The sequence below is a fragment of the Phalacrocorax carbo genome, chromosome 6, assembly GCF_963921805.1.
Source record: "Phalacrocorax carbo chromosome 6, bPhaCar2.1, whole genome shotgun sequence".
Lineage (NCBI taxonomy): Eukaryota > Metazoa > Chordata > Aves > Suliformes > Phalacrocoracidae > Phalacrocorax > Phalacrocorax carbo.
In genome coordinates, this window is record NC_087518.1 from 59790100 (window position 1) to 59851047 (window position 60948).

A 60948-nucleotide genomic window follows, 5' to 3' on the forward strand; every position below is an offset into this window, starting at 1 on the left:
CAATACGGATTGGCAAAACCAGTTGTAATGAGGGCGTCGCTAAGAATTAAAGCCAGTCTTTTCTGATTGTGGGTCTTTTATGTAACTCACACATAAAGCCAAACATTAAATAATGATCTAAAAAGTATTGCGCTTAGAGGTTTTTTTTTAACGGGTTGTATGACTGTCCGGTTGGTGGGACAGCTATGCTGTCTGCAACGTAAAGACCTAGGCTGGTAGCAGCACACGTCATTGAAGGAGCAGCGCTCATCAGCACTGGTTGGCCGTATTACAGTCAGGTGAAACCTAGGTTGTCGCAACCCACGAAATCACTTTACTAACATACCTGCAGAGCAATCATAGCTTTAGCGTTGGAATATTTCACCTGCGTCTCGCAGAGTGCCAGGCTAGCTCTTAGACACATGTTTGCGACAACAGAAGGATCTAAACATTTTTTGTAGGTCAAGAAGCAGAGACCTTCCTACCCTTCGTCTTATAAACTCAACAGATTTCTTTGCATTCAGAAAAAAAAAAATAAAAAACGATTCGCTTCACTTCTTTTCCATGCCAGAATACAGCACTCTCTTCCCAGAGCCGCAGCCCTGGCTGTACATGACCCACAGCATGATCTTCATGGCACTACCAATCAGCTGAGGTGAAAAACAAGAAAACCCTATAGTATGAAAGGTGTTTGCAATCACCACTGGCTTATAATGTTTGTAATAAAAAGTAAAACTGATCTCCAGCCCTGAAGAAAGTAAATGTACCTGTATTTAATCACAGTGGTCGAAAAAGGTGAATTTGCTGTGGAAAATAAATTTCCAGGTGGATATAGTACAAGCGAAAGAGGGGATGTGGGCAGGCAAATAATAACGTAGTTGTCAGAAATGGACCTCTGGACCCATACGAATGTTAACCGAGGTACAGCATGAGCTACGTCACGTGTTTTGGTGTTTGAGATGGTAGAGAGCAGCAGCGCTCCCAGCCCACCCAAGATTAGCTGCCCTTCTAGCAAGGATGCTAGAAATAAAATGCAGGAGAGCTGCCTGTGGGATTCAGACCAGCAAGACAAGTTCTGACCCGAACTTGAAAAAGAGACATTTATTTAGGGCACTGTGCTTGTAAGAGCTCCTTGATAGCTTCAAAACGTAGTTCAATAAAACAAAGTAAATCAACACAGACTGCTGGGAAGAAATGTTGATTAAGGATATTGTTTACAGGAGCACAAAAAGATGAATAGCTACTAATAAACGTTGGGACTTTGCTCAAAGGCATCTGGGGAATTTATGAAGTTGATAAGAAGTGGCTTAAGATAGAATAATGTGGTTTAATATAACAGAGACTGGTAAACTGAATGATCAACCTTTCCCATAATATCCGATGGAGCTGCTGTACCAAGCAACACCATCCAATGACGCTACTGTTAATGATACGGGGAAACTAAAGAGACAGGGCTATTTAGTGTGGTGACAGGGACAAATGAAGAGTTGCTACCGTCTAAGTGCACCTAATAGCAAGAAGTGTCGTATTCTTTGACAGAGTCACTAAGTTTCAGTTTTAGCATAGTCCGATCGAAACAACACGATATCATTTCAAAAAAAGAATGTGTCGAAATTCTCTACCCAAAGCTCTTGAGAGAAACTAAGCTGATACAGGATTAACAGGCACATTCTCTGATATATTAATAACTTATTAGTTATTGGTAATAACTAGTAATGAACAATAACTTACTAGTTGTTAATGCGAATTATTAAAAGCTACTAAATGAAAGGCAAGAAAAAATGGTCTGTTTTTTGCAGTAGGGGGACGTCACTGGTAGCGTACCACAGGGACCTGTGCTGTTCAGCATATTCTTAAATGATCTGGAAAAAAGAGTGATTATCGAGGCGACCAAGTTTGCTGATGATGCTGAATTATTCATGGTAATAAAAACAAAAGCTGACCGTGAAGAATTGTGGAAAGCTCTCATGATACTGTGTGACTGAATGATAAAATGGCAAGTTAAATTCTGTGCTGAAAAATGGAAGTAATATGCAAGGGAGAAAACAAGCCAAACTCTACATGCAAAATCCTGGAATCTAAATGAATGACTTCCACCCAGCAAAGAGTGCTCGAGCTGTGGGGGGCTCTGTGAAAACATCAGCTCGTGGCTTAGCAGCATTCAAACATGCAAATGAGATTGGTATTAGCAGGGAAAAAAAAAAGAACAGAAAACCAGAAATAAACCAGAAAGCATTTATTATGCACCTATATAAAGCCATTGGATTTGTAACTTGAATAATGAGGACCATTATGGTCTTCCAGGATCTGATTAGGAAAGATGTAGAAAAAAGCAAAATGGATTATTGAAAATATGGAATGACTTCTAATAGAGGAGACATTAAATTTACTAGGGCTCTTGAAATACAACTGAGGATGGAATGATGAATGTGTATGCATTCATGAACGGCATGGTCAGGTGAACAGGGAAAATTATCCACTTTTTTTTTGAAGAACTGATGGACAATGAAGGAGATTATCAGGCAATGGGCTTGAAACAAACAAAAGGAAGTATTTTTCACACAATGATTTCTTAAATTGCATAACTTATTGCCCTAGAACGCTGCGGATGTCAAAAAGTGCTCAGGCAAATTCTTGGACAAGATATTCACTGAGAGTGTGGATGCTATTTTTTTTCCCAGCAGCTCCAGGGACTCAATTTGGGACAACGTACTGCAGAAAATATCTTTGTGTGCTTCCTAATTCCTACAGTCTTTCACTAAAGCATACACTGCTCATGCTGCTGCTGAACTACATAGACTACTATTTATTAGCTGTTCTTGACATAAAAAGAAAGCAATCAATGAAAGAGAAACATCTAAATATATCGATGACAAAGGAAATTGTTTTGGAAAACAAAATACTATTGCAATAAGATTACTAGGACTTAAAAAGTAGGGAACCTTTGTACAGCTAACAAGAATATCTACACTTAAATTTTGGTTAGAAAGAAATGGATAGAGGATATAAGTCCTCATGTTTCATAATATAATGACTGAATGTGAGGGGTTTTGTAGAGGTGTTTCAATGGTTGCCACCTTCTGAAACAGCTGATGCAGGACTTCAGCAGAAAGTCGACAGCTCCTAAGGACAAGGGGGTGGTTTGGGCCACAGCTTTTTTCTGACCTTCTAAAATATGAGAGGGACAAAGCAAGGATACTCTAGCAATGGAGAAAACAGACGACCGAGTCATTGCTTATAAAAATATGGTAGACGTTTTACAAGGCAGCCAAAAGCACATTAAAAATAATCTAATAGGATAAAAAGGCAAAGCTACATGAAGAGGAAAGCTCAATGCCATGCTGAACAAACACATGAGCAAGAGGGTCTATGGCATTTTATTAGTAACACGCTGATTGTTGCTATCTTTTTTTCCCTTCCAAAATTAAACGCTCTAGGTAAAATCCTGATTGATTAATTACCACTTTTATTGATGGTTTCAGGGGGACCAGAGTTTTGCTCTATAAAGTCACATCCATTATTTCACTGAGATTTGCAAACTCAGTTCCAGTGTCTTTTCTGCTATAAACACTCAGCACGCGCTCCTCAGTCTCCCTTATATGGAAGAGCATCCAACTCAGAGGAGGAACCGAATGAGTATTAGCTCGCTTCATCAGATGGATTCTGGTAGGTGTCAGGAGAGCACGAGAAAACAGGAATATCACAATAGGAATATATATCAGGAATATCAAGAGATGAGAAACACGGGTTCGAAGATGGCAGTACTGTAAAGAGAAAGGAGGTAAGCAAGACAGGCAGTAAGACAGATAAGTCAGTTTGAAAGACAGATTTCCTCCTAACTGCTAAGAAGTAGAAGGATCAGTACTTCTACCAATACAAAACCGGACAAGATGTATTTTGATTTATAAGGGGGGAAAAAGGACAAAAAAAATCCCCAATACAACGTGACAACGAACAGGAGTGAGGGCAGTGACAAATGAGAGAAACTAAATGTAACCCCAGCCTCCAGTGGAGCAAAGCCTCCTAAATGCCCCAGAATCTACAGGAAAGATGTATACATGGAGTAAATCTATAAAAATGCTCTGGATTTATAAAGACAGTTATAAGCATTTCTAAATCTGAGAAGTCCTCGATGTTACATTCAAGCACAGTACTTTAATACATGCAATCAGTAGAGTTCTACAACCAGGTCCTTTTATTTTCAAAACATAATAATGTTGAAAGCAAAAAAGTGAAGAATGGCATTTGGCATGAAGAACTTTATTTACCATCTAAGCAAATGAAAAGTTTAAGAGGGATTTTATAAGAAGGAGAATAATAAATCATTTAGTCTAGTTGTCAGTGATGGGTGCCAAAGACAGATGCTGAAAGAGAAGGTAGCTGCACATATCCAAATGATATAGGCATTTAGGAGAAGCAATATTAGTTATTTTCCACCTAGTAAATGGATTGCTGCAGAGAACCAGAGTGACTTTTCCAGAACAGAACTACAAAAAGTCACAGAGTAAAATGAGAATTTGCATGTAATCCTGACTGCTAGTTACTGGGCTGCTCATGAGGTCAGTGAAAGGGGAGGGAGGCAGGGGTGGTGAAGTGTAGTGAATATTTTCTGGTTATAGAGACATGCGTCATTTTTTGGCTCTGAAATTCTTGATCAGGCTTCATTGCAATAGTTTCATTGACAGACTCCTTGGAATCTTACGCTAACCTGAAAGAAGTAAAATGCAATCAAGTAATGGGCTACCTCCTCAAAATATATTTTTGAAACCAGTATTGGCAGATCAATATATAGAAAATACAGAAGATGCTTTGAATACTTTTTAACATCCTTCTGGGTTTGGGATCTTTTAGGAATGTTTGGATCACGTTTTCAAATCTTCCCTCATAGGTACAAAACCTTCAGCGTGACTTTGAAGGCAATCCAGGATTGTCCCACGACCAGCTCTTTCTAGAAATTCTGTGTCAAACATTTTAAGATTTGTGATGAAATATTGAGACCTAGCAAAAAATAACAGGGGGAAGCGTATTTCCTGATGGCCATGTAGAGAAAATAGTTTGTCCCCTGATACGGTAGTTTACAGAGAACAGTGCCTACACCAGTTTCTGTGAAGCAACAACCTAACTCACTGCAATAGTTAATCTGTGCGTACAACTTAGAAATTTTCTGAAATAGCGTCAGCGCTCAGCGGTATGTCAACAGGTCGTTTCCTTGCGGATGGCCGTGTGGCCCAAGCGATGAGGAGGGCTCCCTGTCAGGGCCGGGCGCTCGGACGGGACGGGGTGCGCGGGGGCGGACTGAGGAGCCCCCGCCGTCCCCGGGCGCCCTCCCCGGGGCAGGACCCTGGGCCGAGCTCCTCTGAGGCGACCCCTCTCCTCCCCGCACACACAAGCGCTCCCGAAGCGCTGCGCTGGGGCAGAAGGAGCGGGGTGTCCCCCCTCGCCACACGGCGGGTCCCGGGCGAGGAAGCCACGGTCGCGCCCCGCTTCCCGCCTCCCGCCCCAGGCACTGATGGCAACAACTTCAGCGGCGCGACGGCGCATGCCCGGTGCGCTGGCGCATGCTCAGTACCGGCGAGGGACGGGGAGCGGAACCCGGCGCTCGGCAACGTTCGGCGGTTTTCGTGCAGGCCGGGCCGCCATTTTCTCACAGTCTCCCCCGTACGCCTTGCCCGCGCGGCTGTCTGTCCCGCTCGTCCGCGGCCTGTCCTGCTCGGCGATGGACGGGTGAGTAATGACCGGGGCGGTGGGGGCGAAGGCAGTGTCGGCGTCATGGCGCCGGTCGGTGGCGGGACCTGTCCCGGTGGCGGGGCTCGCTTCCCGCCGCGGCTGCTGCCGGCGGGCGGGAGGGCAGGCGTCTCTGGGGCTGAGGGGAGCGGCCGCTGCCCCGGCGGCGGTAGGGACGGGCGGGCAGCCGCAGCCTGAGGCGCTGTGCGGGGTCGGCGGGGGGAAGAGGGCTCTCAATCTCTCCGTAACGCGGGCCCCTCGGTAGGGTCCTCCGCTTAGGTGCCGAGGGCTTTGGGCCGCCCCCGACTTAGTGCGGTGCCCGAGACGCTGGGTCTGGCTCTGAAGAGGGAGCGCCATGTACCCCCCATTCTCCAGAGCCTCTTGTTCCCCCGCCTTCGACTTCTCTCTCCCCCAGCCGTGGGGTGAGGAGGGGCGCTCCGTAGGGCTGGGGTTTGTTTTGGAGCTGGCTGGAGGGGAGGAGCAATACCAACGGGAGCCAGATGTCGAGCTCTTTTGTTTTCAGAAACTGCCTAATAAGCCCTCTGGCTTCCCCCCTCCCTCCCCAGGTAGGGAGATGCCTTTGTGTGTGCTGGAGGCCGGCTGTGAAAGCCAAAGAAGGGAAGGTTTTGAAGGAGGCAGCCATACGGGACGGCGAGGGCCCTCGGTCCTGGCCAGGAGCTGGGGTGGGCGCTCACTCTGCACAAGGTCTTCTTTCTGTTGGACCTGGAAAATGAAGCTGGTGGTTGTAGCCATCGTCAGTGTAAATACAACATCTTCCAGCTTCCAAAATTCTTGTTGTTTTCTCTGCTTCGAACAGAGAAACAGTCTCTTTTCTATGCTCTAATCATATAACCTTGCAACTGTGAGAGTTTTAAAGGCTTTTTATGGTTAGTTGTGATTATAATGTTGGGAATTACAAATCCTGTCTGAGAAGTCTTGCCATTAATGAGCATTACGTTATGGAATGCTTTCACATATTCATGTTTTGCTTTCATTTTTTTTTTTTTGGGTTGGGATTGTGTTACACACTGAGTTATGATCTCACCACCTCTAGGAAAAAGATATACCTTGACATACCTGTTGCAGAGTTTCACATAGGTACACCTGGTTAAATTTCATATAGGTGTACCTGCCAATGCATTTGGTTTTTTTCAACCTAGTGTCAGAAAACCGTGTTCACTGCTTTCTGGTGTCTGAAGATCTGTAGGGCAGACTATGATGCTGAACTAGCTGTCTAGTTAATAGGGGTGTGTGAGAAAAGTTCTGTACTTACTTTTACATTCTTTTATTTTCACCCTATGATCTCATGTAGTCCAGAAACCCAAGTTTCCTAAAAAAATTTCCTGGCAGTGCTGCTTTGGATTAATGTTTACTTGAAACTTTAGATTCTTTTGGAGAAGCCTATAAGCTGGGGGAGCTCAGTGGCTTTTGCAGATTTCTTTTGTACTTCCCCTCAGTCCTGCTGTGTTCTTTGAATATATTCTATTGATTGTTGGCTATTTTGATTCCTCATTATTTTGGCATTGCAATACATTGAAAAGTCTGTTTTATAAGGATAAATTGGTTGACTTGTTCTTTTTTTTCCCTTTTTTTACAGCATTGTCACTGATGTTGCAGTTGGTGTGAAGGTAGGATGTACACTTAGCAAATAAGGGGGTAAATTGTTGATATAAAATGAACTACTTTGAGCATCAGTAACTGCAAGTTGTAAGATTTTAACTAGTCATTGTCATCTGATGTTTAGTCAGCAGTATATGCTTTATTAACCAAGAATCCCTAGAGGTGAATTGAAGGCTCTACACAAAACACTTTTCTAGGCACTGACCTGTAAACAGTGGTTCTAGATTAATGTAGTGCTGTCAGCTTCTTATTTTAAAGCTTAATTTTGCAGATTTTTTTGAAAACAACACTTTCTCATTGTTGCATGATGACTGTAAAAGACATGCTTTCTTCTCTCTCCCCTCCCACCCCCCCACCCCCCCCCATTCAAAACAGTTACCCCTAGAAGTTAAAAGAAGTGGCTGTCTATAATAGGACTCAAAAATATGGGAGGTAGAATTTGTTACATAGACAGAGAAGTGGGTGTTCAGTTGGCTTTACTTTTTATTTCTCAAGTTCAGTTATGAATTTATTGCATTTGTTACAACGAGGGAAGAGCTTTCAAAGCATTGTTCATTTACTACTTATTTCACTTTTGTATTCAAACCAATTGCAGGAATTAGATCAGTCCTTTGTAGAAGCAGACTGAGAGATAATGCAAGTGCAAAGATATATGGGACAAGGCAACTTTAGGATATGTTAATGAATACATGCAAGCAATTCGCTTTCGTGGTAGAAACGTAGAACTTTTCTAGTGCGTACAGTTAAGTCTCCACGTTTGTCCAGGGACTTTGTAGCTCTGCTGTGTAGCTGCCTTTTCACCTGAAGCTGATCTATGTTAACTGCTTGTTAACCCAGGTGTTGTCTGATAAGGCTCTTTGGCTGAGATTCAGTACTGGTTCTGCTGGATTTGGACTAGTTCTTATATAAATCAGCTAGCCTGTAGCTACAGCAGCTATTCTGTCAGATGTACCTGTATTATGTTTTGGAGCAAGCTTTCTTCTAGGAGGAGCTGTAAGAAGTCAGTTCTATAGATTCTGGATCCATCTGGCTCCATGTGTTTGCAGCATTGGAGACAAGCTTAAAATCATTCTCTGAATCAAGAGGAAAGTGTATTTATTAAAGTACTTCTGTGGGAGCTAATCCCAATCAGAAATACAATTGTTCCTCTGTTCCCTGGGGAGGACAAAGTGTTAACTGATGAAACCTTTAGGAGTGCATTTAATACTTTGGAGGAGCACCTAAGGAAGTTCAAGTCTTTCAGAAGTAAACTACCCCACGTGAATAGCTTTGGGGCAGAACAATTTATAAATTGCCCTCAATCATGTCTAATGAAGGAGCAATTTCAGGTAGGCCATGTGTTGCTTGAATCTGAAATTCTGACATTCTCACTTCAGGAGAAGTAAATGGATTCAGTATCCCCTTTATTCTTAATTATGAGTGACTCAGAATCTTATGAGAATTTGAGTGTTCATGAAATATGTTGTAAGTGTGTATTGCAATTTTGGAACCATATTCTCAGACACTAGCCAGGCAATGAAGTACAGACACTTAGATGACATAACTGCTTCTTTCTGTTGATTGTAGAAGTTATATTTTTAATATAACATATAAGAAAGAAGGCAAGACAGGTATATCGGACGTAGTGATTAGAATAAATACAAGGGAAGGCACAGAAGTGTCCAGAAGGTGTGCGCTTTGCCTTGTAAAAATGACTTATTCTCCAGATTTTAAAAGGAAACAACCCATTTGTGCACGGAAGTAGTGGGAAGAAATAAAAAGGATCATGGTTTCCTGAAGAAAACTGTTAAATATGGCAGGAGTAAACTGGATTGTATTCTGGAGCTTCTGTAATTAAGATACTAGTAAGAATGGACAATGGAATTTCTCACTAATTGGTATCTGTGGTTCGGGTAGCAGTCTAATGCTATAGCTTCAGTCATGTTTTGTGGAAGGCCACATGAAATATTTGCCCTTCCTGTTCTCTGGTGGCTGTTCATTTTGCTCTTAATGAACTGATGTTTTAAAGCTGAGGAATGCTTTACCTGTAAGTGGTATATAAATAACTGGGAACATTCATCTGGCCTTTCCTTGGCTGTACTCTTTTCTTTGGGGTGCTTTGGGGTTGCGTAGGGGGCAAGTTTTGAGTCCCAAGAAGTTGCGTCAGCAGTTCTAATGCTCTTCTGACACTGCTTTTATTGTGACTGGATAGCCATTGGAAGTGGGCAGGGATTTACCTGTGTGAAATCAGCATCTCCTGGATACTTGTTAGACCTGATGCTTTCTTGAGATTTTGCACCTACTGTGTATACGCTGATCAGTTATACTGCATGTTTGTGGTATATTCCACTATACTTGGAGAAAGGGATTGTGACATACAACCAGGATTGTGAAATATGACCCCTCTGGAAAATTTACTTTTATCATCATCAGTCATGGCGATATAAATTTGAAAATTATATTAATTATTGTCTGGCTGGTTTCTCTCCCTCAAACAGAAAAGTGAGCATGTTATATTTTTAAACCCATTTGTAAAAGAGTAATACCAGAAGTTAACTACTGTAGTCTGGGAATTGTCTTTGAATTAAAGAGGGCTTTTGAGCTTTGGGGACTGCATGTGGGCAAGGCAAGTATAAAGTAAAAGGAATACTTGCTTATAATGTTTTATTAACAGTTTTATAGTCTCAGAATTACCTGCTAATGAGGCTGCTAAATTTGAAGCTATTGCCATTTATTTGCACTGTACGCTTTGATTTGATTTAAAACATTTTTGCTCATTACACTGTTGAAAGCTCAGTCTTGATCTTATTTACATGTTGAGTCACCAGAAGTTAACACCAAAAGCCAAGGAAAACATAAAACTCAAAATGGAGGTGGAAAAAAACCTGACAAATACTAGTCGGAAACTTGGGTTGCATAGAGTAAATGTGGGGATTTGTGCAACTCAAAATATGCAGTGGGAGCACGCTTCCCCGCTAAAATCTGTCAGAATAGCAGCGTGCTTTAATTTCTGAAAGCGTTAGAACATGTCAAAACCCAGTTGTCTTGTAAACACATATGAAATAATTCATGTTTCCTTTGGTCTGTAATGTCTTGTTTTGCTTACGCAGAATTCATAAAGGCAAGGAAATGTTGCTCTGCGCACAGTTCACCCCTTAGGTTACAATTTACAAAATAATACAAAAAGGGTGAGCTTTAGCTCTGTCTCTGATGTTACTTTGTGAACTGTTGTATATAAACAGTTTGGGTAAAGTATTTTTGAATAGAACAGATCTAAGGATTCCAGTTATAGTAGTATATTACATAGTTCATCCATTTTTTTAAGTTTCAGACAACTTTAAGAAATTTGAAACTTGAACAAGTTCTGTACATTTTAAATTTATAGATTTCTTCATGCATAGTTTTAAAAATTGCCATATTACATAAAATGTTTGCTTTTTTGTTTTAAAAAGGTACATTTCAGTTGCCCTGTTTTTTTTACGAGGTCCTTAGTCACTAAAAATGAAATGGCCTGCCTAGTTAGCTTCTAGTCTCAAACTTGTGATTGCTCACTGGCTTAATGTAGGTTTGAGTTTCAGAATCTAATAACTGTAGTTTGAATTGCTGTCCTGTGTTCTCTTTACAGTTAACGATACTTAAATCTGGATAAGTAAACTGGTTTGGCACTTGGAGCAATAGAGCCTTTTTCAACCGTTGAAGTGAATGTACGAAGTGTATAATGTATCTTTTCTCAGGGGTAGTTATAAGAATGTTCGGAGGGGTACAAAATGTGATGTAAAGAATATACATCACACAGGCGCAGGGAATAAGTTAGGTGAACTTTTGGAGCATACTGAAGACGATAGTTCTCTTTTACTGTATTTCAGCATGTGCCGCTTCAGTCTAATGTATCATCTTTCTCCTGGATGGCATGCGTAAGCTCTGCAGTAAATGGGGCCTGAGCAGTCGAGTGACTCATTCTGTGTACGTGCATTGCACAGTTCAGAATGGCTGAGGTGTAGTTCTACCTGACGGGAGAAAAGAAGAATGGATGTGTTATTTGGCGCATAGCATTTGGGAATTTGTGGTGGTGTTGACGCTGCTTTGGGCTACGCTGGCCAAAACCTGAGCTTCAGCTGCCGAGTGTGGACAACCCGTTATACCTAGGACGGAAAACTCATCTATTCCTGTAAACATTGTTTTGTAAGGTTTAAAGACGTGGGAATGGCCTTTTTCCCCAAGTTAGGCCACCAGCCTTTGCGGTGTGCTTAAGGAAAGGGGGAATTCTATCTGTGTATTTAGTTGGTTATGTTAGGGTTGGGTAGAAGATGCAAAGAAGTACCAACCTAGTACTTTCTAATAGTTTGCCAAACAGTAATGTGTCACAAAGTCCCCCTTTTTCCTGGTTGCTGAAATGTAACGTGGGGGAAGGGCAGTAGCTAAAACCAGAAGAAAGATGAGCTGGTGAAAAGGAACAGAGCACAAAGTAGCAGTGTCTGTAAACGCTCTTGAAGCATTGTCTGCTCTTTTTTAACCTCAAGTTCTCTTCTCTTACAGAATTATAGAACTGACCCTCTTTTGCCACTAGTAGCTGAGAGTTTCTGTTGCGGATATGTTGTGGCTTTTTATTTGAACTGCACACTAATGAAAATATGTGTAGAAAAAAGTCAGCTAGAAATTCTAGCAAGTTGTCAGAAGATAAGTTTAGACTAAACTTAAGAAACAAGACAGTGTATTTAAATAGCTTTTTCCTCTCAGTTTCTTCTCTTTCTAAAATCTATTTTGCCTTCACTGTGGCCATTCTAGATACCTAAATAAAAGGAAGGGAGTGGTGGGATAAACAACTGACTTGTTTATACAGACAAATGCCATGTGATAGTCTGTTTTATTGTATTTAAAATACTAGAATGATAGTTTTGAGCTATCTTTCAATGTCTAATAAAAGTACGACTAGATTGCTAGCAGATTAGAGGAAGAGTCTGCCTAGGCAGTGATATGAGAAAAAAGGGTGGTTTGGGCAAACTGTTTTGATTTTGTTAGCTGGGCTAACACAAGGTTTATAAATCAACTCTTGTGTTCAGTAGTACTTTGTTGTAGCAACAGTAGTCAGCAAAAAATGTGCAGAACGTTCTAGCAGTGAAGTAACAATGATGTGTGACCATGTTCAGAAGTTTAGAACTGGCGTCTGGATTTGTATTTTCAGCAGTGGTATGGGGAACTTGTCTTTCATTGTAAGAAGTTATTCTTGCACCAAGGACATCTGCTCTCTTTTTAACAGTAACTTCTGTAAATTGACCCTGTTTGAAATGACTTTCATATTTATTCCCAGAACAGTCTACTCCAATTCTTTTTTTCTTTGTAACTTTGGTTTTTTTTTTTCCTTAATGCTCATTCTGCCACCGTAATATATGTGGAAAAGTAAGGAGAGCTGAAAGTGGAGAGCACAGTAACATGTTGAAAATCAATTTGAGCTCTGTAGCAAGTATGCATCAACATAAGGAAGGCTTAGTATACCTATTTAATATGTTTTGATGTTTCTCACTAATTGGAAATCACCTATTTTTCATTTGTAGCAGCACACCTGTATTTGCATCTTAATTGAGTGGGTTGTAGGAAGAGAAATGTGATCACCTGCACCATCTGAAAAATATGAGCCAATACCAGCATGAAAATACTTTTCTTATATCTTAGAGCTTTGGGATGTGTTTTCACGAGCAAATTGAGCTGCATTCCAGTTTTCTCTGTCACTGTAATATTTGTGGAACAAATGTTTGGGTAGCAGCTTCGCAAACAGCTCTTGGGAACTTAACCAGGATAAAGCTAAGCTGACCCAACAGTGAGTTATATCTTTTTAGGCAGATTTGTACCAAAGCATGTGGTTTCGTAAATGCTTGTAGCAAAACAGAGTCAGGGAGGACAGAATAGTAACAAGTTGCTGGGGCCAAGGAGAAGGTAGGACTGTTACTTTTGGTGGTAGTTGGTTCGAATGAGGTTGTGGCTTCACAAACTGTTAATCAGACTGTGATGTTTGATTTAGGGGTTTGGGTGGTTTTTTTTATGGCTGCAAGTACATACAGCTGTTCTTAGCTTTTCATCAAATCGGTTTTTCTGTGGACATGTAACGTGAATGTTGAGTTACAGACAAAATAGCACTAGCACATTTAATTTATTATTGTGAAATCGCAGACAATCACGTGGAAAATACCTTCCTTACGGATCTTAATTTGAGATGTAGAAACTGCTACTGAAGGACCAAATCATACATCTGGGTGCCATCATTCTCTAACCAGAAAGCTAAGAATGCATCTAGCTGGTAGCTCTAGCAAGTTGTTCTCACCTGTTCTAATTTACTACCAGTTATGTACAGCTGCTTCAGAGCAAAACTTTCTTTCCTGGTAAAAGTGGAATAGAAAGCCTGAAATGCCAGAATAAATTATCTTTTTTGTGTACTTCCTCCTGGATGTTGGAAGCATCGGCTGGTATTGGACTAGACTCTTGCCTGCAGCCTGTTGTTACACTGAAGGTTTCCAGATGAGGCTGGGTGGCATAGTTTAGTGGGAGATTTGGTTCTTTACTCATCAGCTTTCTGGTTTAATAGTCCATCTTGATCTTCCGATGCTTGGAGAAATTTGGCTCTTTTCCACATTTTATTTTGAGAATCTGGAGGCTTTTCAGAGGAATGGAGACTTGTCTCCTTCCAGTCTTAAAGACTTATCAGATTCCATTGATTCATGCTCTCTCAATTTCGAAAAACTTTCCATAAATTAGGTACATGGCATATATCAGGCATATAGTTGCAAGAAAAAAAGAATAAAAGTGTAATTTTCTCCTAGATCCTTTCTTACTGAAAAAAATGAGTGTAAATATGGTGAAGTTAGTTTTGGGGCTATGTAAACAATATAGGGTTGGCTGAGGACAGCATGAAAATGAATTGAAGTGGGGAAAGAAGAATGCAGAGAATAAGTATGGAAAGGTGGTCATATTGTATCCGGTTTATGCTGAAATAAAAGCAAGTGACTTAAGTGAGTTATTACGCACCCATGGAGTTCATGGCCTTATTTGATAAGATTTCATGCTAACATAGTTAAGTAGTATAGTCTTTAAAAAATAAATCAAGTCGACCTTGATTGTAAGGTTCTGATGAAGCGCTAACAAGCCGGTAGTTTAACCTGTATGCTTTGTGAAATACCTGGGAACTTGCATGGAATTTCTTTTGGATTTGGACTTGGCTTGTCTGGCCTTTGAGCCTATGTGTATGAGAGGTGTAACAGTCTATTCGTTAGGTCATTCGGATTCTGTGTTTTGACGGTAGTGTGTATAGTCAGAGCATAGGGCAGGTCCATTATTTCTTCTTCACTAAAGAGCATGTGAGGGGGTGTTTATGCAGTGTTTCATTAAAATGCTTCCTGTTAAAAATGAAGTGTTCATTAAGTTCTGATCCATCGCATGTAAACCAAAGTTTATAAATGCTGTGTTTGGGGGTTTAAAGTGTGTTGTCCTGTTGTTTCCAACATCCAGTCCCCAAAAGTTGCTTCAATATTCAACGTCTGAATTAGCGGGTTTGCAAGTGTGTATCTGTTAGAGGGGAATGTTTACTCTCTGGGTTGGAATTCTCATGCGCTTTTATTCCTCTCCCATACCATCAGGTTTCTGGCTCTTTCTTTTAAATTGTTCCCAGATGTTGTTAGAAATGAAGTGTTTTACATTGCTGTTAGATTTCTTTAAATCATGAGATGTGTCTCCTGGCTTGTCATACCCCTTGGGAAATTCATGCCTGTAGGCTGAGAGTGACTGTGGTAAATGCGCAGTGCAGTTCTTTTCCCTTTCATCTGGGGGAGGAAGGAGGGGAGCGGTAGGGGCAAAAGGATTCTGTTCTTGAGAGGGCCTTGTAATATCAGCACATTTGAATGCCACAAATGAGATGATTTATCAAAACCTGTATTTTGCAACATCTTTGAGTGGCTCCTTTATCTTTTCTAGTGGGAATTTAAGAAATTATTTTAGATGATGCTGTTGACTTTTTAATAAAGTGCAGTGTTGTCACTTGTTTACTGTTTCTAGTAGTATTGGTTTAGTGTTCTTGTGGTGTTGTAGTGCATCTACACATGCTTCTCATAAGCCTGCTGTCACACAGTTGGTTATGTTAGGTTCAGCCATAACTTCTGATCAGAGTCTCCATGGCCCTGAATTATTGGGGAAGGAGCCGATAACTTCTCTCTTTCATAAACAGTTCTCAAAAAGTACTTTGATGCTTGAAAGACCAAACCTTTCTGGAAACTCTCAAGTCAAAGTTGTTACTCTTTGGGTGCTTTTTACCTTGGATGTAATAAAATCTGGGGAATGTTTGAAATATTTAAAGCCCTATCTGGAGTGTGAGGAAAATAGCTGGCAAAGACTTCTAAACAGTATGTTTTTGATGAGCCTGGAAGGATAGTATGACTGTAATGACTTCCTGAAATTACATAGCTACTTAATATAACCTGTGATAGCATGAAGCTTTAGAGAAGTCTCTTACGGGGGGAGGAAAATCTGAAATCCTGCTACATAAATCCAGCTTGTGTAGTGAGGGATTGTGAGTTAGCTATGGCTGTCAAAGCAAGGGGCTAGGAGATTAATTTGCTAGACTTGGGGCTTTTTCTTTTTTTTTATAACTGATTTTGTAAATCGTAGAAGAGACAGAGCACCTACAATAACTGCCTTCGCTTATAGAAATATGGAAGTGGTATCTTCGGTTTACAGGATATAAGAGAATGTCGGTACATATAATTAAGTTTCTCTGAAATATGTATTCAGAGTCTGAGTTGGTGCATTTTTAGTCTTTGAAAGTGATCCTACGTGCCAATTTTACGTAGTTCCATTGGCTGAAGCCATACATTATCATGCTCTTTCTCACACCATGGAGGGGAATGCTCTCATGGGGGCAAGGGTGTGATAACATCGGCTTCCTTGAAAGGACGGTATTGACTCTGCAAAACATTTAAGGTTCGCTCACTGCAAGAAGTTAGTTTGGCAATTCCCTTGTTTATTTTGTCTAACAGTATTTCGGCAGATGCTGGTTTCATAAAGAAATGTTCTAGATATCTCTCATTTGAATAGTTAGTGGTTTAGTTTTAATGGAAGATTAATACAGATTAACGTTCTTGACATTGGTAGGAATAGAAATATGGCATTGAAAACTTGTGCTGTTGAGGACTAGCTGTCAGAAGATGACCTATTAATAGTGTAATAGCAGTTTGTACTTCTTATTTTGTCCTTTATAATCTCCTTCCCTCATGCTAAAATGGATATTCAATTAGTCTCTACCATGTTGCTGTTATAGGAGCTTTCCTTTGCAGTCTGTGACAAAACAAAATCATTGTGAGGGTATTTTTTTTGTTCATTTGTTATTTTAACTTAGATTTAGACATTCCTGTGGTGTCTGTGTTTGTGATCTTCAGTCTTGTCATACAATCTCGAACTTGCTTTGATTCTTCGGAACACAGCAGTTTGCACAGATGGGGAAAAGAGTTAAGTGAACATTGTTCTTGGATCTTCCATTTTTCATTGAATCTGATTTGCTATGTTCTTCAAAGATCTGAGTTCAGTTTCCTTATCTCTGAAACGGTCGATAGAATTTACCTAAATTAGTTTAAAGGTTTCTTTGCTTTGCATGATTAGACTAGCAGAGGTGGCTTGCTTGAGAATAAGACTAGCGAATGTTCAGGATGCTTGGTAAATGGGTTATAATTCTGAAATTTGTGTGTGAGATAGCAGAGTGATGAAGGGCATTGCCCTTGGAGCAAGATGCCAGTCCTTTTTGGCTTAGCATCCTCTAAAAGAAGATACACATAAAACCAGAGGCAAGCACCCCAAACCGCAGACTGAATAAAGTCTTACCTCTGCTGAGTAAACGTAAGTAAAATAAGTATTTATGTCTATGCTGTAATTCAGGAGGTGCTTGTGCCACATCGTAGTGCCAGTCTAAGAGTATGCATTGGCTTACTTGAAATCACAGACTCACAGAAGGTGGGGGTTGGAAGGGCCCTCTGGAGCTCACCCCGTCCCACCCCCTGCGTGAGCAGGCACCCCCAGAGCAGGGGCACAGGGCCGCGTCCAGGCGGGGGGTGAATGTCTTCAGGGAAGGGACCCCACAGCCTCTCTGGGCAGCCTGTGCCCCTGCTCTGGCACCCGCACAGGGAAGGGGTTTGTCCTCGTGTTTAGGTGAAGCTTCCTGTGTTCTACCTCATAATATAAATGGTTATATTAATTTGCTTTACTAGACAGCTGTTATATGAAGATAACACTTTTGAAGTAAACGACAATTACCAGGCAGTTACTGCTTTTGATTTTGTAATTTAACCGCTCTGTGTCCAGGTACATGGTGTGTCTTTTGCTGCATAGCTGGTTTTAAAGTTAAATACTGAATGAAGTGCAGAGGTGTCTAGGCTGCTTAAGAACCTATAAAGAAAAATAATTATGTATATCTAATGAGATGGTTACTGACATGGTGAGATGTATCGTTGTCTTTTACGAAAAGCTTGGCAAGTATGTATGGGAGTGAGTTAGCAGAGCTTTGTTATACCTTTGTAATTTCATGGTGAACTGGGAGACCATTCTACATACAAACCTGTATATCTGTGAATCAGACTTGTGAAAGCTGACTCTAGGAGAATAAAACAAATGTAGAATTTATGATACATGCCAATATAAGGATTTCTTCTGAAGTAAAACTGTTAAAACTTTACCAACTGTAATGACAAAATCTTGTGATTGACTCTGAATGTATTCATGAAATGCAAAATGATACGTTTCAAAATGAAAACTCTTATAACTGTTCATGAAACACAAATACTGTAACTGCATATCTACTCCATTGAGTAATTTGTGCTCCGTTTGGATTTTTCTGCTGTGGATTAAGAAATTAACAGCTTTTTGAAAGCCTGATTTACTAGGAACCAGAAGTTTATGTAATCACTTCTGTATTCTGCTAGTCAGCAGTTGCTGGTGTAACTAACATTTTGAAGCTGAAGACAACTCAAATTTGAGATATTTCAGAATTGTAAAGTTCCTGCAGGTTTTGGGAAGAGCATTTGTTTGGTACTGGGGATGCTTCAGCTGTTTACGTAACTGCTGTACTGTGGCATATTATGGGGAAAAAAAATTGCTGGTGAATTATCTTCTGTGCCTCTGACTGTCAACTGGTTCAGTCTCTGCTGCTACTTCTGCCTATTCAGTTGAGCCGTGCAGGTTGGCGACGGGCTTCCCAGCAGGGCTAGGTGCATAACTGTGAGCAGAAGTAACCGCAGCTATTGCCGAGAGAGCTAATACTGTTAGTAATCTTGAACTTTGCAATATTCTACCTATGTAAATGTTAGAAAAATAGAAAATTAAAGAGAAAGAAGGAATATTTACGTTTCAACTTCTACTGAGTGCCTTATATTTACAGTAGAAGGAAATATCGTTTGAATAACAGAGTTTCCATAACTTCTCTAACTTGTTTCTCACTTTTGTCCAGCTAAATTTTTCCTTACTTGTATCTGATTAGAGATCTGTTCTTATATAGAGAAGGACAAGACGTGGTCCTACCTAACCTTGGTATTAGGCATTACACAATTTTAAAGGAAATCTGTTGATATGGTAGGCGCAGCTTCGTTGATTGTTACGTGCCCTTAAGGGCTTAGAGTATTTAGTAAACTGTATAAAGATTCTTCAGAGCTGATGTTGAAAACTGAGTAAACGTTCATGGCTCTATGTGTGCATACACATACATACTGTTTTTAAGAGCTTCCAGATTTCAGGTGTGGATTAAACAAACTTTAACGTACCGTTCTGTGCATGGACACAGAGTGTGCTGTGCTAAAATGGTACAGGTTTGATGTTATGCATCTTGCAAACGTGCTGTCTAGAAAGGTGATGTTCTCAGGTTAATTTAGTATGCAGTATTGAGGTGTCCTGTAAAACATATTCGTTAACTCTTCTTGAGATTCTATTGTAGTGTCCACAACATGTTTAAAACCATTTATTTTTATAAAGATGGGTAGTAACTGTTTTCTTTCCTCATTTCCATTTTAGCAGTGACCTGGATTAGTGTTAAGGGTGCCAGGGAAGGACTTTTGAAGTGGGGGAAGAACCAATAAGAAACTAAAGATAATCTTTAAAGGATGTCAGGTTTATTTCCTTATACAATTTTTTTTTTTAAATAGAAGATCACCTAAGTATTTGGGGGCTTTTTGAGAGATGACGTCTTGATCGATGGAGGGGGTTGGGGGGTTAAAGGAAAAAAAAAGGCATGAAAAGAAACAAAGCCTCTTTAGCTATGTCAGATGCCCATCTTGCAAATAATTCGGAAGGAGAAGATTATCTTGTATGTTTTCAATGGGGCTGATTTTTGCAGCCCCATTTTGAGTAATTGTCAAAAAGACCTTCTAATTGATACTTGTCATGCTTTAAGAATTACAATGAAGATGTACTTCTCTGCCCTAAATTGTGTTTTGCAGGATAAATGGATATCCCCAAAATGAAATTCATCATTTCCTATGAAGACAAGTTGGCTTTTTTGTTGTTGTTGTTTTTGGTTTTAAATAGGGGTGTTAGAATTGAGCTAAACTCCGTATTTCCTTTTGTATAGATTTCCCTGGTAGTTTCAGCTAGATGTAATAATTTAGTATATACGTATATTAAAATATTAAGTCAATAAGTCAGTTTAAATGTTACTGAAATAGACTAGTATATTTACTATTTTAATTTGAAATGCTGGACAAAATTATTGTTCAGCAGTTCTCATTGTGTCTGGAGGTGGCTACATTTCAGCGGTGGGTGAAACAACTGTGCCTAAGCTGCTCTCATTTCAAAGATTGCCATGTAAATATACTGCTTTACTTAGATTGCAAGTTGTTGCGCTTATCTGAAAAGAGGAAGTCTGCCAAATCTGAATAGGTTTGGTTATGCTTGCTTAAGATCATCTAAAGGTTTTCCCTGTCAAACTGACATTTTTAATATCATCTTTAAAAATCACAAAATAGAGGAAAAAAAATCTCTTACTGTCTCTTTCTTTTTAGAGAGGATCTGACGAACTTCTTTCAGGCAGTGTACTCAATAGCCCGAACTCTAACATGAGCAGCATGGTAGTTACTGGTAAGTGATGCCCTTTCAAAGGAGAAATCTATCATTTATACTTGGACTAATTTCCTGTTTACAAGGGGAGAACACTGGAACAAGAATCCGTTGTGCTATAGAGGGATAAACTGTTGGCATGTATTAGACTGTAGTGACCTTGTACCTACTCACAAACTTTCGGTATCTGAGAAGAATAATCCCATAAAACAGGAGGCAGCTCTCAGATGTCTGTATACTAAATTGTTGGTGGGTGATGGGAAGAAAAATTACACTTGTCTTGTACAGCTGCCTTCAAAGTAAGGAATCACAACTGCCAAGCAAAGGTAAACGTCTTAACTACTCCTGTATGCCATCAGCTTTTTCATACACGGACATCTGCAAGTCTGGGCATTGCAGGGAAGAACACTGTGCCAGTTTCATAAACTAGTATGGCTAGTATGGATTCAGGAAAACCGAGTTTTGCTCTGTTCTGGTTTAGACTGCTAAAGCCAGGAGGCTTCGCTTTGCTACTTCAGTCTCAGATTGCAGTGGTAGAATCTCAGAACGTCAGTGCAAAGTGAGTGTGGTTGTTCTCTAATCAACATCACCTTTGGTGATGCTTGTTAGAAAGGCTTTTTATGGATTGGCACATACTAAAATGCCTCCTCTTGAAGTTAATGCTTCTGTATGTTGAACATGCATTGAGTTCCCTTGGAGGGCTCACTTCAGAAGTCTCTTTCTCTTTTTAAATTCTTCTTCCCCATGAATTTTTTCCCCCCTTCTTTCCTCAGAGCTGTGGAGGAATTGGTTCATGGCATCAGTGTTGCTGGGCTTTCCAAATAGTTGCCTGGTTCACTGCTTTCATGTGCCTGATCAGTTTTTCTGTATTTATGTGCTGAGCAGTGTAGTCACTGATATTAGTAGCAGACCCTTTCCTTTTAACTTAAGAGGAAATGATTGGGATTCAGGGCACAATTTCATGTTATGTTTAGGGTGCTGTGATGGCAGCTGTTGCCAGAATGGGTAGTTCTGTGCTTTCTCATCCTAGATCCTTAGCACAAGTAGAATCCTCCCCCCCACCAACACCCCATGTTTGTGCTCCACTGTCTAAGTTGGAGTGCTCATACACTTGCAAAATGAGCTAATCCAGCATTAAAATGTACCGCCAAAAAGTGTAGTTTTCCCTTGGAGCAACCTAGTGATCAGTCACGTGGCTGCACAGTTCCTAGATTCAACGCAACGTGGGATGGAGGACTGTGGTGGCAGAAGAGAGGAGAACCACTTCACTGGCAGTTCCGTAACCGAAGGCAATGCAGTGCAGTGCATTCGTAGCTGTTCTGGAACCCCAGACAATTTGTTTCTCTCCTCTGCTTTTCATACTTTCTTCTGGTTCCGAATGAGGTCCATCTTCTTGTTTTCATTTTCTTTGTGTCATCTACAGTCCTGGATATTAGTGCTTCAGTGGTTTGCCTTATTTAAATGAGAAACTAGAATGAAAAGGAGTTTGGGTTGTGTGTGTGAGGGCTTGGATTTGGGCAGTGGGAGGGGGAGGGAGAGCACTGTCACCATGACGGACCTGAATGTTACCAAATTTTCCATATATTTTTAGAGAAACTTCTAGTTCAGGGAAGTTATGTGCAAGTTAATCTATCAAAGGAAAAAAATATTAAAAGCTAAAGGGGAGAAAATTGAAATAAGAATAATTATAACTTTGAGTTTTCAGAAGGAAAAATACAGAAGCTTGTCTAGAAAGCCTCAAACTTTAAATAGAAATTCTTTTCTCCTCGAAAAGTTCTTAAAATATGAAAGAGTGCTTTGATTCTATTATGTGGACCTAAGAGTTATTTGTTAAATACAAACACAGATTCTCCTCCCCACCTTGTTTTTGTTTCCCCCCTTTTTAAGCTGATACAGGGTTTGGGTTTGGTGGTGAATTTTTTTTAGTTACCAAAGAGTAAGCATTTGCGAGAGACTTTTCAAACGAATTGATTCTTTGTATTTTTTAGAAGTAAGACCGCTTGATATGTCTCTAGGCATCCAGAACAATAAATGACTTCTCAGAATGGTCTCATTAACAAGCGACAGTGATCTGGGTAGTGGCCTGATTCCTGTAGTATCAGTTGACTGTTACAAAAGTTTTCATATTAATTGTGTAAAATATAAAGGAGGTTGGCAGGAAAAATACTCCCAAACAAAAAAACCTAATCTGAATGCAATAATACAGTTCAAGCCATTCTTTGTAGAGGTCAGTGGAAAGGGGGCTAGATTGCTTTGGGTTTTTTTTGTTTGTTTGTTTTTAGGCCGTTTCTTGGTTGTGTTCAGATTTCTATTCTGCCTGCCTGCCTTTGTTAAATAGCATTAAAAAAGCCTTGTAGAATAGGCTAAATCCACAGTTCAGTGTTATTTCTGAATATATCCCCCCCGTAGCTGTCTTGTTTGTTGTGAACCTGGAAGTACTTGTTCCAGGCTTGCACAGTTTACAAGTTCAGATTGTAAACTCAGAAGTAAATAGATCTGAAATGGAAACCCATATGATATTTGTTCTGCACCCATCTCCTGAAGCCAAATAAGTTCAAGTATTCTTTATGTCTGAATTAATGTCCTCCTTTTGCTTCAGTTCTGTTATTACTTTTCTCTTTAGAAGAATTTAAAACTTCTGTAGACAGGGTTGTTTTTTTTTTTTTGCTGTAGCCAAGGAATGGTGGTGAAGAATCTTCCTCAGATTTTCTAGGGCTTAATCAATGATTACAGATTCTTTTAAGTTCTTTGTAAAGGAGACGCGTTGTAGAAATCGGCCTACTCCAACTCCTAAAACTAACACTTGTTCTTGCCCTTTCATTCTTAGAGTTTGGAAGTGTCATGATTTTGAGACCTGGTCATTGTTTTCTGGAGTACATAGAAATCTATTCTGGTTTTGACCCTGATATTTTCAACATCTGACCCATGGTATTTTTCCAAACAGATACATAGATGAACAGAAGAAAGGACAGATCATCTTTGTAACCCCCTGAGCATTATTGGTAAAAGTTATACACAATCAAAAAACCAGTGTTTGCTAGCAGTGCCCTAGCTGGCCTAAACTTAGAGCAAAAACTTGTGAATCACAGCCCCGTTTCTTTCTTAATCTATGCTATAAGAATATTAACCTAAACCAAATTGCCCAAGCTGTCAAAAAATGACCTTTTCACGGAAGTGGGTGTTTTGGGTAGAACTGGGAGCTATGTCTTTAGTGGTTAGACTGGAGATGAGCTTTTAAAAAAACCTCATCATCCTACCCTTTTATCACGGTAACAATTCCATTAGGTGGTTTGGATTTTTTTGGCATTCGGCTGCTATTCAGTTAGAATACTGCAATGCTTTTATGAATACTCTTGCTCTAATTCTCTTTCTTAGATCAAGGCATGAAAGATGCATGCTTTCTCTGCCCTATAGGGAGTCTTACATATGAAGCCCTCCCCTCTTTTTTTTTTTGTGAAAGAAACTTGCAAAATTGTTGGACAAACGTTTGGTTTCCATTCTTATTGATAATTTGAACCACTGTAATTTGATAAACAATATGGAATTAAGGAGAACGCTAGCATGCTGGACTGTTGTCCAAAGGACGTTGCTCAACATACAAGGCCTGATCCTTGAGCATTTTCTAAGCAGCTTTGTCATCAGCATTCATCTTCAAGACTGTATAGACGGAAGGAAATTGGCAGTAGGTTATATTAATATCCACGGCAAGTCAAGTTACTGCCTTATGTACTTTGTGTGTCTTTCATAAAAGAACAGCCTTAAAACAAAGTTAGACTTTGATAATTGAGGATGAGTTCTGTGTGAGTTCTTTTACCACTTAATTGTGAACCCTAGTATCTCCTGTTTTGGACATAATTTGATTACTGTCCTTGTTGTGGAATTGCATTTCAGTTAAGCCATTTATATTTAAATAGACAAGATTTTTTTTTTGTGTGATTTAGTTTGAGCAGTATGGCGGAACATCATTCTGTAAACACTAAGAGAAGAATCCCATCTGCTAGATGAGAATTTGTGGCAAGGGAGGACAGCTTGTAAGGTTCCAGATCAACCGATATCTAACCTTTTCTAAGAAGTTCTCTTTTTGATGTTAGGTGTTTAAGTTTCTGAGCTTTTTAGCACCAGCTGACATTGATACGTTGCAGTTGTATTGTCAGAACCACAGGCCTTCTGCTACTGCTGTACTACTCCTAGTGGTTTCCTTCAGCTTTTCTGGAAGTACTGTCAAAGTCTGCTCTTATTTTCTATCATAATCTTGCTTGGTTGCGATCTCTTTGGAGAGCATAATCCTCTCAAAGATCTGTGAATTAATTTTTTTTTTGTGTTGATGCACAGCAGCCAATGACTAGAAAGGTAGTTCAGGTAAACTAAAATATGATTTGGTACCAGGATTCTGAGAAACCAGAGCTGAAGCCAGGATATTTAAAAAATATTTTTTGACTCTGGATGTTTTAAAAGACTTCAGTAATGTACGTTGTAAGTGACTGTACATAAACAATGTTACCTTTCAGTGCTATATGTTCAGTAAACATGTAACTGCAGTTGCTTATTCTGCAGCTTTTAAATCTAAGAAAAAAAGAAGTCCCTTCTCTTGAAGAACTAGAAAAGGCATTTTCTCTGTGATGGGTTACTTTTACGCCGAACTTCGTGTGAGGCTTTTTTCTTTTCAATGGAGGACTGCTTAATGGAAGTTCTAGGAACTTACATGTATGAAGATGCTCATGCCATGAACTGTATGTATTGCTGAAATCCACATACAAATCTTAAAATTCTTAAGGGATGTAGATAAAAAGTGAAAGATGTTGGTGGAAGTTTTATGAAAATTGGCTTGTCAAAGGTGAAGGGATTGAAGCAGAATTGGCAGGTTTTTTTTATTATAGCTGCCACCAATTTTAGTGTTCACATTTGTGTGTTTAAGCTCAGTCAGTAAAAAATATTTCAAAAAATAATTTTGCAGCTGAGCTTCCCAAACTCCTGGAGCTTTAAACGGTACTTTTAATCTTGATCTTGGTTTTACTTCGTTAGCAGGGAATGTTAGCAGTGACTTTGGTAGGTAATTCATTGTATTAACACAATACTTAGCGCTGAGGCGCACAAGCTAATAATATTTCAAGTGCTGTTTTTAACTTGGGGAATAAACATAGATGTGCTGTTTTCGATGGCACATTAAGTAAAACTGGTTATTAGTTAACATTAACGATGCCTAAACATAGGTAATTTACTGCTGAAGTTTGCAAATTGATTACAATTAATAGCAATTGGAAAGATTTGAAGAGGTACAGCACATGTGATTGGAAAGTATAATAATTTAATAATAGACTATAATTTACATTTTTCTATAGATACACATGGGCATGGGCATGTGGATGAACAAAATTTTAATGTTCTGAATACCTGAACAATATATCTTTTTGTAAATTAAGAAACTTAAAAAACAACCAAACCCCCCCCCCCAAAACCAACCAAACAGAAAACCACAAAGAAACCCCACCTCCACAACCAAAAAATCCCCCTAAACCCCTCAAAAAACCTCAGGGTGGGAGAAATAAAATGTCGCTGCTATTATTAAGTTGATTTCTGTCTACACCACCATGCCATGGTAATAAATTTTTGTTCCATTTCACTTGCATGTCACTCTAGCTGTAGTATCTTTACATATTTTAAGGGCCGAAGGGAAGTGCATTAGTTTCAGACTGTGCAACATTACTACACAATATTGTAAGCATGTTATCATAGTTGCTTAGAAAACTTGCTCAGTGGGTTTTGAAACAGAGGTGCAGACTACGTGCAGGTGTGCTAGTTAGAAGCTGTGTATTTAATTTTTTAATTGCTTGACCATCTTTCCTTTTTAAGCTCACATTCCTGCTAGCCAGTATTCTTTGTACTATAAGACGGTTTTGTTATTGATTGGTCGAGGTTTTCCTTTGCATGTGGCCCACGTTCCTGGTAAAAATGCACCTACTACAAATGGTTAATGCTTTAGTTCAAGTGGTAAGGCTTCCACAATGTAGTAGTGGCCTAGCAAGGTGAGGATAATGGGGTATAAACTACTTGGAAATAGGCTTGCAGAACACATTCTCCTTTCCAAGCCCCAAAACAATAACAAAAAACCGCCGCCAACCAACCAAGCATAATTAACACTGAACTTGTAACCTTTAGTTTTAAGGTTAACAAATGCAGATTTCAGAGAACTTCATATTCTTCATGTGTTTATCTTATTTTTGAGGGTAGTGTCTCCTTTTTTGTTCCTTCTCTCAAACATTTTAAATTCTAGATTTCATCGTTAGCTTGAGCTTTTGAAGCCTTCTGTACTAAAACAAAGGTCCTGTTCAGGTTCCCAAAACAAGTTGGCACTTGTGGAAAAGTTTGTCACTGGATCAGACCGAAGGTCTTCTCTTCCTACATTTTAGCTGTGACATGAGGCCAGGGGCATACATTTGAGCAAAGAACCTCAGAAACAAAACCACAGTGGTCTCAGTTATACCTTCCCAATTTGTGGTTGGCTGCGGCTTCCTTAGCTGGTGGTTTTATGCAGATGATTGTGTTCAGTAGCCACTGCGATATTTAATCTTTGTCTGGACACAATCTACAATTATAAACCAGGGATCTTTGTAATTCCATTGCTTTTTCTCTTGGTCAGATATTTCCTGTGTGGATATGTGTACTATTTTCTGCTTGTTGATAACATTAAATTTCATATACTGAGCTGATGTGAAACAAGAAGGAACTTTCTACATTAGCAACAACAATGAATAATACTGCTAGTAAGGTTCTTTAATGCATAAACTGAGTGTATTGGAGGATGAAATAGGCTTTCCTGAAACACTTAAGAATTTATTTTTTGTAGTTTGTCGTTGGTGTGTACTGACAGTTGTGAAACAGAGATTGACTCCTGCAGAAAGGATGTTTGTTTATCAATTCATTACTGCAGATATGCAGGGATTTATAATCAGTGTCTTGTGATGAATTTTTAACATTTTTTCCCCTTCTTCCCAGGAAATGATAGGTGAAAGCAACTATTTATTGTATGCAAAATCTTTGCCCATAGCCACATAGTTATATTTCTATACTGGGGGATTGTGTGAATATGGAAGAAGGTTATTGTAAAGGAAAATCGCACATCTAAAATAAAGGCTTCATATATTTTTAAAGTAAATTATGTATTTCTGGCCTTAGACACCTTAGGTCGTATTTAAGTATTTCTCAAATAAAAAAAATGGTGTGCAGAGAAAAACTCCTCTAGGATGAAAATACTAAAAATGAAAATATGTCTTCAGAAATAGTTATCAGCAGGAAGTAAGTTATTCACTCTTTGCTAAGAGTTATGCTGAACTTTTAAGATTAGTTTTTCTGCAAAAACTACTTGGGAGCATTGAATCTTCATAGCTTGAACAGTTGAATGCCACAGACCTGGAGTATGCCTTGATCCATTGCACTATGTTCTGTTGCTTATATAGATAGGTTTCTGTTTCTGTGTTTAATGAAATAGGAGTTTCTCATTACAAATGCCAGGGACCCAAGTTGTTCAGGTAGTGGCCATTTATAGGCTTTGCCAACTCCTAAGCATTCAATTTCAACAAGTTGATTTATGCTAAGTTGAAGGAACTCTGTGTAGCAAGGATGTGGCTTATGTATCAGTTATGGTTAGACTGTAGTACCCTATTTAGGTGGGAGAATAATGCTTTGAATGCCATTCGTAGAGGTGAGATTTTGTTTAGAAATAGACAACTGATGTCCTATGGAAAATGGATTTTTTCCTTTTCCTTGGTGGAGAGCCAAAGAGGGCTGTTACAGAGCATGATGGGGGTTTTTTTTAGTAGTATGAATGGAATATAACGGGTACTAAGGGTTAGATTTCTGATTTTTTTTAGAAGTTATTTTTTTAACTATACATTTAAGGCTGTAACTTGATTAGTAAATGAGCTAATACTAACACTGTGTTTAAGTCATGCTATTCCTATGGTCAATTTGAATTTTTTTTTCCCCCAATGCAGATGTTGTAGTGTTATGCTCTTCAGTGCATCTTTATATTTGTTAGTGTTATAGAATCATAGAATTATTAAGGTTGGAAAAGACCTCTAGAATTATCAAGTCCAACCATCAACCCAACGCTACCATGTCTCCTAAACCGTGCCCTGAAGTGCCACGTCTACAAGGTTTTTGAACACACCCAGGGATGGTGACTCCCCCACCTCTCTTGGCAGCCTCTTCTAATCCTGACTGTTCTTGCAGTGAAGAAATTCTTCCTAATATCCAATCTTAAACCTCCCCTGATGCAGCTTGAGGCCGTTTCCGCTATCGCTAGTAACCTGGTAGAAGAGACCAACCCCCCCCTCATCACAGCCCCTCTCAGGCAGTTGCAGAGAGCGAGAAGGTCTCCCCTCAGCCCCCCCTTCTTCAGGCTAAACCCCCCCAGCTCCCTCAGCCGCCCCCCAGCACACTTGTGCTCCAGACCCTGCCCCAGCCCCGCTGCCCTTCTCTGGACATGCTCCAGCACCTCAATGTCTTTCTTGTCCTGAGGGGCCCAAACCTGAGCCCAGCATTCGAGGTGGGGCCTCAGCAGTGCTGAGCACAGGGGCCCCATCCCTGCCCTGCTCCTGCTGTCCACCCCAGTGCTGACACAAGCCTGGGGGCTGGTGGCCTCCTTGGCCACCTGGGCACTGCTGGCTCATGCCTTTCCAGCCGCTCTGCCCCAAGCCTGGAGCGTTGCCTGGGGTTGGTGTGACCCAAGGGCAGGACCCGGCAGTTGGCCTTGTTAAACCTCATAGAGCTGGCCTCGGCCCATGGATCCAGCCTGTCCAGGTCCCTCCGTAGGGCCTTCCTGCCCTTGAGCAGATCAACACCCCCGCCCAACTTGGTGTAATCTACAAACTTACTAAGGGTGCACTCGATCCCCTCATCCAGATCATTGATAAAGATATTAAACCAGACTTGGCAAGACTGGGTTAGTGGCAAGAGGTTCAAATTGGATCAGTCTTTTCAAGTCTGGTAAAAGCCAACCTGACGAAATAGCTACTTTCCAGTAAGCTTCCAGTTTAATAGTAGCAGTTCCTCAGCAGTAGTTACTATTTGGCTTGTGAGGGTTCTGTCTCCAACACTCCCTCGACCCCCACATCAAATTTTCTGCAGTTTTGTCTTTCTCCCCCTTTATAGGGAAGGATCTTTTGGGTTGCTTGTTTATCTCCATAGACTCAATTTCTGTTGCAAGACAATGTTATTCTTTTAGTACCTTGCTTTTCTTGACTTACCTTTTAACCTTTATGGACACTGGTCATACTGATAGAATTTGTTAGAGAATGAAGGTGTTTTAACCGTAGTTGACTTCACCTTTCAGTGGCTCCGAAGAAGTTGTGTTCCCATGTTTTCAGGGTTCTGGTTTTCTGATCCCAAGTGTACTTTACTGATGTCTTTTCAGCTGAAAAGCACCATAAAAAATGGCAAGTAAGAGACTAAAGTTAGGGAGAAAGGTTTCATGTGGTGCCAAAAACTCTTAATAATTGTTTGAAAAGCTAAATTTTAATTGTCCACAAACAACTCTCTTGTGTATGTGCACGCATATTTAGTATATGACACAGTTAATTACTGCCATTATTGAAATAGTAAATTAGCATTGGGCTGTGCTGGCTGGATAATCAAAAGTAAAAGCAGTATATATTCTCTTGGCTTTCAAGCAAAGCAGCGATAACTGATGATGTGTTAATTTCTTCAGTCTCCTTGCAATCCAGTGTTAAATATTTGGGGTAAATTTTACTTTAAGAAGGTGGGCTTCATTTTTTCTGAATGTTACCAGTTCAGCTTTCATTGTGCAAAGTATGCTTCTGCCAATAAGTAATAAACAGCTTTTCTCATGCTTGCTTGCCCTACCGCTGAAAACTTTCCTTGGGCATTTATATAGCACTGAGAATGCTTGTTGCCAGTCCCCCTGTCCTGTCCCCCCATCTCTCCTCGCATTCTTCTGATTGCCATGTATGTAGTGCATAATTCTGGATCCTTTTGGGAATGTTATTTTGATATATTTTATACTGACTTTTCACTTAAACATTTTAGCATGGGCACCTGTCTATATAGCTCTTCTTTAGAGAAAGTAAAAAAAAGTTTAAAGAATAGTTTAGTGGATGTTTAGTTTAAGATAGTTTAAAAAAAATTTGAGACACTTGTATACACGAGCTAAGTTAAAACTTAACTGGTCTTTAGGGAAAGATAGATCTCTAGCATAAAAAATATTTCTTTTAAATTTGTTCTTTAAACCTACTGCAGCAACAGTTGAATAACTGTAAAGCACAAATATTAGCAGTGCTAGTAGATAGAAAAACAATTTATTCAGGTAATTCAATAACTACTAAAGGAATATTTTTTTGCAAATACATATATATGAGTGATTATATACGGGCCAATGCTACATTACCAGTAACATTGGGATTACCTGAAGCCTAATCCAAATAGAAGCTTCATTTTAAAAAAAACAAAAATCTTGGACATTATGCTGTGGAAAAGTTAATATGTCAAAATTATGTGTTGAAAACCACGCAAAAGAGAAAACAGCTGTGTGAGAACTGCTTTGAGCATTCATGGTATACCTTTTTAGTGGTGTAGTCAAAACAGGTTTCTTATCAGAAACTTTCTATCAGAAGGTCTTTTAGTTTAAACAGTTTGTTTTCACTTTCTCATTTCTTATTGCTACTGTTTCATATTTAATTTTTGAAACTTGTAATGAATTCAAATCACTTAGCTGAAGTATGAAAGGCCTTGGAAATCTAGTTTCAGTATTACTGTAATTCCAGAATTCTTTTATTCTTTGCAAGCGCGTGACATATTGTTTGTGATACAACTGTTAAGCCTGTCTACTTTACAATGTTTTCCTTTTTGTTTTTTACATTTAAATTGACAAGTAGGTAAAACTATTGTGTAATGAGTTTCAGGTGAAAAATAAAAGTACTTTTTCATAAACTTTGCCTGTCTCTCACTTTGAGGTTTAAGTGCTATACTGTGTTAATTATGAGCAGGTGAAATCTGGCTACCTGGAAGCCCAGTCTCAGCAAGTTTTCCAGAATGATGCAAGTTAGAGCCTTGTGTAGACTAGGGATGGACTTCAGGTCCTAGTTCAGTGTGTAGTTTTGAAATTTTACTCTTTCTGTGTTCCATCAAAACTTGTCCTTCTGTGCAGCAGACCAAACCTGCTGTTACAGGGATTCAACCCCTTCTAGCATTGTCAGTTGGAGATACTGCTAGCTGAATTTTTACGAGTTCCGGTGTTAGGTTTTTGTTGTGTTGTCTGCTGTACTAAGCTGGAAAAGACTTAGTGTTCTACAGTGCAAGAACTTTTTTAAAAAGCTCAGTTCTGGATTTTTTTTTGGGGGGTGGGGGGCAATACGGGAGGAGAGGTTGAGGGATGACCTGTCTCTAAGGCATACTATTTGTAGAGATCTTGAATTTTAGATTTATCTAAGCCTAAAGATAGCTGAAGTGGAAGGCAGAAACATTCAAATTAGAGTGAAGAGGTTTAGCTGTTAGAAAAAAGATACAAGGGAGTGATGGAAACAGTTCCTGATGTGTAGATTTATCCTTTTTCCATCAGTTCCTTTAATGGCAGTATGGAGAATGACCTTACTCTTGAAAAAGTGAAAAGTATGTTCATAAGTTTGGTCAGTGACCCCAAGTTCTCCAGTTTTAACTACTTTTTCAACGCTATTAGGAAATGTCATACTTTGTTTGGCTTTTCAAATCCCAATCTGGAGTGTGGATGTTCTTGACTTGTAAAAATAAGGGTCCATTTCATTCTGTGTTTTTAGTCTTGAGTAAGTTGGCTTGGTTTACACAAACTGAGTTAAGAACTTGAATTCTTGATTATGCTTTAGGCATACCCTTAGCAAAACTTTCTCCGTTCAAGTCGGTCATAAACAAATGCAATATATTTTGCAGGGAATCAGATTAGGTGTAAATGACTTTGCTGGCACAAATTCAGAATTATATTCTGTAGTGACAGCTGAGTGATAATTGAGGACTTCTTTATTCTCTTCCCTCTGGAACTTGCAGCCATAAACTTTCTTACGGAGATAAAGTTTTTGGAGGATTTAACATACATAAATGCTTCCTCCTAATCCTGCCGCCCCCCCGTTTACTGTTTCTGCTTTTATAGTGAGTAAATAAAAGTAGTCTTGATCATAATATTTTTTTTTTAATCCTCTTTGGTGTAAGCCCTCAACACATGAATTCGAACCCTAATAATTACAAATATTTTACTATCAGTCACAGTTTATGTGGTTTTTTGGAAATACAGGTAGCTGTTGAACTGCTCTGCTAACGTGAAATCAGAAGTTGAATAGCTCACACTCTGACCTGCATGTTTTATAGCCAGAAGTAGAAAAAAGGAAGTCTTAACACTTGCTTCTGTCCTACCTAAAGGCATTCTGATTTCCAGCATTGATTAATTCCTTAATATCCATATATCTTATGACAGTGTTGCTCTTCAGCTCTTGACTCTTTCTGATGTTTACTCCACTGACATATTTGTAGGCAGTGGTTGTATTACCTTTAAAACAAAGTAAATAATTTTATTCTTTCCTTCTTTCCAAAGCAACACGTCTTGCATCCAACTGGGTAGCTCTTTATTGCGTGTGTTCCAGAAAAAGGAACTCAAGCTGGAATTTTGCTGGAATTCTGTACAAGAATTCTGGACAACCGTCCAGAATAGTATCTTTCTGGTGCTTTGTACAATTATGTTAACGCTTCCCTGCTGCTGCAAGGAAAATCTTGTCTGGCTTTTCCCCACCCCCCCCCTTCGAGTTGGTGGCTTCATGTTTATTAGTTGGTTTTTCCTTTTCTGTGGGTGAGCTTGTAGTTCATAAGGGACAATTTTGTGTTTGGTCCTTAAATTCTGAGGTTGTAGATTTCATCAGACGTTTGTGATGTCAGCCCTCTGGGTCATCCCCTTTCTCCTGTGTGATCCTTCTCAGCATTAATAATGCTTCCTGGCTTTGATACTTTTCCACTTTTTGTGTCTGGGTCCTTAAGTGCAAAACAATCCTTAAGACTTTCCTTTAGGACCTTTTTTAGTAACTATTCACCACCATTTTTCTTGTTTCAAAAAAATTCTGGGTTGTTTTTTAATGTACTTTAGAGTTCTTATGTGAGCCCTTCTTGAGTCACAATTAATATTGTTACATGGTATTGTATGAGATGAAGGATTTGCTGTGGGTTTTCTCTCATTTAGAAAACAAGTTGTGATTATCACAGAGGGCTGTTGAATTAATCTTGAACAGTCCACCTTTCCTGAAACCGTGTAACATTTGTCTCATGAACCCTTGAATTTTATGTAGGTCAAACTAAGAGATGGCTTACTTAAAAATTATCTTATATGTATAATTAAAAGCATTTTTAATAAAGCACTAGTAATATCAGTAAACTTTTCAAATACAGTCTGAATATGTCTTTCAGCCAATGGCAATGACAACAAGAAATTCAAAGGTGACGATAAAATGGATGGGGCTCCTTCTCGTGTTCTTCATATCAGGAAATTGCCTGGGGAAGTGACAGAAACGGAAGTTATTGCTTTAGGTTTACCTTTTGGTAAAGTAACCAACATCCTGATGCTGAAAGGGAAAAATCAGGTAATTTTCTGCTTTTCATTTTTTAGTATGCTTACCATGTCATTTCAAAATATGCTGTTAAAATGCTATTGAAATAAGTCATATAACAGTAAGTATCAAAAAAAAAAAAGAGCCTTTGTTCCTTTAATCTTTTATGAACTTATACTGTCTTTTAGTAAATTTTTTTGGGAACGGGATGGTTGGCAGCTACATAAAGCAAAAAAATGAACTGCAAGATACAGTCCTGCATTTTCACAGATGAATTTTTGGAGGTGAAGTAGCTTAGCGAATAAAGTTGGTACGTAGAGAATGACATACTCTGAGGACTGATATTTGTTAAAACGTGTTATCGAACCCCTTCAGTATTTTATATATGCTGCTGATAGGAAGATGTTCTGCTTTGTAAATACTGAAAATTAACTGTTTAATTACAGGCGTTTTTGGAACTTGCTACGGAAGAAGCAGCTATCACTATGGTTAATTACTACTCTGCTGTGACGCCTCATCTTCGTAACCAACCTATCTATATCCAGTATTCCAATCATAAAGAACTAAAGACTGATAACACGCTTAACCAGGTATACTTACTGTTATATAGTATTGCAAGTGCAGGCAGTAGAAAGTGAGGCATGGCATGTATTCTTGGCTCGTGTGGCATGTGTTTAAATTGTTTGGTTTTGTCCGCATCCTAACACTACTGTAGTCTTACCTATGATCATTCCATTTTGTGACATCGAAGGGGATTTTCTTTCTGTGTGATCTTTGCATTATGATGAATTTTCTTAATGTTTCCTTAATGTAAGAAGAAAAACATTTTTGAAGTGTCTTTTAACTTTATTTTTTCCCATAAAATAAGTTTTGATCCTACAGTCTCTAACTTTCTAATTCTGACACATTCTGCAATTCTAATGCTAGTTTGAATTTCCCTGGTGATAATGACTGATGCTAATGCCTACATTTCAATGTTTTTGAATGATCTCTCTGGTAGCACTGGTAACCTCTGCTTATGTGATCTGCGGTTCCTGGAGAAGAATGCCTTAATGATCACTGTAGAGGCAAATATACTTAATAACAAAAAAATGTTTTGCTATTGCCTCTGCAGAACCTATTTCACAATAAATATAGATACATGTATCTGTTTTTAGTAGAACAGGAAAATTAGCAGATGTGACCATTTCATATAAGTTATAGGGGGAGAAAAGAGACATCAGCTTACCACGAGTCAGGTGATTATTTTAAGGTTAACTTTCTTTCTGATGTTACCGAAGACAGTGTAAGTACCAAGTTACGGTTTCTGTTACTCGAGTCCTGTGTTAGGTAAGGTATGTCAATAGTAAAATTATAGACGTTGCCTTTAAAAACAATCTGAGGGTAATCTGATGAAAGACATCTTGGTTAGATCAAGTACAGTGTTGATTTTCGTGTTGATCTTTCTAAACATTCCTGTTCCTTTGAATCTTTTGATAGCCTGCCTGCTGAAGGTACTTTTTCAAGACTGAGATTTTTTTTTCCCCTCCAAAATGTCAGTTATAAAGAAAAATAAATACCTTCATTTAATTTTGAAAAAAGAGAATAGAGGATGAATTCTGCCTGCAAGTACAGTGGATGGACATACTCCCTTAAGAAACTTTCTCTTCTTACATTGTCTTCTGGCTGCTGTGGTGATACTTTTTTTGTACTTCACGTGTCCACCTTTTCAACATATAGGGTGTGCTCACTTCTGAGCAGCTTTTGCGCCACCGTGTGCATTAATAACCAATTTTAACATATTCCCAGTCTTTCAGGTATCTCTTTCTTTAATTTAGAACTAAATAACATAAGTAGGTACTTGGCAGTAAGTGTTCTGTAACTAGTATCTCATGAGGCATACTGTAAAACACAAGACCGTTGGATGTTCTTTTTTTTCTGTAAGGAAAAATAAAGGTGGTGCAGGCATTGCTTGTAGTTTGCTTTTTTCTTTTAATAGTCAAAACGTATGTTTTTAATCTATATTTGAAAGCTTTCCCATCGAGCCAAATTAGTTTTGAAATTGTCTTTCTCTGGATGTTCAAGAAGGAAGATAGGAAGAAGTCAGGATGTTAGTACATGTAACTGGGAAGAGAGGGTAAAAAATTGGAGAAAGGTGCAAGTAACTTAGTTATAAAGCAGAGGAGGGGGGGAAAAAAGGGTATTTAACCAAGGGGTACTTTAAACAACCAGGCCTTTAGAAATAATGAAAGTAGGAAAAGTTCCATTAAGCTGAGCTATTTGAATTTCTCAATAGTAGCTTCCAAGATTATTTTTAGTTATGTACTCAGAGTTGGCTCTGAATAAACAGATTCAAAAGTGACCATTTAAGTTTTCAGCTCCGCTTTATAATTCTATGAAAATCATTTTCCTCTGCGACATCAAAACGTTGAGAGGAGCATTTAAACTCAGATTTAAAACAAACATCTCTTACCTTGTTTCATACAGTATCTAGACTCAGAAGAATAGAGAACAGAATGACCTGTGTAACTGTAATTCTCTTTAATCATCAGCCTGTCATAAATTTAGTCTTTCTGCACAGACATTGCAACATTTAGAAATAAATAAGTGTTACACTTTAAGTGGTGTAGCTGATCTTTTAAAAATTAATTTGTTTTGCAAAAATAAGCAAAGAGCTTTATATACTATGAAATGTCTCCCAAAGTGGCTATTTATATATGATACTAAATGTTATTTTCAACTTGACAAAGTACTCACTTTCATCATAATTCTACAGATTTTAACCTTACTTGCCTATGTTAAGTCCTGTATTCCTTCCTGGATTCACGTTAACTTTAGTGGAATGAAATATGATATATAACCGTAGATGGACAGTGCTAACAAGGGTCATATGTTAAAATTGACTTCACAAGTTTTGCTACTTTGGGTTATACAGCTTAAACCTTTCCAGTCGCTTTAAGGAGTGAGTTTTAATTGGTATCTGCTGCCTCTGTGCTTACAGAAGGAGTAGGAAGTAATTGTGCTATTCAGCCAAATATCTGAACAGCTTGAAAGTTGTGTGTTTCATACAACAGGGGAAAAAAACCCATGTTGCTATCAAAAGATGTTTTTTAGAGTTACAGTAATTGATGTTAAATGTAGCGGTAAATTTTGTTTTCCCAACTAGTGTTCACCAGGTCTTTGTTTTTTTGTTTTCCCCCCTCCCCGCCCCTTTTCTTACTCATTGATTCATTTCAGTATGAGGAGTATCATGTAAGTTGTGAGACATAACATTGTGTAGTAGCTCTAACACCTTTAAAATCTGCAGTATGCGTTAATATGGTGGTTATTATTTTTACCTGGCATGCTCACTTGTCTCTGTCTTGTATCGTTTTGCTTCATAAGGCTACTGTAATGAAAGTATTAAATGGAAACCCCTTGTTGTTCTGCACTTTTTCTTTCTCAGCAAAAAACCATCTAATCTTTCTGATGCTGTCAGTTTTGGCAGTGGAAGTAGTTACATAGCTGTGTGTTCGTGTGATGTCATCCTGTGGTTACCTTGGAATTTCTAAAACCCTGCTTGCATTTAAAAAACAAAAAATCCCCACACATGGAGAGGGTTTTGTTTTTCTTTTCCTGAAAAAGGGTGGATAACAGACACCAGTTTGTTTACCTCTCTGTGGTTGTTACTTTCTGACACCTGGCAGTCTTGTGTATTACTTCATTGTGCTAAAACTGAAAAGTTCAGAAGTGTTAGTTTAGTGTTATTCCTTCCGATCAGAGCCTTCTACATAACTAAAATGGCAGTGAAATATTAACTGTAATACAATCTCTTGAAAAATGGGATAAATATTTCTGGTTTCTGTAGGCTTGGGGTTTTTTGGGGGGTTGTTTTGTTTGTTTGAGGTTTTTTGTTGGGTTGTGTGGTTTTTTTCCTTTAAATGAGAAGAAAAAGTGTCTGTGAAGTGACTTGAAACGTACAAAATTCTCACTTTTTTTTATGCTTACGAGTAAAATGATAAGCTTGCTACTAGGAAGATTGATATTGGTGCCGTTTGAAGCCCTTCCTTACTGTGACATAAGGATTAATTTATGTTTTCATTTTTATTGTCTCTTCTCACAGAGTCGGACTGCATTGCATTTACGTTGTGTTATGTCTGTAGCTCTGAGTTTTAAATAAGTGGACTATTTTATGTTTCTGAAGTTAACTATTAATACTGCTAATTAATTTCTAGCTATCATCTTGAAATATTAAAAAAAAAATATCTGTCTTCTATCTTCTTTTTTCTTTTAAGCGGGCCCAAGCTGTTCTTCAGGCAGTGACAGCTGTGCAGGCAACAAATGCGCCCATTAGCGGGACCACTGTTAGTGAGAGTGCAGTGACTCCAGCTCAGAGTCCAGTACTTAGAATAATTATTGACAATATGTACTATCCAGTAACCTTGGATGTTCTTCATCAGGTAAGCCAAATTTCATTTTACCTTGAGCTATGGTTGGGAGGAACTCGTGTCTAAAACTTCACAATGTTTTTGGCAGATATTCTCTAAATTTGGTGCTGTATTGAAGATAATCACATTCACAAAGAATAACCAGTTTCAAGCTTTACTGCAGTATGGCGATCCAGTAAATGCACAGCAAGCAAAACTAGTAAGTATAGTTCTCTCTTAAATCTGGAGACCTTCCGTAACTCTAAATGTCCGTAAAATGTTACTATAACAGAGTATTGACCGTAAGAATGTCATACTCCTCCATCACTTGTGAGAATTTTTTGAGATTACAAAATAACTGGGAATTATTACATAATGTTGTTATGCTGTGTAAAAATGGTGTTTAAAGATACTATGTTTAAGGGCACTGTTGTGTACAGAAGTGTATAGATCTATAATTATGAACAAATATTTTAATAAGACTGCACAGAGGTGAAATAATATGCAAGACTGCAGTAGTGAAAATGTCAACCAGAAGTAAAAATGTAGGACGTAATGTTGATGCTTAATTAATTGACTGTGAGCAGGAAATTCAGTACGCCTGTTGGATTATTGATGGTAGATACTTTGTAAGCATCAGAACAAATCTGTGACTTGTGGATCGGATATAGGTTTGTGAAAGCATTTAATTATAGTATCCTGGAAAGAAACCCAACCCTAGACTTCATGATAACCATAAATGCCCAGAAGAGAGGGTGCAGTCTTATTCGTGGGCCCAGACTATGAAGAAGCTTTGCAGCAGTGACAGATGAGAGCAGGATCTTAATTTTGTTTCACTGGAAACTCTCCTACCCTGGGTAGGAGAGGCAAGAACAGGTAACTGGTTTTATTCGTTATATCAGGAGAGAGCCTATGGATAAATTACGACAAAGATCAACAGCGTGTCATCTAGACCAGATGTTTTGAATTAATAGAATGGAATATGTTCACATCTGTGGCAATAGGAAAGTTGAATCAAAGGGAAAAGCTAGATTGTTTAAAATGTTTGAAGATTTTTTTTTGAGAAATGGAACAAATTTGTATTTTCAAACCTTCACGTGCAGTCTGGATTTGTGGAAGGCTGATTAAAATTGATGTGCTGGTTAAGTGTTGCTTGGCAGCGAAGACAGTGCTTGTTGCCCATAGATGACAGAATAGCTGAGAACTTGAGGAAGTGAAAAGCTTGCACCTCAGACTAAGTTGGCAATGAATATCTCTTAGTAGAGGAAAGAAAAAATAGGCTTAGTTTTCTGCTGTAAAGAATGATGTCTATACTGAAATAAAGACCTTCATTAAATGGTGGAAGGTGGTTATTTTTATCCTCATCACCAAATGAAATACTGGGTGTTGATTAAAAAACTGTGATTCATTGGTCACGGTTCTCTGATCAAGATGGGGAGTCATAAAAAAAAAGAAAAAGAAAAAACCCACAAAATTTGTTTTCAAAAAGCAGAGGGTAAGTTTTCATGCTGTTGAGAAAAATAAAGTTAGCCAGAGACAAGATGACTTGCAACTTGATTTATGATTATCTAGTTTAAGAAAATGTACTCCAGAAAAGCAGTCTGGAAATACTTGCAGATTTGGACTGCAATTTAAATCAGAGATATCCTTTTCAGAGATGAAGAGTATCAAATCTTCAGTTGTTTCTTGGAGCAGAGGGAGGTGCAAATACGTCACTGTAATGTGTAAAAAAAATTTGCTTAGATGGGATACACCTTTCTGTTTTTATGTAGCTTTAAAACTGTAATATAGAAAGTAGATCTTTAACCTACAATTGCTGCAGAAATTGACTGTGGTCATTTAGATCCACATTTGAAATATGTAATAAACCATTGGATGCTAATGTGCTTGTTGCAGAATGTTGTAATTCAGTCTTGATTCATGTTTGGAAAGTTATTTTTCAGTAATAGATGTTAATGCTGCTTTTAAAGTACATTTTTGAAGCAAAATACGATATCAAGTGATAAATCTTTTGACTTCATTTTTTGAGTCTTACATATATTATCAGAAGACATAACGGAAAGATGGCGTCTGTGAGATGGACTGTAGTGATTTGAAAATTATCAGTGTAATTCTAGGAATGTATTTATAAGGAAGTGACAAAATAACAAAAGGATGAGGTATGTAAAATATGAAAGGAACTTAAGAATCTCTTGCTGTTGTGGACTTCTGACAAACTGATACTAGCTCATGGGATATTGTATTGGTCATAATTTAAAAAAATTTAAAAAGCGCATGTATTTGTTTCTCCAGTTTTGCATGTTTTGATCAGGGTAGCTGTTCGCTAGTGGTAGCTCGTGTGAATGACTAAACTTCGTTGAATAACAGTGATTCCTGCATGTAGAGTCATTGTCAGAGTGATCTTAGAGCCTATCTAGTGACAAATTGAATCGGTCTTAGGTTTATGGTTTCTTATTTTAACCAATCTATATATAAATAGACAAAAAACTAAAGAGTAATACCAACTGCAAGTATTGAGGAATGCTAAATTTGAAGGAAGGTTTGATTTCCCCGCTACCCTCCCAAGCTAAATAGAGTAAAATAAGTACAGTTCTAATGGTTGAGCTTCCGTGGTAAAATGTGAAGTGCCACCAACCCAAAAATAGCTAAAGGAAAGAAACAGGGGAATGATAAGAAAAACCCCTCCAGTTTAAATACGTCTGGGAATACAGTAGAAGCAAGAGGATGTGGTGGCTACACTTAAGTTGCATGGAGTTCAAAATTAAAAGCATGATAAAAGAGTAAAGAAGTTGTCAATTTGTTTTCCGTCAGTTGCTACTATAGAAGATAATGGGGAAATTTAATTTTCCACTGGCACTCTTCACAGGAAATCAGAATGTGGCTTTAATAGAAATTGAAGACTTATTAAGGAAGTTAAAGAGCAATTTGACAAACTCAAGTGATGTAAGTACCAAGGAGAGATGCTATTCATTTGAAGGTTCTGAGAAAATAGTGACACTGACAAGGATGTACAATACGAAGCCTCTAGCCCTATGGGACCACTTCTGCTTTTTGAATGAGCAAGTAGTGAAAAATTGCATTCCTGTTCCACTTGCTTTGTGAGAAACTAATTTCCTGTAAAAGTAGATTATGGCTACGCTGATTCATGTTTCATCACCTCCCTCAGATCGGATCATTATAGTTCGCTATACCGGCAAGTAAAGGTGAAGATGACAGACTTCAGGTTCTGTGCGATGCAGCAGTCTAGCCATGGGCTGGAGAAAGTACTGAGAATGCGCAACAGTAGAGCACGTTAAGCTACTGTGCTTCTCCTAATGAAACAGGAGGTGATGTCCTGGAGATGCCTGTATACATAAGGAGATATTCTAAGCATCGAAAATAGGTCATTTACACAGTAAATGATCCGTACCCTCAGCAGAAGCAGCAAACTTAAATATTTGAATACCGGTAATCTGGTATACCATAGAAAGATCAGAGTGCCAGTGTTGCTATGTGAAGAGCTGGCAAATCCAGAGTGTTGTCTCTGTGTAAATGCACCAAAAGTACTCGTGACAAATCTTGGATGTTGACAGCTATTAATGCCTTGTCTATGGAGGATTAACTGAGACACATAGGGTAGTGCATGACAGTCATCTTTACCCAACATGGGTTAAAAAAATATCACAGGTTTAATGGAGAGGTTCTGTTCTAGTTGGCCAGTTGGTCCTTACTTGGCCCGTAGGCGATTCAGAGTATCCGTACAGAGATTCTGTTGAGGTTTGACTCTACATTCAAGATGTCTTCCCTCCAGTTGTTTCGAGCGACAACATAATGGTGGCTCTGCACTGGTAGCAGTCTGCAAAAGATCTGTGCTGGGCTACATCGCCCTAAAATTTGTAATAGGAACTCCAGGTAGCCTTTGCCAGAAAGGACATCTCCGGATAAGATATTTAGCCTCAGGGCAATTATCCATGATTATTGCATTAAGGATTTTCAGGCATCTTGAAGCCTAAAGAGCACAGTTAGTGCTCGGAAATGATAAGTAGTGTTCAGGTAAACAGAAGAGTGCTGGATTATGTCTACTGTATCAGAAAGCCCAGGAAGTGCAGCAACAGTGTTTGTGTCCTGGATTCTGCAATTTTGTAGAAAAAAAAGAGTAAGATATGCAATTGGTGATTCAGTCAAGGAACTGCCCATAGGAGAAAAAAAAAAAAAAATCCTGTTTTTGGAGTGGAATGTGTTTTACATACACTTTTTAGCCACAGAAGCTTCTCATATCCAAGACACTTGTCTCAAAGGGAGTTAATTTCACTCAAATGTATATCCGTAGGATGCACTTGGGACACATCTCTCCCAAGAGCTATTTACCATATGACCTTCAGTTACTTTGAGGTACTTATTTGAGCTGGAGTGTTTTGTATAAGGATTACTACTTCTTCCTTTTTTGTTTTTCTTTCCTAAATGCCTTAAACTGTTAGGTCCTTCTGAAGATTTTGTTGCTAGTTTCTCCTGCTATGTGTGCTTCGGGGAGAGAGACAGTATGACTAAATGTCTGTCTCTTTTATTTTTATTTTTTTTTTCCTTTTCAGTTTGGAGAGAAGGCAGTGGTTTTGTTTTGTCTTTCTGCCACTTTTTTCTCTCTACTCTAATTTGATTTTTCTTCATCGGACGTTGGTAAATGCTTTCAAGCTATCATCATCCTGCAAGAGATCTGTTTCCTGTCTTGGATCATCATCTTAGGTGCCTACAGTGCTTGACAAAGAGAGGGGCAGATATATTATTTGTTGTGGCTTGAAGCCATGCATCTCCAGAAATATCTGCTAGCTGAATATCTGCTAGCTAAATCTTTGGGCTGTTGTTTTGAACTGAGAATATCAAAAGGTCCAATAACTTTCTGTCTCCCAAACTGTGTTTTTGTCTGTCTTCTAGGTACCATATGTGAATTAACTAAAGAACATTTTAAGTGGCATGTCTGTTCCTGATTTTTAGAGGGTTCTCTTGACCATCTCCTGTAGGGGGGCTTCATTCCATAGATTCATGGTCTATACAGGCCTTAGGAGAAGCTCGTCAAAGCATAGTTCCCAAGAATATAGCACCTTTCAAGGGACTCTTCTTTCACAAGGATTTTTCAGACATCTTGAACCCTGAAAGTAAAAAGAAGAGCAGTGAATTCTATCCATAACATCAGCAAGCCCTTCGTTCAGGTGAGGAAAGCCTCAGAGAAGAAGTGATTCTAGGAATGTTGTTCTGCTTTGGAGCTTACCGATAGATCTGACTGTTACCTGCATGAAGCTGCATCAGAGGGCTGCATCAGTCATTCAGGATGTTACAACATTTTGTAACTTTATAGAGTACTTTCGCCATCCGAGATCACCTTTGCTGCTGTTATTGCTCACTCGACATCCACACTCACCTTGGGAAATGAGAGATGCTAGTGCTGTGAGTCCATGTTGACTAGATAGAAATTCTTACTGTCTTTTTGCAGAAAAGTTTGTTTGTGGTCGATTACATCAGCAGCAGGAGAAAACACTGTTTACTGAACTTTTTCCTTTGTTTCTTTTTTTTTTATCTCCATAGGAACAGTCTGTTGTCTCACTTGTGATATCTGTGGGATCTTTTCTCAGTCAGCAGTTTCCATCTCTTCATCCTCCTGGCTGCTCTGAGCAAAAAGAGAGGGTAGATTGGCCTGATTTTTATGAAATGGGAGAGTATTGTGTTGTGTGGTGCAGACCTCCATTTCGTTGATGTTCCCTATATGGTCATTTTTGCTGTCTGTGACAGACAGTCGTAGCTCTCTGTTCTGGATCCTGATGGCTTCCCAGGCTATTTCTGCTATTTTCTGTGGCGTTAGGCCTTGCTTGCTCATTCTTGCCTTCAGTGAAAGGTGCTGCCTTGAGACATGAGCAGATTTTGGATTCTTTGTGAATATAGCCCTGGTTGCTAAGACCCTTTCTAAATATTTTGAGTTTTTCTACTGTAGTAGTTGTCTAGGAATGCTAGCGTCTTTCCAGCCAGGTCCACTATTTTTGAACTTTCACTGGTATTGGGGTTTGTGATTTTCTTTACCTCTGGTTTTCTCCCTTTCCTAACTGCCATAGCTGATGCAGCAGCGGAACCATGCAGCATACTTAGTTAATGAGGAGTCGTCTTTGTTTGGTGTGGGTTTTTTTTTGTTAGCGGTGTTTTTTTTTTTTTCCTTCCCAGAAACAATCTAAGTGGCCATAGAGAAACTTGTATGGCTGATAGTGTGTTGTACTGTGGAGTTGAGGTCATCGTGTCAGTTCAGGCACGTGCCTCTCTCCTTGGGTCTGTGTCAGTCTGAATTGAGAAAGGGATTTTTGTTTGTTCTTTTACCACTGTTTTCCATTGGTCTTTTGCACATTCTTACTAGCTCCTAAGCACCACGCTGTGTTTTTTCAGGAATCTGCCTGCTGACAAGCTCTTGGCAGGAGGTGAGCCACTCATCAGAATAATTTTAGCCCTTGGGAAAGTCCAAGAGGAGGGTACTTCTTAGTACCAAGGGGGAGGGAGGGAAGGCAGGGGCCTGAAAACGATTCGGTGTCATTACACTCTTAGTATTGCAGGATGACAGAAGTTTTGATGCTTCTGTTGTCAAGGCTGCCGGCACAGCCGAGAATTATATCTTGTGGGAGGGTCCTGTGGTACTGGATCTCCTTGCTTTGGCACGTGTGTGGTGTGGTACTGTGTCACATGTGAATGTATGTATAGATGAATGCTCAGAGAAAGAGAAGTTTCTTAGTATATAGAGTTCTTTGATGTGATGTCTGTATGTACGTTCGCTACTGCCTTCTCGCATTTTTCAGGATGTCTGTTTGAGAGGAACGTGGTTGGAGGGTTTGTTGCATTCTTTTATTGCCATATAAGAAGGAGCTCAGGACACACGCATTCACAGTTGTATCTTTACATGGCAACAGTTAATCTTGAAAAAACCCTAGCTGCTGGTAACTTCTCTTGCATTGTTGTTGGAGGTGTAGGATGCTGCTGGTAAAGGTGGGCGGGGTGAGTTTTTCTGGTTTTGATCCGCAGCAAGGCGCCGTTCCCAGAGTGTGACTACAGTGCTCGTTAAAGAGTGCGTCTCCCTCTCCAGTTCGGGATGTTCTTTCAGGCTGCCTGTGTCTCAGCTACAAGGGATTTCTCTTGTGCAGTATTCTTTTGTATGTACTTTTCGTTGCTTTGAATTTGTCAGAAAGAGGAGTTTTTGTTGTTTGGGTTGTAAGTTTTAGTTACTTATGTGGTTCCCATTAAACGCTGACTACTCTGGAAACTACAAACATGGGTATAATTTGGTTTGCTACTTTTTTCAGACTAAAAGAGCTTCGCAGCCAGCCATAAATCAGCACATCTACAGACTGTGCAGAGGTATAATAGGAATCTTGGTTATGTTTTAAAGACTTAAAGCTTTGTGTCATGGTTCTGTGTTTGGACAAAGCTAAAGGATACTGCCTTTTGGTCTCACTTGTACCTAGTTTTCTTCATTATGTGAATGGGCATTTCCTTAATTGCACTGGCATTGTCTTTGACAATGAGTAAGCTCTGGCTGCGTAAACTGGACCTACCTTTAATCCACATCTGAGTGGATTTTAGAAGGTGAGTCTTCTAAAAGTGGTGACCGATTCCCAGTGTATACTTTTTAGATGTAAGTGTTCAGGTGAGATTCTTTTCCTAAGTACCAACATTAGGAGTCTTGGATTGTGCTTTGCCACTGTGTGTAAAAGAGCTCGCAAATGCTGTGTTCTGTAATGGTGACACCCACCACCCCAGCATTACAGAATTAATCCTCAGTTTGTATTCTATGAATCGGGACGGTAGACTCTGCTTTGCCAGTATTGTATAAAGCATTGTTTGAGCTGAGTTTCAAGCAGGAGTTTCTCTTTAATTGCTAAGTATTTGTTGAGATGATGTCTAGATTGTTAGACTTCTATACTTTTTTTGTATTATTTTATTTTCCCATTATTTAGAAGTTCACATAATACTGACTTATTCTTGTACATTGGCTGCTAATGGTGGTAATTCTCCTAAGTGATTTCATGAGCCCTGGAGATGTCAGCTGTGAGAATACGTTTGTAGGATGGGACAGCCCTGCTGGCCCAGGCCTAGCAGAGGGGTGTCTGCAGGATGTTCAGTTGCCAGATGCATCACCGTATAAAAATAGCTATATTGCTTCCATACCCAGCAGGTACACTAGGTTCTTTCAGTGCTTGGCTCAAAATACTGAGCCCTACCAGAACTTGAATGTGTTGGGAAGTGCATTGCAGATGTTACCAAGTGAGCTGTGCAAGAGCTAGCTCAGGTCCAGAACTGGTGCATTCCAGTCCAGCATTAATCAAGAGAAACAAAAGATCTGTATTTGAAAGTGTGATTTATTTGTTTCTTTCACCGGGTATATATAAGGTAGCTTTATATTTAACATAATGACTTGTTTTAATGGATTGATTTTTAAGATGAGCTGTGTCTTTACTTCCTAGCATTTCTTAAGAATATAAACCAACTTAGTTATAAAAGTTTCCATTTTTAAAATCTCTCATATTTAGCTGTTAGTGCTTCAGGTGAAAGGAAGGTATGCCCAAAATGTAAATGGAATGAAATCCAGGTATATCAATTTGCCTGGTATATAATGAAGATGGACGAAATGTATATAATTAGGCCTTTTTAGAGAGTGTTTTCTTAGAGTTCTAAGTGGTGTCATGTTAAGAGTTCATGTGAATTTTGCTGTTAATAGGCATCCTTTCAGAAGTACCAGCTAATTGTGAAAATGGGATTTTTTTTAAAAAAAAAAGCTGTTAGTAACATTAGGTTAGCAGATAAACTTGCTTTTCTTTCAGTTTTGGCACTAATTACCTTTAAGGGGGAAAAGGAAAATATGCAGGATCAATGTAAATATTCTGCTTTAACAGATAACTGTCTAACATGGTATTTAAGTCTTGAGTTTTTTTTTCCTCAGGTCAACTTTCTGTGTAATAAAAGTACATGTGATTTTTTTTTTTTTGAGGAATTTATTTGGCATTATGGCTGAATTAAAGCTGTCCTATGGAATACAGGTTAATTAATTATATTCAGTAGACTAACATTTGTCTGCATTAAAAGGTCTCTTGCCACTTTGGTGCATAAACAGTTTCTAGGTAAGGGAAGTAAACATCCAGCTTCCTGGAATCATGTTAAGAGAGGTTAATGCATTTTAATCTTAATTGGTTTTAACCTAGACAGTAAGACGGATAAATAGCTGTATGCTGACCTTGTTTTTTTAAAAAATAAATTGTGCAACCAACCTGAATTGTGTATTTTTTTTAAATAAATTGACTCCCTTTTCCAGGCCTTAGATGGTCAAAATATTTATAATGCTTGCTGTACCCTACGGATTGATTTTTCCAAATTGGTGAATTTGAATGTCAAGTACAACAACGATAAAAGCAGGGACTACACTCGTCCTGATCTTCCATCTGGTGATGGACAGCCAGCGCTGGACCCAGCTATTGCTGCAGCATTTGCAAAGGAGACGTCTCTTCTAGGTATGATTCTGACGTTGTTCTTTTGTATTGCAAAGTTGCTTGATTAAAATCTTTATTAATCCTTCTAACGGTTAAAGATCTTAAATTGTGAGTGTCCTAAGGCCCGTTCAGGCTTCAGTCTATGTTGTGATCTGAATCGCAGTAACACAAATACATTGTCTGTAGAAGTCCTGCACGAATGAATGAGAGACTGCATGACAGAATGAGAAATGCACAAAGTATAAGGAAAAGAAGTGTTAGTTCTACTTTTATGCTCAAATCTGTCCTCCCCTCTTTCATATATTCCTGTCAGCTGCTACTGCCCACCTTGCCCACCCTGCCACCCAAATTTGTAACAGGCACTTAATGATTTACATGTTTCATTCATGCTAATGCTTATTTGTAATATCAGATTATGAAAATAACATTTTGTTGGTTTCCTTCAATGAGGAAAGGTTATGCTCTTTCTTTAAAAAAGAACAAAAAAGTGCTATTCTCTGGTTTCCCTAAATAAAAGGAAAAAGAACGATCTGTAGTTGCACTTCTAGTGCTGTGGTATGTGAGTTCTATTATTCTGTCAGCTCTGAGTTCGTCAGAAGTAGGTGAAATGCTCCGAGAAATACACAGATAAATGCATCTTCTGACTATTGGCAAAATAAGTAATGCGTGCGTTGGGAGAAACTTGTAATTTTTTTAATCAATTAATTACATAAGTTTCACTCCTACTTCTGTCAAGTTGCTGTTCTTTGGTGAGAACACCTTTCACTCTTCAAAATTTAATAGTACTCAGGCATAATCTCATGACCTTTACAAAACCTGATTTATTATGTTGTGATCGTCGTTCTTCCCACTTAGTTTTTTTAGTCTTTTTCTTTTTTTTTTTTCTTTAATTGCCCTTTTTTCTTCTGAAGAAAATTTAAGAGCAATGTAGATTTCATGCCTTCTTTCTTGTACAGGATGGGCTGACTTGGAGTAAGTCAGAGTTAATGTAGTAGAGAAGAGCCTCTGCTCTCCGGGTGTTAGAGAAGTTAGAAGGCACTTAGTCAATGATGCAAAGCCCGGGAAATGAGTGAATATTGTAGTTAAGGCTACCGAATACTGCGCTGTGTCTGCCCCTTTCCAATACCAGATTACTTGAAGGATGCATTTCCTATCTCATCATAAATTCCACACGCACCCACCTCTCGCAAATTTTGGAGTGCTTGACTTCAGATCCTCTAGTATGACTTGCAAAATGGAATGTCGCTTGTAGCTACAGCTGAAGTTTTAGAAAGCAAAAACCACCATGAAGTCTCTGAAGAACGTGTTTTAACTTCCTGTCACTTAAAAATTGAAATCTCTCATTTCATGGATTGATAAGGAAATGGAAGAGCATTTCTGAAGAAGTTTGACACCATAGTGATGAGTGCTGTAGAAACGCTCTTGAGGCAGTTAGTAATTCTTTTGTCAGCACGTCATGACTGGAACATAGTCATGGGGCTGCAGGATGAGGAGTAAGGAGACAAAAACAAAGTAAAGCTGCTGCTCGTTAATACAACACCCATCATATTAGGTGTTGTAAGGCAGGGTTTTAGGAGAGGGGAGAGTTAAAGATTCATGATTTATAAAACAGGGCCAAATGCAGCATTATCTATGTTAAACTCTAATTCTGACATTTTCCTGAATCCTGAGAAGTTGCTTTCCAGTCTCAGGCTTACTAACGTATTTCTTTGTATACAGTGCTTATAGTAGGCATCAAATTAACAGGTTTAATTTGTTTGGCATAGTGGAATCATGCTCTGAGGATGCTTCGATCATTGCATCACTTCGGATACGCTTAAGTTTGGGTTACTATACTTGATATGCTTATCCAAGTGACTTTAGCAGACTTTATGTTCTAGTGTTTTAGGCTTGAAAGTCACCTCAATGCTTGTGTAGCTTTTGCCTACAAAACTATGTAAGTTTTCGAACCTTTCGATTTTAATCAGGCTCATTCTTTTGTGTATATTAAAGGATTTTGCTAGTAAACTTATGAAGATGACAGTCATATTCGCTAATGAGATATTTTATTTCTCACTCTCTGCTTGGACCTCTAAATGTGCTGTTTTTCTAAGGAGCAGGAAAATAAAAGGTACATGATGTGTAACTTTCATTGCAGGTCTGAAACACTTTCAGACCGTCAATGCAGTCATGTTTATTTTGAGAAGTAGTGGAGATTATATATCATGGTTGTTTTTTTTCCTTTTGAAAGAGACTTAAGGGAGCTGGGTACGTTTTCTAAGTCTCCTCACGGCCAACTGGGTGAGCTTGGTATATTGTAACTCTGCATCTTCTGTCAATTGGGGGTGATTATACAGTGATTTTTTTTTTTTTTAATTTGGTCATTTAGGGTTTGGGTTTTTTTCCGAGTTGCCTTTTTTAGTTTGTTTTTTACAGATTTTGAGCTCTTCAGCTGACGAACTTTACAAAAAGGCTCCATAGTGCTGTTGGTGCCGTAGCCATTTGGATAGTTGTCAAAATGGGAATGGTGCTTTTGGGAATACGGAAGAACAGGGTTCTCATTCTGAGCTGCTTACTGTGCGAGAAGGCACAAAATGTAAGTGATGTAAATAAGAAAGGGCAAAGGATAGAAAAAAAAAAGCTTAAATGGATGCTTGTGCATGCCATGTATAGCTGTATTTTTATTCAGATGCTCAAAAAGAGAAGGGTGAGAACACTTAGAAGTTCAGAGAGTTATAAGAAGGAGGTTGGCAAATCATGATGTCTGAAATATGGCAGAATGGTAGGAGCGACCTTCCTCCTGCTTTCTTCTTTTATCTTAATACTTTACTTCCTTTTATTTGCTTTAGAATTCTTATTTCTGTAATGTCGATAAAGATACCTTCAGAGAATGCTCAGTCAGTGTCTGCCATGCCCTATTCGCAGATGGTTCCCAAAGGGCATGTTTCTCCATGAAAGAGTAGAGCTCCATTTTGAGCTTAATGTGATGCTCTTCAGGTTCTTTTGCGTGCTCATAAAGAATACCGTAAGTTGAACCTGGGGCATTCTTGTTAAAATTCTTGCTGTAGCTGTTCTCTTATGTATATAATACCATCGCTAATAGAAAATGTGCTAAGGACTCAGTTCTGACTTCTGCTTATGTTACACTATTGTATGCTGGATAGTTTTACAACTTGGCTGCCTTTTTGTCGTTGGCTTTTAAACAGTGTAATATAATTCGTATGTCAGAAGTGAGGTTTAGGTTGAACGTGATTTTGTGAATTGAGCTTTAGCAACAAGATGTGAGTCTTGTTAGTCTTGGTGTTTAAATCTGCTTTAATACTAAACCATTTCATATCTCAATTTCCTTCTGGATGGAGTTAACCCTCCTCTTCAGTAAATGTAACATTATGTAGTGTAGTAACACTTGCAGCTTCATAAGCTGTTAAGCAGAGATTTTAGAAGAACCTGCTATCTCCCCAGACCCATTCAGGCTGAGTATAAGAAGCAGGCCAGTAGCAAGTACAAAAAGATGGTGGTTACTTGACATAAAGCCACAAAAAAGGTTCGTAACAGGACTAGGGACTAAATCCAGTTCTCAGTCGCAGTTATGCATATCTGCATTAAGATGACTCCTCCTATTGCCTGTGGTTTTCACACATAAGTTCATCATATATTTTTAGTATAGCTTTTCATTTGCCTCTTATTAAAATGGTATTACTAATTTGCATTTGAGAAGTCATGCAAAAGGATACACTGAGGGGGAATAAATAATGGGACATGCTGTAAATAATGTGACAAAACTTCATTGAGGAAAAAGGCCTCAAAAGGGCTAGGAAAAAGGTGTATAGTATTTGTATGGTGTCCTTAATACCCAGAAAAATCAAAAACCTCTTATCTCCTAATTGTTGGAAGCTAAAATAAAGCTGGTGACAAAGCTTTCTAATACCAGTTGGTCATGTTGACAAAGTAGTTACCGTTTCTAAATAGTTTCAGTTAAGTCCTCAAATCTTAGTGTGTTGCATGATAACTAATAGTCATAATCCACGTTGTTCTTATTTTTATTTGTTAAGAATTTGACTTGTTTAAATCAGGGTGCAGTGGAGACCTACAGAACAAGAATTGTGTTTCTGTGGGGTTGTAATTTGTCTGACCTTTCCAAGAAATGAGGTCTGTGTCCTATGTAATCGGTTAGAAACGTATCAATCAAATAGATGATCCTAGCCTGCGTGCATCGTTACTCATTTGTCTACTATATCCTCAGCTGTGATGAAATAAGGTGTCAGAAATCTTTGAGACTATAAATTGGACATCTTGTTATCTTTTTGAAAGGAGAAAATCACTAATGGGCAGAATGGTCTGGTTTCAAATGAATTATCAGAAGCAGATTTTTTCTTTTTTCACCTCACGTATGAAAAGATACTCATTCTCCCTTCCCTCCCCCCCCAAAAAAAAAAGTTACAGGAGATCTTGCAGGAAAAAAACCCTTTGAATAAACAGCAACTGTATTACACTGAACTGCAACAAACAAAGGATTTTAAATAAGAACTACTTATAATTGCAAATACTAATATGTAGTAATACATTAACTCCAGTTTAGTTATTTGTATAATATTTCAGCTGGAAATAAGTCATGGTTAGGGCTCCCACAGCTTTATCCCTTGCTGTCATTGCTGGCTTTCTTCATTGGCACTTTCCACTAATGCCCCTTCTTGAGATTCTTACTAAATTAATCTGTTTCAAAGGATAATAATTGAACAATTTTCTGTATGAATGGTATTGAATTGATCTTCGGTTTTAACTTCTTCAGTGGGACCAAAGAGTGTCCTGTAGAGAGTCTGATGCTATGAAGAGTTTTGCCTTTTAAAGTATGAATTCCTCAGCTGTGCTCTGCCCAGCTATGGAAAGAGCCCTACAAACTTCACTAGTCATCTTTAAGTTTCTTTATTCCTGAAAACACTGTACTGGCTTAAAGCTTCTGAGGTTAGGGAGAGGTGCCTAGACACACTAGAAGATTGGAAATGCTCTGGTATCTTGGCATTTTCTAATACCTAAATGATTGCTATTGACCCAGTATAAGTAAGTTGTTTCCCTTCACGTGGACATGTGTCACACCTTACTGTCATTCTTCATGTGTCTCTCTGTGTGACTGCTAATGTAGCTGAACGTAAATAAACGTGACTTTCGGCATATGCAATATGAAGCAGTATAAAGTACATTTCCAAAAATGATTTTTTTTTAACGGAATTGGGTTTTTTAAGTTGTTTGAGGGGTTTAGTTTAATATTCACAGGTTTCCCTGTTCATTGTAGTCTGATTTTGGGAATAAATGTCTTTACTTCTAGCGCAGGAGTACTTTAACTGCATCCTTTATTAATTGTTTTTTTCTTGAAAGTAAAGCTATATTCTTCAGCTTTAACCCAAGAGCAAAACATGCATCATATTTATGTTCGATTTTTGTCTTGCTATTCATATACGTAAGTATATATTATTACACTTTCACACAAAATAGATTTTGGGAAACAAAATTGCTATGCTTGGACTAGCAGCGGTCCATCTAATTTCATATCCTTTCTCTGACAGCTAGTGTTACTTGGGCATTATTTGATGGAAGACCAAGCGCAGCCCTTGTAATGGGTGATCCTACCGCAGCATACCTGGGGAAGGTGCTTTGCTAACCCCAGGTAGCTAGAGCTTGGCTTACACAATGAAGTGTATTATATGTCACTTTATTGCCTATTTAATGTAACTGGCTGTTGTTTCCATAGACGCTCTAAGACAGTCTGAAATCTGTTAAGTGTTTTTGAAAGATGGAGGGGAGAAAGACGAGATGGGGTTTTTCCTTTTTATGTATTACAGTCAGTCCCACAAATACCTCGTATAATGCAGTAAAACATCATATTACTTGCCTTTTGATTCAAGTAGATTTTTCCTTTATCTTGTGGCATGAGAGATGACTAGAATTGTCATTATTCAGAACTTTTTATTCCTCTGATTTGACCCCTGAATACTAACACTTTTAATCTCTTAAACTTTATCAGAAAGCATTCAATATCTTCAATTTCCTTTTTTAGAACACTTATATTACTTTCTTTGGTGTGTGCCTTGACAGGAAATGACCAGAAAATATTTTCAATGCATGATTGAATAATACTGTTAAGCACTACTGCAAAGTAGTGATGGATGTCCTGTTGCCTTTGAGGAGTTATTTGTCCAGCCCAACAAAATATCTCTCTTTTTCTCCTTTTAATTATTTTTTTCACAAATTTGTGTAACAAAACATAAATAAAGCATTAGAATAAAGACAGAAATATTTTCTAGGAAATGTTAAAAAAAAAATAAATTGTAACCTTGCTTACTCCCCCGCCTTCTGTCCCCCTGTGTGTTCCCTTTTGATACTAAATCTGGGATTATTCTTTTTTTAAATTAATCACAGAAGGTAGGGCTTTGGAAGGGCCCTCTGGGGCTCACCCCGTCCCACCCCCGCTGGAGCAGGCACCCCCAGAGCAGGGGCACAGGGCCGCGTCCAGGCGGGGGGTGAATGTCTCCAGGGAAGGGACCCCACAGCCTCTCTGGGCAGCCTGTGCCCCTGCTCTGGCACCCGCACAGGGAAGGGGTTTGTCCTCGTGTTCAGGGGGAACTTCCCGTGTTCCAGCTTGTGCCCGTGGCCCCTTGGCCTGGCGTTGGGCACCACTGAAAAGAGCCCGGCCCCATCGTCCTGACACCCGCCCTTCAGATATTTATAGGTATTGACGAAACCCCCACTCACCCTTCTCTTCTGCAGGCTGAACAAACCCAGGTCTCTCAGCCTTTCTCAGCCTTAATGGTTGAGTATATTTACTATCATCTGGTTAGTACTCGAGCATTGCCTAAAACGGAAGAATTTATCTTCTCTTATGACTTCCTTCTTTAAAACTGCTTTCCTTCTCACATTAAGTTGTTTTTTTTTTAGTCTTAGGTAGACAGAGTAAAGGTTACATTTAGCTTGTCTACCTGGCATACTGGAATACTGGTCAAAAGTTGTGTTAGCTTAGTATGATCATATAAACATTAGAAATTTTGCCAATATACTGAAACCAACTTCAGTAAAAGAACATGAAATACTGAAGTTATATTCTTTATTGGGTTTTATACATTCTGCTACATCAGCATCCTTTTACTGAACTCTGTAAAATGTGTAAATAAAATTGCACATTTAAAATCAAGTACAACAAAGCTGGTCCTATATGGGCTATAGTGCATATGTATCAGAAGAACCTTTCGCAGATGCTGGGAGTAGCACGCTTGCCTAGTACCCCAGTGATTAGACCAGGCAAAACGAGCAGGTCTCTACAGGATCTCAGTTTCCTTGGAAGAAGCAAAATAAAAGCACAGCCAAAGGTTTAGCTAATGGTAACATGCTGCTTCAGGGAATTGCATCGCAAAAGCCACAGAGCATGATCAGTTGTTCTACCCTGAATTTTGGATTTAGAAGGTTGCCTCCTCACCCAGTTAGTGCTAAGGCTCTGAGAGATACGTAGGCCTTTTCACCTGACCTACTCCAGTGTTGTACATCTAGTCTGAAGATCAAGTTGAAGTGAGGAATGCCTCTCAAAGGGTGGTGGAACATAAGGATGTAATGATGCTGAGAGCACAATTAGTGTTTATTCTGATTTGATCAACATTTACCTTAGACCATTTTGATAAAGTAGACACTTTAAGCATTTTGGAGTACAGTGGAAACAGTTTTGGTGCTCAGTAATGTTTACTTGAAAGAACTGTTTCCACCTCATCACTTCTTTGAAGACATGATCTGAATAGAAAGAAAATTTGCATTTCTCTTCCTTAGTTAATTTAACAACCCTTTGGACGAGTTTTACAACGGAATGGTCTGCTTTGTAGAGTGTCATATGCAACACTTGTGCTGATATAGGTACTTTTTTTTTTTGAACGACTTGTGTGTGTTTCGTAAAATATGCTTTATTTTAAAATTAGGGCTTCCTGTTGCAGCTGTTCCAGGAGCTCTGAGTCCTTTGGCTATTCCAAATGCTGCTGCTGCAGCTGCTGCTGCTGCTGCTGGCCGCGTGGGAATGCCTGGAGTTTCAGCTGGTGGCAATACAGTCCTCCTGGTTAGCAATTTAAATGAAGAGGTCAGTGAAACATTTTTACTGTTTGGTTGGTTGTTGGTTTTTTTTTTTCCCCTTCTTTAGTCATGCTTCATTTGTCAGTATTTTTATAATTTCTTTGCGTTTGGCCTCTTACATTTGGATTTTAAGCTCAAAATATTTTTGCTGAGTTTTTTTAATAATCCCCCAAAGTTAATTTTAAAGCCATTATTGTTAAATACTTTTGTTTTCCCAGGTAGCTAACAACCTAAAATGCCCTTTGATAGTCGGCTACCTATTTTTTCTAAGAAAAATGTGGTAACTACTGCATGTTTGACATTTGAATTGAAAGCTTTATTTTTACAAAATAGCAACTATGCTTTCTTTTGCAATTATAATCACGTAAACTAGAATTTCTGTTTTGTTTCTTCTAATTGTTTGCTGTTTCATTTCATGCTTGTATCTCACATTTTAAGGTCTTAATTTATGTGAACTACTCTAACACATTTTTCTTTGAAGGTTCTCCCAAAGATCTTGACGAGGCACTCTTCCAGTCTCTCTTAGTAATTTTTTTCTTTGCAGTTACTCATTTGTCTTTAAAAATAATAAAAAATAATGGTGGCAAAGCATTTTCACCTTAACTGTATCTTTCTTGCTAACTCTGAAATCTAAAGGGGTTTATTTAGTTTTGCATTTTACTGTCCTTTACATTTATTTTGATGGCTGTGAAAGCTGGTATGAAATGTGGGACGTTTGTATCGGTCTAGCTGTTCCATTTTTAACTGGCCTCTGTCGCTGTAAATCATTAAGCTTTTTTTATCATCTGGTACTATTTTGTCATCCACAGTCTTGCATGTTAAAATGTTTTAGATCAGAGTGCCATTTTGAAGGATTTTTGCCTGCATTTCATAACCAGCCATGCTTACGCAGTTAAAGTTCAAAGTTTAAAATTTCTATTGCATGCTTTTTTTTATTTATTTTCATGTTGAGATGAAATGCTGTAGTTTACTCTTGATATGAATGTACTTTACCCATATTTGTCTTGGGTGACTACATTTTACTCAGTTTTTCTTGTACAGTACATAAACCAACCATTTTCTGACCAAATTCCTGCATTTCCTATGTACTGACCTATATTTTATTTTTTTTTGTTCCCCACTTCCTTTTTTTTTTTCTTCTGCATTGCTGTATTCCCTTCCCCATTTCATCCTTTTCCCTTTGTGTTCAACTTCCCTTTCCTTGTCTTTACCCAAATTCCCGTGCCCTTCCCTGTCTTACCCTTCTCCTCGTCTTTGTCTGTGTTCCCTGTCTTCATTCCCTATGTTCATGCTTCTGTGCTTGAACAAAATGTTCCTCGGACCAACTTGCCCCAATTAACCGCCTTGAAACCATGATCCATGACCACCTCACCATTCTGCGGGAACCACCCTTCGTTATGGATGATCTGTTCATCTCCGCTCTTCCTCGACTCTTCTCTCTTCTTGTCTTACGCTGCTTGCTCTTCTCTCCTTCTAAAGATGGTTACGCCCCAAAGTCTGTTTACCCTCTTCGGTATGTTATTGTTAGCACTATACTTTTATTATTGATTTGATTTTTGTTTTGGTTTTTTTTGTTTTGTTTATTTTTTTTGTTTTGTTTCACCTTAATTCTTATTTGTAGCTAGCACTTTGGCTTAAAGTTGAATAGTAAATCTTTTGCTATTTTTCTTTTGCTGTTTAAAACTCTCCATAGACACAGATTTTCTTTTAATGCATGCTAATATATTTTGCATGGTCTTTAATTTAATATCATTCACATAGCTTTGAGGGTTTATCAGAAATTATTCTTTTCAAAATTCACTATTCAAAATCTTTATCTCCTTTATTCATTTGTGAGAGTGTTGAGTTTGAGTGAGTGATCTTGTTGCTGTCTGAATGTTCCATTGATATGTCAGAGTATGTTACTTAGGTGACTGGCTTTAAAATGAACTTTTTCTTTTGGGTTACCTTTGACTTTGAAAAGGTGTTTATGGTGATGTGCAGCGTGTGAAGATTTTATACAATAAGAAAGACAGTGCTCTTATACAGATGGCTGATGGAAACCAGTCACAGCTGGGTAAGATTAGTTTTCTGTTTATATTCCCAGTAGTCTAAGTACTTGAAATGATGCTGTGTAAAATCAGGTGAACTAAGCATGTTTGCATTTGTCTGGTGTCCTGGTTACCCACGAGATCCAGAATTTTACTGTATGCAGTTCTGTTGCAGAAGGTCTGCGCAATATCCTAAATGAATTCAACAGCTGAATCACATGTGGTGGTCTCTAAATAAAATTAAATACTCGTGCAGATTCTGCAGACCTGGTTCTTGATTCCGGTCTTTTAGCACATTGACCCTTTGACTTGCTCGGGTGTTTTTCATGTTCGCTCGTGTGATGTACTGGAAGCTATTGAAAAGCAACACCGAATTGAGTGAAGTTGTTGTCTTTTTCAGCCATGAGCCATCTTAATGGACAAAAAATGTATGGAAAGATTATTCGGGTTACCCTTTCTAAACATCAGACAGTACAACTACCTCGAGAGGGACTTGATGACCAAGGGCTGACTAAAGATTTTGGTAATTCACCTCTGCATCGCTTCAAGAAACCTGGTTCAAAAAACTTTCAAAATATATTCCCTCCTTCTGCAACACTTCATCTGTCCAATATTCCGTAAGTGTTGGCCGTCAGTAAGCCAGTGGTATTAACGTGAGTCACAGCACGCTGAGCTGGCTAATGATGTCTTGCTTATGCTTATTTTCCTTCTGTCTCTAGACCGTCAGTAGCAGAAGAGGATCTACGCACATTGTTTGCTAACACTGGAGGCACTGTGAAAGCATTTAAATTTTTTCAGTAAGTACCTTTTCTGTACATAGCTCAAAGTGGGTTTTTCAGCATGTCTGAAGGAAGAGTGCATACAGGATAGCAAACATTGGGAGCAACCCTTGTGTTCGAGTCCCTAATGCCGTTATTTTGTTTCAGAAGAGATCACAAGATGGCCCTTCTTCAGATGTCAACAGTAGAAGAAGCTATTCAGGCTTTGATTGATCTTCACAATTACAATCTGGGAGAAAATCACCATCTGAGAGTTTCTTTCTCTAAGTCAACTATTTAAAAAGGCAGATTGAAAATGAGGGTGTATTGCGTTGTTTGGTGTTGTCACCTATTGACTGTTCAGGAAAGTGGGGACCAGAGTTTGTCTTCTGTTGTTTTTTTATCTTTTTTTTTTTTCACGCTGTTATCATTCCTAGGTTGTTTTGAAAAAAAAAAAAAATAAAAAATGAAAAAGCAGTGATACTAACTGCTGTTGTTCAACTGTTGTTTAGATAAACCATCATTTTGTTCAAAAGATTTCAAGTTAATACCACAGTTTTTCAACTTAGTTGACGTACGTGCCTTAAAAAGGAAACTAGTACTGCTGGAATTGCGTGACTAGTAAAAAGCAAATTTGGTTGTCTGGGGCACATTGTTACATGATAATTTAAATATGTTTAGGCAGGGGTGTGTAAAAAGGTTAAGCTTTTATTTCTCCTGCGTGATAGATTTCTTTATCTGCTGGCTTGTCACTTATTTTTCGTTTTAATTGGATAAGACGCATTACGCTGAAAGAGGAAAATGGCGTTATTTGATTTCTGCTACTTTTTGCTTTGTGCTCATTTTTTTTTTTAAAAAGGCCTTTTATATTTCATGGTTCTGGTCTAGATTCAGTTATGAATGTAGGCATTAGTTAAAATTAACAAGGTACGGAATATTAATTTCTTAAAGGACAAAAAGTGACTTCTGTGACTTTGAGCCCTACGTGAAAAGCATTGTGGAATCTTAACCTTTTTGTACACACTCTTGTGGGATGTATCATATAAATGTCAGCACTAAGTAATGTCTTGTTTGTGGCTGAATATTTTTCGTAGATGTTTTTGAGGTTGACATGACTTATGTGCATTTCAATATATATTGCCATCTTTAGTTTGTAATTAAGATATGGAATATGGTTGTGGATTTCTGAGCATGTACAGACCGGTCGAGCTAGTTCAGGAAATGGTGCATGTATTTTTCAATGACGAAGAAAGTTCGCTGCAAACGCTTGCAGGAAACTTTGTGGCAGTTTTCTAAAACTGACAACCAGGTGGGACCAAAGTTTATGTGCCTTTAGTCTTAATTTACCTTGCATTGTAATATTCAGTTTTAATAAATCTCTTCAAAATATTTTGTATTTAGAAATTGATCTGACTTTACTATAAACATGGCTCAGAATCTACAGATCCAGTTACTTTGAAAGCAGTTCTCTGTCAGTCTGAACTGTTACCTTGATTCTGTTTAAATGACCAATACTTTTTGAAATTGATGTACTTAGTTTCAAGATCCATAGATTCTGTTATCTATGTAGGAAAAGGAAAATGGTCATGTATATTTTCTATTAGTTGAGTTTTTACATCTTTAGAATTGTAAAATTCAGTATAGTTTGAAAGTGGCACAATTAAAAATTAATTTTCTAACAAAGTTGGGAGGTTTGACGGTTGTTTAATTTCATTTTGTGTGTACTCTGCTTACCTCTGTAGCATGCTCAATAAACACTTCTGTAGCTCTGTATTCACCTTTTCTGTCTTTCTCTGCTGCTTTCTATCTCTCCTCTTCTTTGTTTTTCACTTCTACTGTGCTTCTAAATTCATGTTTATTCTCTGCCAGGGTGGGAAAAGCATAATATTAAAAAATACAATTTATGGCTTTTTACCATAAATCTGATGCTGTGAAAAATACCAGCTTTTTATTTTCAGAAAGATAGTGACCCCTTTGCAGGCGTATGTGCATATTAAACATTTCCCACCCTGTTACAACTTACTGCTTTAAAGACATAACTTTTATTGTAGTTTGTTAGCTCTCTCTTTCTATCTTTTTAGTTTTTGAGCAGATTTATGCACTAATAGGTCTCTCAGGTTTGCCATGCTCTCTTGCTGCAGTTTCATCTTTCATTTTTTTTGTGTCTGCTAAAGATTTTCTACTAATCATACAGTACGCTCATGGGTCAGAGTAACAAAGTTGTTGACGTTAGATTAGCGGACCATATGTATTCCAGACCAGGACAT

At 38.5% G+C, this 60948-nt stretch overlaps 1 protein-coding gene across 5 annotated transcripts; it reads left to right on the top strand.

Annotated features, from left to right (window-relative positions):
• The first annotated feature begins 5554 nt into the window (after window positions 1–5554).
• PTBP2 (polypyrimidine tract binding protein 2) lies at window positions 5555–60454 on the top strand. 5 transcript variants are annotated; one of them, XM_064455556.1, is made up of 14 exons: window positions 5555–5703; window positions 7301–7331; window positions 20319–20394; window positions 33805–33977; window positions 34391–34534; window positions 38198–38362; window positions 38439–38549; window positions 47640–47835; window positions 55746–55900; window positions 57373–57406; window positions 57857–57949; window positions 58324–58540; window positions 58643–58720; window positions 58850–60454. In XM_064455556.1, the coding sequence occupies exons 1-14, from the start codon at window positions 5696–5698 to the stop codon at window positions 58980–58982; spliced, it is 1614 nt and encodes a 537-aa protein (XP_064311626.1). In that variant the 5' UTR covers window positions 5555–5695; the 3' UTR covers window positions 58983–60454. The 5 variants fall into 5 exon arrangements, with proteins under 5 accessions (XP_064311626.1, XP_064311627.1, XP_064311628.1 ...); XM_064455557.1 differs by having other exon boundaries at window positions 58853–60454; XM_064455558.1 differs by having other exon boundaries at window positions 55761–55900.
• The last annotated feature ends 494 nt before the right edge of the window (window positions 60455–60948 follow it).

Coding starts and splice junctions, on each gene's coding strand:
- PTBP2 (XM_064455556.1), top strand. Junction 38,550..47,639: donor ATGCACAGCAAGCAAAACTA/GTAAGTATAGTT, acceptor TCCCTTTTCCAG/GCCTTAGATGGTCAAAATAT. Junction 55,901..57,372: donor TTAGCAATTTAAATGAAGAG/GTCAGTGAAACA, acceptor CTCCTTCTAAAG/ATGGTTACGCCCCAAAGTCT.